At 44.4% G+C, this 61,731-nt stretch overlaps 1 protein-coding gene across 1 annotated transcript; it reads right to left on the bottom strand.

Annotated features, from left to right (window-relative positions):
* Positions 1–51,922: 51,922 nt before the first annotated feature.
* Positions 51,923–58,961, bottom strand: cactin. Its single transcript, XM_018728907.2, has 10 exons — positions 58,687–58,961; positions 57,990–58,530; positions 56,670–56,765; positions 56,354–56,499; positions 56,082–56,244; positions 55,496–55,610; positions 54,511–54,703; positions 54,304–54,426; positions 52,767–53,071; positions 51,923–52,667 (listed from the first exon to the last, which is right to left on the bottom strand). Exons 1-10 carry the CDS (start codon positions 58,905–58,907, stop codon positions 52,177–52,179), a joined length of 2,394 nt encoding a protein of 797 aa, XP_018584423.2. The 5' UTR covers positions 58,908–58,961; the 3' UTR covers positions 51,923–52,176.
* Between the last annotated feature and the right edge of the window lie 2,770 nt (positions 58,962–61,731).

Raw genomic sequence — 61,731 nt, forward strand, 5'->3', positions numbered from 1 at the left:
GGGAATTACGATTTATGAGTAACATTAGTAGAAAAAACATTACTAAGGATTCTGCATGTTCTGGTACAGGAGGATGTCCACGGGGGGTGACACCATGAGTTATTGCCCTGGGTGATGCCAACCCTAGTGACGTCACTGGAGTGAAAATTTGCAAAGCGATGAAATTCCGTTTTGAAAAAGTAGATACCGGTTCGAGTAATTAAATTAAACTAGAATTTCCTTTTTCCATGTATAGAGCGCAACACTGGGGTTTTTACCTGGACTATTTGTTTGACTCTTCCACATGTTTCAAACTACAACCTCGCTGTGCTGAATGTTACAAACACATCTAGTTTTCTCGTTGAATTAGTCATTCAGTCTGTTACTTTTTATTCTCTTGAGTGGATGTTGACACTTGCCGTAAACAGCTGAACATCAGTCTATAATGTCGTTTCTGCTGAGCCAAATAAAGCTGAAATTCCGCTTCCAGTGGAAGCAGCTGAGAGAGAAAAATCATTCTTGATTTGCTTTGCATCGGTTAAAGTCCTCACTCCTGTCGTGCGGAATCAGTTGCCTTGCCTTGTATGTAAAAACCCAATAAAGAATTCTTACCCATTAGAAGGCCAGATCTTTTCAGTAAGCACACCTCACCTTCGACAAATTTCTCAGATTAGTTTCATAACCACCACTCTGTGTGTTCCAGAAGCAGAGGGCAGTTAAGGTTCCTAACTCCAAATTCACAGCTGTTCGCAGGAGTGATTCATCTCTTCATTGTTGGGGGAAAATGCCCACCTGATGTCACTTGCCACCAACTTTACCCTCAGGGTTTATGGGAGATGCTACAGAAAGAAAGAGTATTTTAGACACGCTGTGTCTTTGCAGGGAACGAAATCCAGCCGTGATATCCAGCCAGGGCAGCATGACGGTGTGGCAAGTAGTGCTACTGCCTCGCAGCACCTGGGTGGAGCGTGATCGCATGGGTTCCATTCCCGCTCGGTCTGTGTGGAGTTTCCGTGTTCTCCTTTGGGTGCTCTGGTTTCCTCAAACCCAAGCCTGACCGACAGATCTTTGGTGCTGAACACATCCTGTACTACTGCAAGAAAAGCAGACAAGGCAACCTCCTTTTTAACTGGAGTACAAAACTTTACTCCCATCCAGATGTACAGCCTGATCCAGTGCCGTCCGGCTGGACCGTTTCCCCAGGAGCTTGCAGAGATGGACCACCTGGTCCTCTACATCAGTCGAAAGCTCTTTTTAAAAGATCCCATCCATCCATCCATTATCAATAACCTCTTGTTGAGTGTAGGCTTACTGTGGTCCAGATCCTGTATCAGAAGCATAATGACACGAGGCAGGGAACAGCATCAATGGGATGCCAATCTGTGGCAGGCTCAAAAAATTATACGTCAGGAAATTCAAGTGAATAAGGGCTTGATTCGAAACGTAAATCGTTACAATTCTTCTGAACAATGGCCTCCCTAACTTACTGTGTACTTGGACTTCTAAAAATGCAAATTCAGTAATTTCCTACACCGAGGTGAAATCATGGCGTGCTTAGGAAGGACGGGTGGAGAAAAACAGACAATGCGTGTCGTTCCCACTTCTATTCATCTACGTTTCAATGAAGCTGTTCAAAATGTTGGACCCAGTGGATGCCTGAGGGCCCAGAGGATCTGCACCTGTTGGGCTTCTGTCTAATTGGCTCCACAGTGGAAATCCAGCAGCTCCAGTCTATCACCTGCCTGGGCTCGATTCAATCCTTCAAGTTATTCAAGGATGCACATGTATGGTTCTTTCACTCAGAATGGCTAGAGGCAGCAGGAAGGCTGAAGACCGCTGAAACGGTACAAAAGAGAGAAACGTTCAGTAGGACTGCAGCGGATGAAAGCGACCTTCAAGCTCGGTAATACTTCTGCAGGCTGGCCTCCGACACAGTAATTTTCTTCATTAAAATAGAATCATTTCCAGTTTCTGAGCTGCCTGGCATACAGCAGTTTGAAAGAAATCCATCGAAGGTGTGCTGAGCTACCTGCAAGACCACCTCTCGGTCGGCGAAGAGATCTTTCCTCCCCTGAGGGAGACAGGCGTTCTCTCTTCAGTCGGTAAAAAACACACTTGTCGAACGGGCACAAACTTTATTTTAATGGAAGCGTGATGATGATAGTAATGAATGGGATTAGAGTTGCAACAAAGGAAAAGCAGGGAACAGGGGAGATGCTGACAGATGGGAAAGTTCCTGTGCCAGAACGCTGGCTGAATATTTCTCAGGAACCTTGTAATATCATAAAGCATATAATAGCCTTGTGTTTACTTTTGCCAAAAATAATCGCCAATTACAGTCGCACGATTTCTTGAGAAATCGAAATGCTTATGCACAGTGCATAATTCCCAGTGGAACCCAGGTACAGTTTATTCAGATATTGATCTCACTTTGCGTAAGTCAAATAGCCAGGTTATGAAATCATAAATACAGTCACGCGCCACTCAACAGCGTTTCAGGCAACAACTGAGCGCATATACGGCGTTGGTCCCGTGAGATTATAAGGGAGCTGAAAAATACTTCAGCTTGAGCAGCAATATCGTAGCTGTTTGCAACGTTGTTGCGTCGTTGCACAACGTGTTACTCACGTGTTCGTGGTGGTGCTGCTGTAAACAAACCTACTGCACTGCCAGGTGTATAAAAGTCTAGCATAGACAATTATGTACAGTACATAACACTTTATAAGGTTAATAAACACCTATGTTACTGCTTTATGTATTTACTATACTGTATTTTCTATTGTTATATTACAGTGTAATCTTTGTACTTCTAAAAAAACACACATCATCTGAAACTGCTTATCCCATATGGGGTCGTGGGGAGCCGGAGCCTAACCCGGCAATACAGGGCGAAAGGCCGGAGGGGGAGGGGACGCACCCAGGACGGGACGCCAGTCCATCGCAAGGCACCCCAAGTGGGACTCAAACCCCAGACCCACCAGAGAGCTGGACCTGGTCTAACCCACTGCGCCACCATGCCCCCCACTTCTAAAAAAAGTTTTCTGTAAAACAGTTTACTGTGTTACGCCGGCAGCAGCGTCATAAATCTCGTGTTTACCGCATCTCTTGACTGCATCGAGGCTATACCATCTAGGTGTGTATAAGTACATTCTATGATTGAGGCTATACCATCTAGGTTTGTATAAGTACACTCTCTGATGTTCGCACAACGACGAAATGGCCTGACGTTGCATTTCTCAAAACGTATCCCTGTCATGAAGCAATGCATGTCTGTACATTGGACATCAAAATGTTGTCCTGTTTTGGGACAGCTGGTAGAGTAGTGATAGAGCTGCTGCCTTTGGACCGAAAAGTTACAGATTTGAATCCCACCTCCAGCTCTAGTACCTTTAAACAAGGTACTTACCCTACATTGTTCCAGTAAAAAAATTACCCAGCTGTAAAAATGAGCAAATGAGTGTAAGCTGCTTTGGAGAAAAGCATCAGCTGAATATGTAAATGAGTATGACAGGCTAACATAAACAAGGATGTACTTGTGCTGGTCTCTGTTGGCAAACTTTATACACACGAGTTCATACATACTTTATTCAGCATTTGTTCTGCATCGCCAACCCTGGTAATTAATATTAACAGTGTTGTACTTATTGTAGGGGGATGCGGTGGCGCAGTGGGTTGGACCGCAGTCCTGCTCTTCGGTGGGTCTGGGGTTCGAGTCCCGCTTGGGGTGCCTTGCGACGGACTGGCGTCCCGTCCTGGGTGTGTCCCCTTCCCCCTCCGGCCTTACGCCCTGTGTTGCCGGGTAGGCTCCGGTTCCCCGTGACCCCGTAAGGGACAAGCGGTTCTGAAAATGTGTGTGTGTGTGTGTACTTATTGTATTTTACATGAGATAAAATGTATAATTCTGTCAACAGTCATGAAGAGGAAAAAGTAGCAAGCTCCATCAAAAAATGTTTTCAACCAAAATTTTATTCTGTATATATCATTTCAAGCATTCCGTCTGTATAATTTAAACAAGGTGATAGACAGAGGTGGGACAGCATGTTGCCTTGATGTGGCTACAGGCCATATGAAAGGAAACTCTGAAGGCTGTCTGTGCTTATGTTCCAAAATGTTATGCTGATCACTGGAGCCTTTCAAGACATGATAGACTTGTTGCTAGAGAGCTTAGTTATTGTCCACCTTTAGTCCTGCTAGGAGACTTCAGTGTGCAAGAAGGATGGGAAGAATGGCCTGCCTGATTGACTCAGTCCAAGCGGTGAGTTATCAGACTCTAGTGCTAGTCAAGGAGTGTCCTTCACAAACATTACGTTCAATGTAAAGGTACCACATGAGAATCACTTCTACAGTTCTAGAGTTCCTTAAGTAAAAAGTTGAACATGAGTTGCGTCATATCTTCTGGACCCTTGTGTGAAGAGCGGTGAGTGGTGATGTTCATCAGACAGTTAGGGAGGTCATTGGAAAGACTAACAAGGACCTAGCAAGTAGTGAGGAGGGTCTTATGGAGATCCTGGTTTGCAATGAGTTTAACTCTCATCTCTTCTTCTGGAGCTTCTCGTGCATTCAGTGGGAAGTCGGGAACATGGCACGTAAATGGTCTATGTTCAATTTTGTGATTACAGAGGCTGTTAGTCGAATCTCTGATTGGAAGGTGATCAGTTCCTGTCATGGCGGCAGGCCGAGGACCTGCCAGAGGACACCTGTGGAAACTGTGAAGTCGTGATATGGAGAACTGGAGATTTGGCAGAGCACTGGGCACAGCAGGCAAAACTCACATGTAGTAGGAGTTTGGACCAGAGGATGTGTTCTAACTACTGATTGATCGCGCCCACATGCGTTCTGAGAAGTGCAGCAACAGTATGGTGTGCCAGGGTTCTTTGTGTGTGTTATTCATTTCCTCTATCCGCATACCAGGATTTGTGCCTTCATTTTCAGCTTAAGTCGTGCTCCTGCAGGGTAGGCTTTGGACTCTGCCAAGGGTGTGCCTTGTCTCCTTGGTTCTGTTTCTGGTATTCAGGGACAAGATATCAAGTTTTGGGTTTTGGAGTGCATCGTTGCTGGGGATGCCAGGGTTTCACTGCTGCTCTTTGTTGATGATATTGTCTTCTTAGCCTTGATAGAATTCCATCTTCAGTGTGCACTGGAGGAGTTTACACTGAGCAGGTGAAGCAGGAACTGATTTCTCAACCAAAGGTTGCAATGTATCATTTGTTCTACAAGCCCAACCTCAGCCAGGTTCACTATCTTTGGGCAGGGGCCAAAAGAACAAGATCATGACAGAAACAGAAGAAATTAGGATTCTTGTGTGAAAATTAGGTGACATGGTGAGGAGTTCAGCAATAAGGGAAGTCCTTGGCGTAGTGTTGCTATTCCTCCAGTTTGAGAAGAGTCAGTTGAGGTGGTGAAATTATCGAGTGACTCCTTTGGTTGGTGTGTAGGGCAGTCCCCCCTAGGACGGGGCCCCTGGGGAAGAATCAGCAGAGATTATATCGCCGGTCTGCTTTGCGAACCTTGGCAATCCCCAGGAGTAGTTGGAGAGTTGTTATGAAAATGGAAATGTGGTCTGCTGCCCCCGCAACACTCTCCAGGAGAATGTGCTGCCCCCACACCCCAACACACAACCAGGGCACTGTGAGTCACCAGTGTTACCTGCTGTGCCACAGTGCCAACTACAACCCAAACTTTCCAATCCAAATCCAATCTTCTGACACCATGCTGCGTTCTTTTTTCCACGTTCAATACGAATACCCAAAAACCACTTGGAAAGGAATTATTATGTGCACTGCTGAAGACTTGAAAAAGTGTTGTACAGCCAATGTCCCTATCACACACCGCACATTTTTCAACCGATGATTGCATATTTAATGTGAATCTGCAAACCTAAACAAATAAGAAATGTGTTACGTGCCATTACAGCTGCATACTTACATCTGCACCAGCTGTACTAGTTCAGTTCATTCTATGAAATTAAATACGTTTTCACAAGTCAAAAAGTGCTTTGTCTAATATGCCAATGTTCCCTTGTGCTCTGTAATTTACCACAAGAGCTGAGCCCTCTGTGTTTGACTCAGTATGCCACCTTGAGTCATATTTCCACGAAACTAAAAGCACAAGCGCTGATCTGCATTCAGCTGCCATACGGGTCTAGAAGAAGCATAACCAGTGTAAAACTGATGTGAAATCAAGTAATCTGTACAGTATTCCATCATGTGTGAACACAAAATGACCACCTTAATTCTGCTATCCCTACACGTTACCCCTACACGCTACATGCGGAGCGCTACATAGCTAGCTGGGCTATCGGCGTTGAGAATCGTGACTCACGCAATAGGTTAGTTCTAAGGTTCAGTGTTGCACCTTCTTTCAGCACCTCCTCTTTATTGTATATATGCATGTAAAAGCACCTCTGCAGTCAGGAGTAAACAGGTGCAGCTGTAGCATCTTTATCCATTACTCATTTGTGAACAGTGTCATTACACCTTGGATGAGCCTTAGCGCAAGTGGAAAGCAGTGAATAAGAAGAGATGAGTCAGAGCCCTGACCACCACGCAACCCACAAGTTTGTCACAAGCTTTCATAATTCTCTTGGTTTGTCTTGGCATTTTGCAGGGCTGCCGCTCGCTCGCCTCTGCAGCTGCAACGACGAAGAACACTGCTCACGGCCCGCGAGTTAACAGAAAACCGCTTTAGCATCACAGGGCGAAATGTGCCGCTGGGAATTTGGGCCGCCGTGGAGATTTAGGTGCAAACAAGTTGCTTCATATGTCATTTTTATTAGTGTTGACACGATCACCCACGGACTCCGCTCTCCTCCCGCCTGCCAGATGAATGGAGGAGATGAATGGAGTGCGGATCCCTGCCTCGCTCTTCCCGCACATTCTGCATGAGGCAAAAATCAACAGAAAAAGCCCTGCACAAACACAAAGTTACTTGGCAGCATCAGAAGTGCCAGCTGGGGGCTTCAGTAACGGCAGGTGCAACTCAAAGATCAGCCATGAAAACCGTCCGTCACGTTTAATGAATGAAAAAGGGATCTTTGTCTCAACAACTGGGAAAAGTACAGCTAGTTTGTCAAGAAAGTATAATTCTGCAGACATCCATGCATTTCAGCTGTATTCCAAGCTTTTCACTTCGGTCATCATTTACTGTTTCTCCCCAATAAAGACTTGAAGCCACATATATGTATCTCACCCAGTTGGGATCAAGTAGTGCTGGACCCTTGTACAACTCAGTAGGTAGGGTGTAAAACAGGGGTGTCCAAAATGCGGCCCATTGTTTCATGTAATGCAGCTCACAAGAACCTTCGTTAATTAATATATACTATACCTACCATAAATACTATAAATGTCATTGATTAACATGATGATACAGTTAATCAGTGCGCTTAGACATATGTTTGAACGCAGGTTTCACCTAAACATAAAACGTAGATCATAACTTTTCAGTGACGACATTTAAGATTTAATATGTCAGTTACCATGTGTGTTACATGTCATCCTCAAGCCAGTTCACAATAATTATTGTCTAAAAAATGCTGGACAGCCCCAGCAAAAGTTCTTTCATTGTTGCTGCCCTATATGCTGCAATGGACCCAACCCCTGGCATACCCTACATGGAAGGCTGCACCATCTCCCGATGGTCCCACAGCCTTGGTCCTGAATAATACAGTGGATTCTTCTTGCTGGAGTTATTTTTCCTAATTCCACATCTCATAGATTCCTGCTCCATGAGTCCAGCAAACCTGGAAAACCGCAAAACTGGAGCACGGCCTGCCAAAATGCCCCTTATTAATTATAGAGCATTAGTATGGAAAAAGCTGGGTAAGATGTTTAATAATCAAAAGGATGGACAATCAGAAGGAGTGAAATGAGAAGTGACACCTTTGACCAATGTTTGATCAGTTATCCTGTCAATCCTATATTTAAAAGTTAATGAGGGGGTTACACATTCATCATCTTATACAGACTAGTCTTCCCAGAAAAAAAGATTTTTTTTTCCATTTCAAAGTGAAAAAGATATACAGTACGTCCAGTAGAATGTATGTGCCAAAAGCCACAAAACTCTTTAGTGTCAATAAAATTATAATTATGTCAGTGTTGTCGAAGAGATGGTTAGAGTCTCAAATGGATCGTAGAATTTACCAGCACTGTTGTAAAACATTTGCTTTTATTTCTTTAAAGTATAATATTTTGATGGCTGGATGGACTGACATTCTTTTTTTCCTCCCGTAAAAGAGTTTTTACTTAAATGTACAAAATGCTTCACCAGTATCCTGTAGCAATACGCCAAATGTTTCTACTGGTAATAAAGAGACCATTCAATCAAATGGGCAGAATGTATAAATGACAAAAATGGAAAAAATCACATTTTTTTTCAGTGTGTTTTAATTGAATGTGTGCTGTAGAAAACGTCAAGAAGTTTCTAAAAGACGTCCCTGAAGGTAGATTAGTTTTCCCTGAATTTCTTAGAAGACTGAAAGTATGAGGGCATGTGCTGAAGAAATTAACAGGAATTTTTTTAATGAGCAAAGGTAACATATGGCACAAATGAGGAACGGCATTGTTTCTATTTAGGATCCGCAGAGAAAAGAGCTGAGCAGAAACGCTGGATTAGCTGCTTCAGCCTTGAAAGCAGCAGAATGAATAGACGTCATGCTACTGTGTAACAATGACGTCCCGTTGATAAGCTATGGACCTGGCAATATTAAAGTGGCATCTTACAGAGAGAATTAGCAGTGGCACCAGCCTCTTTCAGTATGTAGCAGAATTCAGTAAACCTTAGCAAGGTTTTTTTTACATGTGATGTAATAGAGGAGCCATTAGTGCTGGTAATTGCCATCTTGCGTCCCATCCAGGTGTGGTGTCGTTCCATGAACCATCAATGGCAGTAGCTACTCCATGTATGTCAATAAACGTGAGTGCAGGTAGATATCCGTTTCTAAGTGTGGTGCATCACAAAGTGTGTGACTGTGGAATTTGCTTAGGATTATTGCTTTTGTCAGTTATGAAAGTAAGGATTTTGCTCTATGTATGAATGTTCACTGAACTCAAAGCAGCTGTGAGCACCAGATCTTTCAGCAAACTTGATCAAGAGCATCTGACCCTTTCTCATAACCTAACTGGCACTCCTTTCCAGCTCTTACCTGGAAACCACCTGGGTGTTACCTACACAGGCTCCTCCCACGCATTCCAGCTTACATCTGTTGTTAAGGGTGGTGAGCTCTTGTCTCTTGATATGCAGAGGGCAGGTGAGATGCTGGGAAATGAAACACCAGTGTGGTGCTCTCAAAAGATTCCAAGCTTTGTGGAAGAACCTCTGAAAAAAACTTAATCGGGGTATCTTACAGAGGGATGCTTGAGTTCCATCTCTTTCAACCAAGACAACCAGATGAAAATTCTTCTCCCACAAATTGGTGAAAACTATGATACAGTATACTGAACTAATCATAAATACAGAGTATCTCAACCAAGACTCAACACTCATAAAGAAATGTCTAAAGGTGAGGATTTTCTTGAGACATGAATATCTCAAGTAGAAGGTCTATAAAACCCTTTAGGCTATCTGTTCCTTACGTTGTGTTAGACTGCCCATTACACATGTTCTATACATATCATGATACATCCTATCAGGGAAGAAATCACTTTCCTGTAATCAATGTAGTGTTGCATCCCTGTCCCCAGACAGATCAGAGTGCAGATCAAGAGAGGCCCACCGTGGAATTCATCTTCCACACTAGAGGAGGCAAACTCAAGCAAAGCCGCCACACGTTCTCCCAGGAGGGAATGTTAAGGCCTCTCAACGTGCACATGGGCTCCATAGCCAAGTTCACCTTGATGCTTTGCTGGAGGGACAAGTCCATTTGTAGTGTCGATCAGAGGAATTACATTTCCTGCAATGGCAGTGTCCCTCCCCCCCACCACACGTTTTCAAAATAACCACAAGCAACTGTGGGAAACCAATTACCAGTTCAGCCCAGTTAATTGAAGAACGCTCCTGTTTTTCTGAGATAAGTGCAGGAGCAAAAAGACACTCTGAACAGGTTTATGCAAATTGACGCATCTCGAATCTCATTGTTGGTTAATAAAAACTAACTGGCAAGTGACGGTTGCAAGATGCCAGGGCTGCGATGTTGCCCACCGCTGCGCACCACACAAAGTTGGAGAGAGGTGTTGTAGTTTTCCGAGGACGATGCTCTGTGTGCATTCTTTATGCTGCTGAGTAATATGTGAAATTTCAAACTGTGAGGTTTTTATTTATGTAAAATAATTTTCACAGTAAATGCTCCTTAATCAAAGAGCTACATCCTTTTTTTGTGTGTTTTCCCCATGTAGAATATCAACGATAAAATAATAAAATGAAATAATAATAATAACACACCCAGAACGGGATGCCAGTCCATCGCAAGATACCCCAAGCAGGACTCGAACCCGAGACCCACCACAGAGCAGGACCCAACCAAACCTGCTGCGCCAACAAGCCCCCCATAATAAAAGATTATTTTAATTATACACACACACACAATTTCTGAACCGCTTGTCCCATATGGTGTCGCGGGGAACCAGAGCCTACCCGGCAACACAGGGCGTAAGGCCGGAGGGGGAGGGGACACACCCAGGACGGGATGCCAGGCCGTCGCAAGGCACCCCAAGCGGGACTCGAACTCCAGACCAACTGGAGAGCAGGACCTGGTCCAACCCACTGCACCACCGCGCCCCCCTATTTTAATTATATTAATTATTAAATATTATTATTAATCATTATTACTTCGCTTCTCGCAATCGCTTCTCGGTCTTGTGGCTAGGATCATGTGTAGTGCCGTAAATTTTAGCAGGGGCAGAGTGGAGCCGTGTTTAGGACTGAGTGTGGCATTTTCGCAGCTTTCCTGAGGCGAAGCTCTGCTCCCTTGTAGGAGTTTTTTTTTATTTTTGTGTAGCCTGCTAAGCCTAAGGTGCAGGGTTTCAGGTGGCTTGTCCGCCATCCCTGCAGGGTGACGCAGAGATTTTGCTTTTAGCCGTTCTTTACCAGATTGTCCAGAATAGGGTTTTCCTTGCAGACGTCGGCAGCCCCTGGGGAGAACGAGAGACCATCACTGGCAGCAAGGACGACGGCTGGAAGGATGCAGGCATTAAAGAATACCATCCGCTTCCACTGGAGGAACCGGGATGATGTCGTAGGATTTCACGAGCGCATTCCATTCGTTCGTGAAATTGTATTCGGACTCCTGGCACTTTCGGCGGAGGACATTGTCTGCATCCAGAGGAATGGGCCGTTGTCCTTCTTTGACGTCACGCTGGCAACTGACGAACGTTATTGGAGGGTGTTGGAGACATGTAGGGTGAGTGCAATGCATTCCAACCTGCTCCCCTACTCCATCGAGCCACTCTGGAGGACAGAAGAGTTGTGACTGTCCACATCTTCGACCCCTTCGTGTCGGCGGATGTTGAAATCCTGAGGGATTTTGTTGACGTCTTCCCCGGACATGAGGAAGACCGGGACCTTCTGGACATCTGGACTGGACGGAGACGCTTTTTAGTTCGCCTGCATCCCAACCCTGCGGGGATGGACGGTTATATGCACCCGCCTGCGTATTTCACTTTGGGTATGACAAGAGGCTACCTATTTTATTCTGGTCAGCCTCCCTCCTGCCATTTGTGTCTTGGCCAGGGACACACTGGGAAATTTTGCAAGGCAATGAAGTGCCAGCGATGTTTGGAGATCGGCCACCTGGCCAAGGACTGTGTAGGCCCCCGCCGCTGTACCCAATGAGGGGGGACAGATCATCTTTCCCGCAGCTGCCCTCAGCGCAAGCCGACCTATGCCGGGGTGGTGCGGGCAGGAGCGGCGCCGACGGGGGACGGTGTGGAAGCCCAGCCTTCGTCTGGCGGCGCTGCGGAGCAGCTGGGATCAGCGGCGGGTGCTGAGGTAAGAGAGCGGTTATCCGGGGCAATGTGGCACGGTCTCCTTCTTCGCTGGGCACTTCTGAGGGGTCCCGGGCCAAGGAGGAGAGGGACACACCCGGTCACTCGGGTATTTTACGGGACTTTGTGGGAGTGACCAGGAAAAAGAAAAGGTGCAGGAGGGAGGCTGGGTTGATCTCCGGTACTACACTGGGGTTGCCGGTCTTGATTGCAACCTCTCAAAAGGGCGGAGAAGATGCTCCCTCCTCCATAGCTGTACCCGATCATTTGGGCTTATTAGTTATTGACTTGTCTCGGGTGGTGTCTCCCCCTAGGTTCAGTTCGTCAGGGCCGGGGGAAGAGTCCCACCCGACAGCTGAGAAGGATAGAGACTTTTGTTTGGAAAAACTGTTTGAATAATTGATTTTAATTTGTCGATTGTATAGTATTTTAGTATTTATAATGTTTTATTTTTATGTATTTAGTATGAATGTTGAATGTTTATGGTTTTTAATGATGGAGCTAAATCAGAATGTGGCAGTTCTGGCATGGGCGCCTGGGTACTTTTCTTGTGGGTATGGTACACGTGTTTTAAACCTTGTATTTAAACCACTTTTTGGTGAAGGGTTTTCAAGTCTCAGGTTCTTTGTGTCATAATGGATATTTATATTTGCTTTTAATTCTGATGTTTATTACTTTTTGTATTAGTGATCCAAGATGTTTGGAGAAGTGAGTAAGCTCTGTCATGTTTATGTTGAGAGATGGTTTTAAAATGAAATGTGAGGATGTTTTATGTTTGTGATTTGTGATGTGGAATGTTGGAAGTTTTATTTTGTTCTTATGGTATTGAATACACACACACATTTTCAGAACCGCTTGTCCCATACGGGGTCACGGGGAACCGGAGCCAACCCGGTAACACAGGGCGTAAGGCCGGAGGGGGAGGGGACACACCCAGGACGGGACGCCAGTCCATCGCAAGGCACCCCAAGCGGGACTCGAACCCCAGACCCACCAGACAGCAGGACCGTGGTCCAACCCACTGCACCACCGCACCCCCTGGTATTGAATAAAGTATAGAAAATAAAAAAAAAAATTAATCATTATTACTGTAGGGGGTGTGGTGGTGCAGTGGTGCAATGGGTTGGCTTGGGTCCTGCTCTCTGCTGGGTCTGGGGTTTGAGTCCTGCTTGGGGTGCCTTGTGATGGACTGGTGTCCCGTCCTGGGTGTGTCCCCTCCTCCTCCAGTCTTGCACCCTGTGTTGCCGGGTTAGGCACCGGTTTGCCGCGACCCTGTCTGGGACAAGCGATTGTAGATATTGTGTGTGTGCATTGCTACTATTATTCCTATTATATACCCAAAGGTCACAGGTTGACTTCTGTTTCAGTAATACCCTTTATTGTGGCATATTTATTTTATATATCATTTTATATACACACACACACATTTTCAGAACCGCTTGTCCCTTACGGGGTCACGGGGAACCGGAGCCTACCCGGCAACACAGGGCGTAAGGCCGGAGGGGGAAGGGGACGCACCCAGGACGGGACGCCAGTCCGTCACAAGGCACCCCAAGCGGGACTCGAACCCCAGACCCACCGGAGAGTAGGACTGCGGTCCAACCCACTGCGCCACCGCACCCCCCATGATAATTTTTTTTTTTTTTTTTTTTATATATATATATATTATTTTTTTTCACAAATGCACTGTACATACTGTACACTCCCCCTCCGGCCTTCCGCCCTGTGTTGCCGGGTAGGCTCCGGTTCCCCGCGACCCCGTATGGGATAAGAGGTTTAGAAAATGTGTGTGTGTGTGTGCGTGTGTGCACTGTACATAAAGGCTCATGTTTTTAACTCAAATACAAATTTTATACAATGCACAAGGCCTTCACATTCTGAATATTCTCACACTTGGCTGAGTAGTAGTAAATTAGAATTTGCTCTATTTCAAATTGCATATTTTGTTTTAATCCAGTCCATTTAATCCAGCTAATATTTGAATGCATTTAAGAAATATTTTTAAGATTATGACATGTCATGCATCCCATCTGCAGTTTCCTTATTTTTCATGGTATTTTTGTGTTCCATTTATCTATTTTTTTGTCAGACACTTTTCCCCAAAGTGACTTCCAATGAACTCTATGTGGTGTTATCAGCTCACACTCCATATTCATCACTAGATACACTACTTACAATGGGCCCCTCATTCATACACCAGTGATACACACACTCTCTGTCACTCACACACCATGGGTGAACCTGAACAGCGTGTCTTTGGAGTGTGGGAAGAAACCAGAGCATCCGGAGGAAAGCTACAGAGACATGGGGAGAACATGCAAATTCCACACAGACTGAGCAGGGATTGAACCCATGCCCTCTCACACCACCTATGTGCTGCAAGACAGGAGCATTACTTGCTGTGTCACCCAGCATCTTGGATTGTTCCATCATGCAGTCGAGCCTATTGCATGCAATTAGGGTAAATCGTGGGATGATTGGGGGAAAAAAGTTAGTGGAGATTGAGCTACTGCGTGCAGTCTTTAGGGCTACATGGAAGAAGACAACCAGAAAGGACCGGAATTGGAGCATCACCAGTCCACAACAGCCATGTTGTGGTGAAGGACTGCGAGGAGGGGCTGTTTCAGCCCTTCACCACGTATCAATTTATCTACAAATGGGTTGTCTGGCAGCTGGTTAGGTGTGGGAGCAGCACTCTCCAGCAGGTTTATTTTAAATATCATTGGCACCCCCATCCCTTCCTGTTCTCATGTGTACACAGCTGTGGCCTTTAGTAACTCCCGTGTCGCCTGCTTATTGTGAGGAATCAGGGCTTTTTGTTCCATCATTCCCATACTTTTGGATGTGACATTTGCAGATAACTTCAGTATGTACCTTTTTCTTTTTTTAAAAGGAACCATGTCCTTCAGCAGGTCTGGACTTGGATCGTATGTTCAAATCCCATCTCCTGAGCATGGTACTTAACCTGAATTGATACAGTAAAAGTTGCCCAGCTCTCATACACGGTTAAATCAGTGTAACCCTAACTCTAACCCTAACCTGAACGATGGAAGCCGTTCTGGAGAAGAGTGTCCACTAAACGAATCTGAAAACCAGTGTTTGTATTTCTGCTTTGTAAACTGAAATAACCGTTCGAGAGCATTAAGAAGGCAGCATTAAATTCGCTATCTCCAACCTCCAGACACAAACAGTCAAAACGAATAGTACTAAAATAAAACAAACAACATAAACATGCGTCGTGAAAGCCCATGACTTCTATTCTCAAATTTTCCATGTATGATGAAGTACAGAATTCAGTAGAAATGTCCTGCTGGTACCCTAAGTCATCTGTGTATCTCTCCTTTCTCAAATATAACGTTACATGTAGGGGTTTCTGAACTCATATTGTAATTTAAGCCACCAGTTACGCATCACTTAGTTTGTTTCCAAGGTCACGCACGAAGCTGCGAGACCTTTCGTCTCGGAGTCAGACTGTTCAAGAGCACCATATAATTAAGCCTCTATTACAGGCTCTAGCTGGTTGCCTTTGTCTTTAACCAGATTATGTACAGTTGACTATATATAAATGTTGTCTGCATTCACTGTCATCTGCCCATCACAGATAGACTGCTCTGTCACCTTTCCTTTGAACGTTGCTCAACCGCTTGAGAAAGAATAACTAATATTCTTGACACAACTCCTACCTGCTTGCATACAAGTTCCCAAAAGAGGTCCTTCTCGTTGGGGTTCGAAGGGACTCCCGCACATTCTGCAACAACTGAGAGTCTAACTTCCACGTCTACAAAAGGGTCTCAGTCTTCTTTGCTCTTAGGGGTAGCTCCTAGTGTAGTGCTTTAAGCTTCTGCTTTTGGATCCAAAAGGTTGTGGGTTCAAGTCTCACCTCTAGCAATAGTATCCTTGAGTGAGGTACTTACCCTAAATTGCTCCAGTGAAATTACCCAGTTGTATAGATGAGTAAATAACTGTAAGTTGCTTTGGTGAAAAGCATCAGCTAAATGAATAAGTGTCTTAAAACCGATCTTATGTCTCTAGTAACCCTTCCATCAGGGCATTCCGGAAGTCTCTAACCCCAATCCAAGGGAGGTGTGGTGGTGCAGTGGTGCAATGGGTTGGCCTGGGTCCTGCTCTCTGCTGGGTCTGGGGTTTGAGTCCTGCTTGGGGTGCCTTGCGACGGACTGGTGTCCTGTCCTGGGTGTGTCCCCTCCCCCTCCAGCCCTACACCCTGTGTTGCTGGATTAGACTTCAGCTCTCTGTGGCCCTGTATGGGACAAGTGGTTCAGACAGTGTGTGTGTGTGTGTGGTCACACCTTTGGCAGGTTACATTTCACACACTGCGTCACAGTTTGTAAATAGACTCTTTTGACTCATGTGTCTCATATTTTATTCTCTGACCAACAGATGAGACCCGTCAACTCAGTGGAAGATTCCCGTAGCCCAGTCGTTCCCTTCGGAGTCACACATCCTTTTATAAGTTATTGTAGACTTTCTTTTAAACAACATGAATGGAATTATACTGTATAAACAAAATGTCAAAGCAGTGCCTGGGAGCTGATGTTAACTAAATATTCATACACTATTTTGCCTTGGTATGCATCTCACACGTCCCTAATTCTCCACAGGGGATGACGACCGGGCCCAGATTAGTTGAACTCAAAGGCCCGTGACTTCGCCCATCATCTCTTAAGTTCATGAAAGGTGTAAATGTTCATCCACCATAACTTTAAGATCGTGCCCCGATAAACCTGTACACAACGACTCCTGTAATGTAAATTTTTATATGTACAATTATTTATCAGACACTTTTCTCCAAAGCAACTTCCACCAAACTATGTAGTGTTATTAGCCCACACACCTCATTTACCATGGTGACTTACACTGCTAGATACACTACTTACAATGGGTCACTCATCCATACATCAGTGGAACACACACACACTCTTTCCATGTCACTCACACACACTATGGGGAACCTGAAAAGCACATCTTTGGACTGTGGGAGGAAACCAGAGCACCCAGACATGGGGAGACCATGCAAACTCCACACAGACTGAGTGGGGATCAAACCCAAGGTCTCTTACACCCTCTAGGTGCTGTGAGACAACAGCAATACTTGCTGTACCACCATACTACTCAGCATACGTATGGATTGCCAAAAAAAAAAAATTACCAGGAAAGTGATGAGGAATTGTTGCTATTCAGATGAAGTTTTATGCAGCTACTCGTCTGATAAACATCAGTTCATACGGCGGAAAGAAACAAACTAATTGCACTAAGAATGACACGTCTGTATCTAAGTGTCTCTTCCTGCTAATGTAATGAACACGTTGTATTTTCTATGAGATGTTCGTCACTTTGGAGAAAAGTGCCTGATAAATGAATACATGTACATGTAATATAAATGTAAATGTAAAGGCGGGGTTTATTTGTGCAAACACACGACTGGAACATGGTTTGGGAAAAAGATCAAATAAAAGGCAAAGAGGTAGTATAGACCTGAACATCACATCTGCGGTCTCTAGTTGCTCTCTTTATCTCTACCCGTCAGTCAGTCACTTTTCACCATGAACACATTGTTTAAATAGGGAACTGGGGAGTCATGGTAACTAGACGCTGAGAGGCAGGTGCGCAGCAAATAGACGCACATGTGTGTGTACTGTAGCTATACTTAGAGGTGTGTCCAGGTGTCCTTGACAACTAGGCACAGATGTTTGGCCCGCACTCTTCTCACAGTGCCACCAGTTCCATAATGACACAGCACTGGACCAGTTCCCAAGTCAATAAAGTGAGCGGCAGCTTGCATGTCCTTAAAGAAGCTGAATCTTTGTGGTTACAACAAACACAAATAAATGAAAGTTTTCTTAATGATTTTCTATTTCAGGGAAATATTTTCAAGTGTGATCACAAATACATTTCAAAGCGGTGACATAGCCTGGCACGGGCAATAATGTCGATAATATCGTGTATAAACGCTCAGATAATGTGTTTTGGGGCAAGGCCGGAGGGAAACGCTCTCAGAGTCCTTCTGTGAATGTTGCAAGGGGCGCTACATCTCCGTTCTCTATTATCACTCCCCCACAAACATTGTTGCCATGGTAACAAGGGGTCTCATTCAAAGGTCACCCGCAGTTAAGCAGAACTCACAATACCACGGTATTCTAGGACGAGTTACAGGTGAGCAGAGTGCAGGGGACCAGAAGCACAGGCACACACACGCCCCATTTAGACCCGGCACATCAATACATATGTAATATTTAACAAGTGATAACAAATCTATCTCTTTCAGCATCATGGAAATAAATCCTGCCTGTGAAGAAGTACTTATGAAGCCATTTACCGTTTGCATTTGTTAAATGTTAACAATTTCTTCCCCGTCTCGAAACACTTGGAATATCGTATTTGGTTTTCGGGAGAACCCCTTTCGCAGCCGACTCCGTGGTGCAGAATGCGGCACTCGGTTCGAGAAGCCGCACGTTCTCCGGGATGAGCTTTCTTCCCACTGGCTTTATGCAGTTTGTTGTCTGAAAAAGAAGATGCGTTTTGCTATCTGCTGTATCACATGCAGAAAAATATATACTTCACTAGTCAGTGTCAGCCTTTCCCTCAAATATCTTAATCGTTGAAGGGCCTGCAGTTTCTATCACAGCTGCGCACTTTAATCATTTCTGAGGTCTCATACTGACAGCCCGAATGCTGGAGGGGAAAGATTAAATATTAAATTTGCTGCCAATGCAGTATATATAGATGCATCATTATAAAATAAACCCACAATGTAATACAGCAAACCAAAGAAACATCTGCAACTAAAAAAATCAATGTCATTGCTGATTTATGGTGAGATTTCCATATAAAAAATTGGAACAAAACATTTAAGAAGAAGCAGAACATTTCTGGGCGTGTAGCTTGAAACATTACGTTTTATACAGTATGATGAGAAAAATTTTCATCGTATAAAACTGAGCAACTTTTGCTAACGGGAAAGTAGAGCTGCATGCATGCAAAGATCTGGCACTGATTTATCCTCAAGATGCAATATTTAGCGAAAGAGGCCAAGCAAAAACAAATATGTTTGTGTGTCCTTCTAAAAAAAGTGTTTCTTTAAACGTGAAGGAAAAAACTGTGATGTCACATTTGAAAAAGACTCTATTACCTTAACTGTAAAAAGTTTCCAAGTATAACCCTAAAAAGGTAACTTGACCAAAAACAATACTTTGAGACTGTGGCACCAATAAAGTGTTAATTCTAAAATATGTCACTCTTCCCCCGGCTCCTCATCACTCTGAGATGTGCTTTCATGCGAAGAATATCACAGCCCAGGATTTCAAGCAATGGCACACAGAAGGACTCCTAGATTTTTATCCCGTGACCAGAGGGTATGAGCAAAAGACATCACACGGGAACTTCTGTGCCCCCGTGTCTCTCTGCTCCGCATCTACCCAGCAAGATGGTTCCCTGGTCAAAGACGACGTCGCTAAAATTAAACCCATTATACTGCAAATGGAGGAGCTGGATGTTTCTGACAAATACTCTTGTCTTCTCTCGCAATGGGTTTGAAGTTCTGAGCCAATTAATTGGAGATTACCTAAATGGCTGCGAAATTCAATAGGCCATTAATCTAAAGGGTCTTGAACAAACCCCATTAGTGGCCTGCGTGATTGCTCTGCTCCTTCATTTCACTTTATACATCTGGAGCATAAGTGCTCTTTCAATGGCGATGTTAAAGAGCCGCCGCGAAACCAGCTGTTTATGGTGAAGAAGTGATTCAAGTCCATTGTACTGTGATATACTGTGATATACCGCTTATTGTAAAACAATGAGCAGGAACAAACCGTAAGACCCATCGCTAATGAATGTGCTGCTCATAGCAGTGGTTCTCAGTACCGGTCCTGATGACCAATTGTATTTTATGCCTATTTTTGATGACACTGAAAGGGTTATTGATGATTCTTCAATGAGCTGCAGAAGTCAGATGTTAAACGAAAAACATTTGTTGGTACACACTGTAATGGCTTACCCCTGAAAAACCCTTCGTGATGAAAACAATAAGTGTGTGTATTATTTGTCTCATAAAACACAAAAGGTCTCATGCAATTTGGAAAGAAACTCTGGGGAATATTGGAATAATCTGGATTTTTGCACAAATAACTTTGATTTTTTTTTTAAATTTTCAATCCCTATTATTTATTCCACCCATCCTTATTTATTCCATCCATCCATGTTGTGTGATCTTTTTTTTTTGTCTACTCTACACTGTGAGCCATTAGGAACCGCAGCCAAATTCCCTGTATATGTGTGTACACTTGGCCAAATAAATCAGATTCTGATTCTAAAATGTAATCTAAGTCATAATAATAGATGGTCTGACAAAACAAATTACACACGCAAAATTTTACATTGTCAGAGCTTTCTTGAATACATTTTCGAAATATTCAATGTCAAGAATAGGAAACATCTGTGAACCTCCAGGAAGGGGTGTAATCGGGCAGAAGGTGACTGGAGTCTGAGTTTCAAATCCATGGCATCACCCTGAGATTGCATTTAAGGTGTACTACCATCTGAAAGAATCCTGCAATTTTGCTTTGCTGTTCCTCAATGCAGATCTTTTCAAACACAACATGACCCGATCAAAACAGATTTAAGAGAACCTCAGAAGAATTTTTTTAAAGCTCATAAAGTGGAAAGGGCTTCAAAAAAATTTTAAAGGCACGGGCCTCCGTCAATTCGCAGTCAGGCAGACGGCGCACAAACATCTTCCGCTCCATTCCACTGAACGACATCTGTTCCTCTTTGACCAAATGACTCCCTTCCAACACATATAAAGGGTCTCAAGATGCATCTTTTTGAGACCCATTTCTCTCCTTATTCCCTGACTGCTCTAAAACTCTGACCCTCATATCATCAGCCACAATCACCTTTGTATCTCCTACCAGTTCAATAGGCAGGTACTCATGCCATGTAGACAACCAGGGATCCACTGTTGGAGTTCTACATTTGTTCATGTAGTTGATGCTTTTTTCCAAAGCAACTTACAATTATTACAAACATACAAATGTTTACCCATTTATACAGCAGGGTAATTTTACTGGAGCAATTCGGGGTAAGCACCCTGCTCAAGGGTACGACAGCCAGAGGCGGGGATCGAACCTACGACCTTCAGATCCTAAGGCAGCAGCTCTATACACTTCATACACCATTGCTTCTACAACCCTCAGTAATACATGTGACTTGAAGACAGATGGATGGATGGATGAGTTCAAGATCAGTACTAATTAAGTCTCATTTATGTTTAACACATGATTAACTCCAGCAATCAGCTCGCAAAAACATACTTGCAACAGCCTTCTAACATCATCAATATAAAGTGTATTCCTTAATGTCAGTTCTGTACAATGTGATTGAAAAACCCTCAGCAATTTGATGTAATATGTTATTAAATCATGCTCCATCAAGAAAATGTAATTATGAGCTCAGCTGGAGCAAAAACCAGAGTACAGGGGAAGACATTAGAACCAGAACCGAGATCTGATGGAATATATAAATCGCATGTTTTTTCGCACGTTGCTGCAAGTGAGCAGGACATTTTTATGTAGGTAAAATTTGTGGTCTACTGCTCTTCTTCGTTCACTAAATTTCCTACTATATTACGTCGCTATAATATTGCTGTGTGGCCCCACAAGAAGTGAGGCAAAGCCAACGCTTATCATTAATGCAAGGATGAGCTGTGGTGTAATCCCAGAGGATCTGGCCTCCTTTTGTGCAGTAAAGAACTTTCCGACACAAAACCAATGTTTCCATCAAACATCTCATTAAGGGGATGAAAACAAATCTTCCGTACTTTTAATTTTAACAAAACCCTTTTTTAAATATTTGATATGAGCGAAGTACTTTCTCTGTGAAGTTCCGTTTCCCCCAAATTAAGTACAACACGTTTCCAATTAACGTGAATGTCCTTTGCGTTAATGCATGCGGATCGTGTTTCTGCAAAGTCTCCGAGGAAAAATGAAAAAGGTGAAGAAAAGACCATTACAGCCCCTTAGGCTTTTATTGTCTTCGCTTTGCATTCAGAAAGTGCCTCACACAGGGACTGAGAGATTTCAAACGCTGGAGCAAATCTGTCTTTTATGCATCTTTCTTCCCCCCATCTGCCAATCTTGTAGGGAAATAAGAAGCGCCGGCTTATAGATTAACCCCAGATTGTCGTCGTTTTTGGTTTTCGTTCGGTTACAAACATTTTTTACATTTACATTTATTAATTTAGCAGACGCTTTTGTCCAAAACGACATACATCTCAGCAAAAGTACAATTTATGCATTACATTAAGAGAAGGAGACATAGTTGCAGACATCTGACTCAAGTAAACCTACCACTTGCTAAAAAAGCGGTAGCAAAACAACTACGCTTACCCGAAACGCCACGAACAGCAACGACGGACCTCCAACGCAAAATATAATGCACGCTGGAAGTCTGTGCTGCTGATATGCTTTAGCAGTAGAGCAGTACATGCTGAAAGTGAAGATACGAATTATGCTTTGGCGCTTGACTTTCTTCAGTGCTGCATCATGGATTCATTTTCGTAATTTTTTCTACTAACCCTTCATATCTGTGTAATTAAAAGGTAAAACACAAAGATTCTCGGTTCTGGTCCATTGTGGTGGAACGACCTCCCCCTCTCTCTCAGAACTGCTGAATCTCTGTCCACATTTAAAAAGGGTCTTAAAACTCATCTCTTCCGGACTCGCTTCGCCCGTCATCTCTTAAGTTCATGTAAGGTGTAAATGTTCATGCGCTATAACTTCAAGATGATGCCGGATAAACCTTTACAGAGCTACTCCTGTAATGTAACCTAAATGTTTCTGTGTATCTCAAAAAAAAAAATACTAGAAAGGTGATCAGGAATCGTCAATATTAAGAATCGCTTAAGCTTAAGAATCACACGTCTGCATCTAAGTGTCTCTTTCTGCTCATGTAATGAACACATTGTATTTCTCTGAGATGTACATTGCTTTGGAGAAAAGCATCTGATAAATGAATACATGTACATGTAAACGTAATTGATAATAACAGGAGCAAATGAATGGGTCTCGCTTGTTTAAATATTTTATGAATATGTAAAGAATGCACTTTTTCTTGATGGCTGATAGATCTGTGCCTTGTGATCTGAAGTCACTTTGGTCTTCAGGTCAGGGCGAGAACAACAAAGTATTTAAGAGTAGAAAATAGCTTGAATGAAAAAATTAATACCCCCTGACCGGCTGTACTCTTCAGGTCATCTGTAACAGAACTCAGCCATTCATCAGGGATGATCCAGGCTTTATGATCTCTGTCTAAAACACGGGAACTCATGGGAACCTCAAAAAGGAGCATCAAAAACATCCATAACCATACTGATGTCGGGCATCAAACACACCCTCACTAAGGCATCTGCGGCCCTTCCTGTGGCTCTCCCTGTGGCCCTCATTTTGGCCCTGCTGCGGCAGGTGGGGACGGGGGGGGGCAGCCAGCATCTGGTCCACTGCAAAAGATGCTGCCTTAAAAAAGACTGTGAAATTGATTTTTTTGCTTCTCTTTAAATTTGTATTAACTGCATTATGCATATTAAAAAACACATCCTACATACTATTGATAAATATTGCAGCTATGAGGCTCTGAAATTAAATATTTGCCTTAAACTTACTGTGAACCGTTGCAGGTTTCATCAGCATCTTCACATGGAAAGGGCTTCTTCTGCAGTAAATATGTGTAAAGGAAACTTCTACTGCCAGACATCCTGTAAGGACACACCACCTCCTTCCACATGGCAAAGTTTAGCATTTTACATTTATTCACTCAGCTAACATTTTCCTCTAAAGCAGCTTGCACTGTTGAGGGAACAATTATTTACCCATTTATACAGCATGGTAACTTTTTACTGAAGCAATTTAGGGTAAGTACCTTGCTCAAGGGTACTACTACCACAGGTGGGGATCAAACCCACAACCTTTGATCCAAAGGAAGTAACTCTAACCATGACACTACCAACTACCTGCTAAATTATGCCTTTTGATGGAAATTGTGCATTTCGATGAGAAACTAATATAGCTTTACAAATCTTAATAACTGGAGAAGTAACATTGTTTAAAGAATGAAAACCTGTTCCATTGTGTATTTTACACGGTGTAACTGTTTTTATGTTCCTAAACACCTCCTGAGCACAATGTACTTTGAAAATGTATAATTGTATATTCTTTCCATTATCGTTGCAGGCCATGTACAATGCTCTCAGTGATGTTAATCCTATCGAATAACTGAACACGTGTTTTAGGATGATGGTTATGTTTCCAGTTCTCAGATAACTTCCCTTGTTATAAATGTGACTGGTCTCTTTTGTCGGTCTTTGGTCAGTCGCATGACACAATTACGACTGAATTTAATCTCTGACTATGAACCAAATTGGGTTTTTTATAATCTTTATACACTATTGCTTTTATATTCTGCTGTTGTAGTATTACTTACAAGTCTATGAACCAAGTGACTCTTTTAATCGATGCACTAACTGTTCTCACCAGCAGTGGATTATCTTAATTGCCCCTTTTTGTCTGTGTGTGTGTGTTTGTGTGTGCGTGTGTATGTGTGAGAGACACTTATCTAACGGTTGCCTAGCAGATGATGCTTGAATGGGTAAAAACAGAAGCTCAGAAATCCACGCTTTTGTTGCCGTCATTCTGTGTGATACTATATTTGGATGATCAGCTTGTAGATGGTAGTGAGCGAACTCACATTTCTAGACTTTCATGGAAAAAATATGTAATATATGAAAGTCCGTATTTTGAACATGACTCCTTTGAAAAAGACGAAGACATTTTTTCAGGCTGAATACTTATGATGTTAGCTCATCAAAGAGATAGATAGATAGATAGATAGATAGAAGGCATTTCAACCTAAAAAAAAGTGCTTTCACACTTTATATCCAGTTATTACAAAATGACAGTCAGAGATATAATTTTGAAAAGGTAGAAAGCATGTATTTTCATTGCGCACTTGAGCTGCTTCTACTTGATTTCCAAATGGCACTTTGAGAGCTCTCAGGGCTATAATTTCAAGGAGGGTGCACAACTTGCCCATATGTACCAGGAAATGTATGCTTTTCCAAAGTGCTTCTGGGCCCCTTTTTATACCCAGAGTGGAATTTACAGTTTTAACTTCACTGACAGATTGAATAAGTGTCCGATTCACTTAGCCGTCTGAAAAATTCAGAGTTATTACGATCCATGTACAAAGTCCACATGCAAAGCAAATACAGTTGAGATGTTCACAATTTCTACCAAAACTGATGATGTTTGTATTAAGATAGCGGCTCTGTTTCAAATACACTTTAAATATCTGTTTGTTCGAAGGGGGCTAAATTGCAAAACATGACCAAAGTTACAAAAGAAAAATGGTAATGAATCAAGTGCTGTGGGTTCAGTGTGTTGTGACGTTTGCATGATGTGTCCTGTGGTTTGCATCTCATAAAATTCCTCGCTGAGCTCCAAGAGTCTGTCTTTCCAATATTTATGCATAACTCAAATAGTTTTGCAAATTTTTTTGACCCCCCCCCCCCCCAAAAAAAAAATAATACACCACTGAAACAGACTTTTATCCCCCAGAAAGTTCTCACAGTTCCAGCTTTCCAGTAGAGTTTACATTATGGGCACAAATCTGCTAAAACATACAAAGTTAGAAAAATGCAGACTCTTTCAAATAATCTTCATCTTCAAACAGCAAGAAAATACGAAGAATGTATGTATTCAGGTGTTCTGCAAGGACAACATTGAATCATTTACAGTTCAAGAAACATTTGAAAAATTACACAGCTGATGTAATGTTTGTTTGCGCGGAACAAAAAAAGGCTTCGCTTGATTCCGGAGTAAATGACCCTGTCGCTGTCAGTCCACGGTGGATTTAAATCCGGACTTTGCAGCGAAAAACTGAACGTGAACGTCTCCGATCTCAAGGAAAAGGGGCTCGAAGAAGAAGATCGGAGGTTTAGTTAATAGAAATTGTCAAACTTCAGATGAGCTTGTTTTACTGGGATCTATCATTAAGGAGTGGATTGAATACAATCGATCCGTTCCCTAGATCAGGGTGGCCTTCACATATTTACAAGTATGTGTCAGCTATAAAAACAGGTATATAAATCAGTATTTGAAGTGAAAAGCCTTTATATGACCTCACCAGTCACAGGATATTGTTATTAACCTTTACTTATGTGACACCATTTTTCAAGGTAGGTCACAGTGTTAGATAAGCAACTTTACACCGATTTCACCATTTTATACTGCAGGATATTACTGATGGAGCAGCTCAGGCTAAGTGCCTTGCTCAAGGTTACTACAGAAGATGCAGGGAATCAAACTGGAACCTACGGCCCTTAACTGCAGTGTTACCTGCTGCATAAACATAACTTAACCTTCATGTGAAGTTCTTGAGTACAAAGTATAGACAGTGTTTCACGAAAAGAGCACGTCATGCTTCCTTTTGCTTGGCAACAGACTCCAACTCCTCCTCGGGGATCCAGACTGGAGACATAACCTCTTTATCATGTCCTGCATCAAGGCCTCCACCTTCCAGTGGGAGGGCCCAGGACACCTACCATGGGAGGCACACAGAACCGATGTGAAATACAGAAGGTAATATTTTTTGACACATTCACTTCTATAAAGCGGTTAAGAGATCAGGAAAGAAGTGGGTCAGGAAGAGATGTTTTGAGATCCTTGTTGAATGTTGGGAGGGATTCAGCAGGTCTGAGGGACACAGGAAGCTCATTCCACCATGTTGGAGCCAAAACCAAGAATGTTTGTGGTTTTGATTTAGGACCTCTTGTGTAGGAATATGAAACAAGTTAAATTTCTATTTTGGTACCTACTATTTTTTAATTGCTTTATTTGGAGAGCCTTTTTTCCTTTTTTTTTTGGCAAGAATTCCTTTATGTGTTTTCATGAGACTGTCCTACAAGGGTAAAAGTAATTCTTCAAATATCTCTACACTTCAGCCAGATCAGGCTGGACACCTCAGAGATGAGAGTTGCTGTTGGAAGTTGCCCAGCACAGAACCAAGACCTCTGCAACCAGTGAGGAGGAGATGGTTGTCAAAAGCAGTTGCTGCAAGCATCAGAAATGATGATTTGACAGAACCCCATAACTGGAATCCAAAAAAGGAGAAACCAAGATGTGCTTCAGATTTCCTGTCATTCCCGCCTGTTGGTAACAGCTGGTTATTGATCATTTTTGACAGAGGGAGGGTGTAAGCGGTTCTGCCAGCCTTTTTTCGCCGAAAAATGTGCTTCACTCAGTCACATAAGTCAATCTGACATTTAGCTCGAAAGGTACAGTAACCCAAACCGCAAAGTCACTCTGGAGAGGCTCAGTAAGAAAGCAATGAAAGTCTTTTAGAGGCTCTGTCAAAGTTCTTAAGCGAATACCATAGGAAATCAATGGCCAGACATGAAAATCTCCATTTATCATAGAGCCAATGAATATTTCTACAGCCACTGGAGCCATTCTGTGGGCGAGAACAAACAAAATATATGTTAGCTAAAGGTTGGAATGATCTAAAGGTATCCAGAAAGGCCCACAGCAATTTTGGGTGGTCCAAAAAACTTAAGATGTCCCCACGTCCCACGTCCTGAGGGTGCACAGGATTACATTACATTTACATTTATTCATTTAGCTGATGCTTTTTTCCAAAGCAACTTGCAATGTTAAGGTTACAATTATACAGCCGAAGCTCCCTCTGGAACTCTCCGTCATTGTTGCTGCAAACACCACAAAGATACACACCACACACAAAAGTTAGCACTAACCGGCAGAGTTTCAGCCTCCCGGAACATAGCAAGAGGGAAGGCAACTCTTCAGAGATCTCCGAGGAGATCCTGAAATCCACCATGCAGGTCAGATGCCAGCTGTTCTGCAAATCTCCAGCTCTTTTCATTCTTTGTATTCCTCCGTGCTCTTTTCCTTGCTGAGGAAAATAATTCTCCATTGCTGGTGACGTTGTTGATGATCATTACAAGTGTGCAAAAATTCTTGGTAGAGGTATAAACTTTTGAAAACCACCGCCCTTCCCGCATAGTTTAAACACAAGATTCCATCATATAACAAATCCTCCTTTTCGGGGAAGTTATACTTAAGAGAAAACAACGTTTTCCTCAAGAAAGGAACAACAGTATCTTAAATGGACAGGGTACACTCAGGATGAGATGCCAATGAATGCCAATGACCCAGGGCACTCAGACATGCGTTCATTCACTAAGGACAATTTAAATTTATCAGCTCACCTGAAACCCATCTCTTTGCTCTGTGGAAACCCACACAGACATGGGGAGATCATGTAAATTCAACACGGACTGAGCCATATTTGAACCCATGTTGAAATCCACAGCACAAGAGCTGTGAGGCACCTGTTGCACCACCATGCCATCTAAGAACAAAAGAGTTAAGCTACAAAATAAGTGCAAGAATAAGATAAATTATATGCAGGAAGGGGATGGGAAAAGGAGCTCACAAATGTGAATGAACAATTTTGAGCATGTGGGTCTTAAGCCTGGTTTTAAAGGTGTCCAGACAAGTTCTGATATTCTGGACATTGTTTTAAATTATAACTTTTTTGGTTTTACAAAATAAGGAGAGAATTTTGCATGTTTGGTGAAAAATGGGAGTACCATTGCATCTTACGAACGCCTTCTTTCCGTTTAAATTAATGGTAATTAAGAGTTGGTAATTAAGAGTTTGTTTGAGAACTCACTTTAATACCAGATCTTCACGAACCAATTTCACTTTTTATGCAAAGGAAGCCTGTATTTACAGATGTGAAAACCTATTCATCCTTTTTTAAATGGTTTCTAGAAGCACCATTTTGGTGATGCACCAGGAACACAGTTTTATTGCTTCTTGAATAGTGTTTTTACACCTTTAAAGCACAGCATTGTACCCTTCCAATTTACTGTTGACATTTTCTTAGCAGTAAAAATTACAGTTATTTGGCATTACAGACATCTCCTTTCTCTCTTAAGCTCAGATTTGGCCTTTTCGAAAAAGCACTTTCAGCAGTCTTAGTGATCTGATGCAGCGGTCTAATAAAGACTTCAGGCAATAAAATGACCCCGACTCCGGCAACAAAGTCCTGAGTCCGAGTTATACTTTGGGTTTTAAGCTCTGTTTTTACATCATGTCAAAAGAGCATCTCCCTTATTTAACTTTAGCATAAATCTCAGTCCTACACTCATCAACAGTAGATATTAATATTAACAAATTGTATTATGGATTACTTAAACCTGAGAGCACAATAATATTTATGAAGTGTCGTTACTCATGTTAAAAATCAATAATATATTGTAAATGACTTATAATGGATGTTCATAAAATATCAGCAATGGTGTAGTTTTTAGAGTTGCTGCCTTTGAACTCTGGTCTTCAAGGTTCGAACCCCCCCTCCTACTGTAGTACCCTTGATCAAGGTATCCTGAATAGATACAGTCCAGATTAGCTAGTTGTGTAAATGGGTACATAATTGTACACAGCTTCATGTGATAAATATACTGACTGCTTAAAGAAAGGAATTAATTCAGTTGCGGGTAGGCTCCGGTTCCCCCGTGACCCCGTATGGGACAAGCGGTTCTGAAAATGTGTGTGTGTGTGTGTGTGTGTGTGCCGCACAACTGCTACTGATGCAGTTAAATCCAACAGATTCAGACACATATGTTCCTTCAACATGGGGCACGTGCGGCACGCAGGTGACTATTCAGCGGTTTTTCCGTCTCTCCGAAGAGCTCTCATAGCCTAAAGTGGACTCTAGGCAGTTGGCTGGAGGAAATCAACCAGAACCTTGATTTCATGAACATGCATTTTCATTTCTTCTGGCATTTCCATTTCTCGTGTGTTTCTCATTACTCCAGTGTTTCCAGGCAAGCGAGCACCTGTTCCAAGGTATTCTTTAACACCTTGTTTCACACTAAACATCTGTTCAGCGGCGCTCTTTGAAATTTGGTAGGTTGTGTTGATCACTCTACGAAAAGACTTTATAACTAACTGACCTCCACCCATGAGCCTCACAGTGAGCTCCATAATGGCAAGAGGGTGAAAAAAGTTCCATAACTTGATTTCACCATGCAAATATTTGCTGGCAATTTGCTGGAAACTTCAAACACACAGACAGACAGCAGGTGCTGTAATGGTTCGAGCTGCAGCCTCTGGACTCTGTCATCTCAGGTTTTACCCTCTGCTGCAGTACCTTCAGCAAGACACTTACCCTGACCTGATACAGCAAAAATTACTCCGCTGTGTAACTGGGTAAATCACTGAAGGTCCATTTGGAGAAAAATGTCAGTTAAACGAATGAATGTAAACACATGTATTCAATTCAATTGTGTGTTTCTGTGTTTTTTTAACCTAGAAAAGGACATTATATTTATGGGCCTGCAGATACAGTAGCTGAATTAGCAATGTGTTATTTAATTATCAGTGTACGGTTCCTTTGGTCGACAGCATTTGTCATTAGTGGCAAAAATATTTCCCAATGTGCATAAAAACACGAAAGACTTTACGGTGCTCGGCGCATCACATGCTGACGGTTAGTGGGAATGAATCAGACTTCAATTTAATTTCTTTGTTGGTTTCTTGTTTAAACACTTAATCATGTACAATTGATATGAAAAGGAGCCAGATACACAAATATTGTTACAACAAGTAACAGGTAGAAAATTGGAGTAAATTGAAGTAAATGAGATACTACTGGGAACGTCTAAGAGTAAACTCTCATGTTTCAGTTTACCAGATGCAATTCACCTGTTTTTTTCTTTTCTTATTAATTTATTACTCACTCAACACATTTCACATGTACCGAAACAATAACATCGTACATGATCCCCAACTCGGCCGCTGATGGGTTTCTTCTCTTCTTCTTCTTCTTCTTCTTCAATTTCTTCTTCTTCTTCGCTTAATCACTGCTAGTTTCTTGCTCTCTTTTGTGCTTCTGCTTGGAAATGTGACACCTTAGCTTCGCTTCCAGAGATGTCGTTAAAAATCTCATCTCAGCTACAGATTTGTTCCCACGTTCCGAAAATGTGCTCGTCAAGGATACTTGCGTGAATATATACTATATTGTGTGAATGTGTGAAATCCCTGCGGTGGACTGGCATCCCATCTGGTCGCCTGTATTACACCATCTAAAAAATAAATGGACATATTTCTCTTGCCTGAACAAGAAACCTCTTTAGTTAACTAGTCTTCACAATCCATAGCTGTAACACTCACGTTTACCGCTTTGAGACCTCATTTCCAAACCTTAATGTGCACAGTCAGTGCTTTTAAGATATAAAGGTGGTTTTTACAATAACTTTAAAAATAACGTTGGTCTTTAGTTACTTTTGTCTCAGCTCATAACTGTATCTATGCTATTTATTTATCGTTCTATCCATCCCTTCACAGTCCATCCATGTAAAAGAAAAATATAAATTTGTGTCTGAAAAAGAGTAATATTTTCAGAATCAGAATCAGAACGAGCTTTGTTGCCAGGTATGTTCACACATACAAGGAATTTGTCTTGGTGTCAGCTACAGATTTGTTCCCACATTCCGAAAATGTGCTCGTCAAGGATACTTGCGTGAATATATACTATTCTGACATTTTAATCAGATATATCTATGTAGCACATACTAGGATGGAAGAATTTTGAATAAGAAAGCAGGGTCAACTTGTGTACTTTTCACCAAAGCAACTTACAATTATTTACTCATTTACACACATCACCTGAAACTGCTTATCCTGAGCAGGGTCACAGCAAGACAGAGCTGGAGGGGGAGGGGATACCAGTCCCTTGCAAGGCACCCCAAGAGAGACTCAAACCCCAGACCCACCACATAGTAGGACCCAGCCAAACCTGCTGCACCACCACACCCCCACTACTCATTTATACAGCAGGGTAATTTTACTGGAGTAATTCAGAGGAAGTACCTTCTCCAGGGGTCCTAGAGCTGTAGGTGGGATACAAACTTGTGAGCTGGAGGTCCAAAGGCAGCAGCTCCAACCACTACGCTACCAGCTGTCCCTTTGTATGCTTGGATGTTTGTGTGTTCATGTTAAATTCACAAGGAAATATTTCGTAACAAGTCAGTGGAAAAATACATTTGCAGCTGGATCTTTGAGTCGCTGGCCTGTGTGGTCCTGGGTTGTACAGCCCGCACATTTTAGGGCTGTTCCTCTCGTTGCTGGTCAGCGCACATCAGCGTCCTCTGCGGCGGTGAAAGCCGGGAGAGTGTGGAGCCGGAGCCGGAGCTCGGAGCTCGGAGCGGAACCCGGCACCGGCCTGGTGGGCCACAGCTGTTGGGGAGGAGAGCTGACAGGTCTACTGAAAGTACCGTGTTAAAGCACAGCCCGCAGCACATCGCTGATTTCATGTGCTTCGCTCGGGTTGCTTTGAAGCACAGATCTATTCTGAAGAATTAAAGAGCTTTCGTAAATTAACAATGATCCATCTGTGGACTCCTTGAGCTGCTCCAGAGGTGTGAGCACTGAGAACATGCTGTCCATTGAGGCCTACAGAGAAAGCTGAGCTCCTTATGGCTGCCAATATCCAGTGTCAATATCCAAGTTCTGATGGGCGGATATTGAAAACCCACCCGAAGCGCAACTTCCGCAAAGCGAAATCCAAACCGTCGCTCAAACTGCGTTGGTATATTAATGCTGTCCGTAAACACTGATGAGTGAATGAAATAAAATAAAAATGAAATATTACAAGGTGTTCAATTTTTTTTCAAGCCATAGAAATCCATTCTAATTTATCGGCCATATTAACGTTTAAAAATTTCATCTTGCCGTTCTCTGTTGTTTCATTGAAACACCTTTCTAAATATCATCTTGCCCTTTCAGTACTTTATTTTTATATATATTGTCATCAGCTCCCCTGTGTATTATTCTCACACTGCCTGTGTCAGGGGTCATTGTTTATGGAATTACAGGCAATAAAACCTTATCAAATTCTATATTTGTCCAATTCTCATTCATCAGAAGGACACAGCTTGAGCTTGCAGCTGTTAGGACCAGTTAAAACTATTTGGTACTGGAAACCTGATTTTTATTGAAGAATTCATCAGATTTTGCGGGCTCCGTAGGACCCGGGCTAACTGGAAAGTTTAACTGAACATTACTGTAAATACATTTACATTTATTTATTTAGCAGATGCTTTTCTCCAAAGCAACTTCCAGTGAACTCTATGTAGTGTTATGAGCCCACACACCTTATTCACCGCGGTGACTTACACTGCTAGATACACTACTTACACTGGGTCACTCATCCATACATCAGTGGAACACACACACACTCTCTCTGTCACTCACACGCTATGGGGAAACCTGAACAGCATGTCTTTGGAGTGTGGGAGGAAACCAGAGCACCCAGCGGAAACCCACGCAGACACGGGGAGAACATGCAAACTCCATACAGACTGAGCGGGGATCAAACCCATGTCCTCTCGCACCACCCAGGCACTGTGAAACATACATATTAGAAAAGTTACAACTAAATCAATAATGAATAACTGTCACATGTCAGAAATGTACAAGTATTCCCATGCGATTTGCATTGTGTTGTCCATTGCTGGGAAGTATGGGCGGACCACAGAACTGATTGCCTTCTGACTTCACCCTGCAAATATCCACCCATCCAGTTCTTTCTGGAGCCCAGCCAATGAGTGTGAATAGGCTGCTGTTGTGGGGACACGGGGAAAACTGTAAACCAGTCAAGGCGAAAATTGGTTGCTAATGAGTGGTGAGCGGCTTTGGTGAAAATGGAAAGTGTATTTCTGTCAGAATAAGCAACCTCTTGAAATGGTTCTTGTTGAAAAGTAGTGAAAAATGTCATTTTCACCAAAATTTAATGTAAAAGTTCCCATTTTTGTCTTGCAGAACATTAAGTACGTAAATGACAACAGTTCTCCTCACTGATATTACTCAGAGAGCAATAGAGGGAAGCTGGCTCATTTCCATACTGAGGGCCCTCCGCCTTTCGCCATGAATGCTGTCAAATGATGGAGGGGTGTAGCAACTGAAGTGCAGGTAGTGCCCATAAAACTGCTAATTTCACCAGTAAAATAAAATTTCACATGTACTCTGTGAAATATAAGTCCATTGATTGTTTTCTGTCCTCTGTTATGGCAGAAATGCAGGTGGTCCCTGACCTACGATGGCTCGACTTACTGACAACCAAATCTGGGCGGTTTTTTCTTTATAGCAAGGCACCTGATTCACTCATTACTCGAGGTCACTGGTTTAATGTGAGTTCAGACATTTTTTTGGAACTGACCATTCAGAATTAAATTTAATTTCATAACTGGGAGTTCCGTTTTTTTCCTACCTTCGCAAAATACTTACATGAATCAAGTTTATTAGAACTGATGTTTTAACATTAGACCACACTGTATTTCATAGAGGTTTGTGCATTTCCTATGCTCTGCATCAATTGTACTCACACTAAGCAGCCAATATAAAGATTTTCAGAGTCGCTGATAGCCGGAGACCGATCACTCACCTTCCTAATCATTTTCCCAACGGCACATTTCTGTATGGCAGATGTGGGCAGGGTATCGCCGACAAACCGTGCTCTCCTGCCCTCCAGGATCAGGTGCGAGCCAATTCCTCAACAGCCATGAGACCCCCTACAGAGTGGGTGTCGTCGGTTCTTGTGACTGCTGCTTCCACTCGAACGAATTCTGTTTATTGGACTGGCAACGCATGCTTTCGTGAGCTTAAAGTGTATCAGCTTGGGCTGAGTAAAAATAATACGCTGACTTGTGAAGCCAGACGCCTCCCGTTACTGAGAAACAAATGTGTTCGCGCGTGCGGCTGATGCACTCCGGCTGAGTGCAAAAGCACGAACTTACCAGTAGAAATCGGGAGCTGAGGGTGGTTATTAAGGCTCTAATCGAGGACCAATGGGCCTCCTGGTGCTACACAGAAGTAAGGCCTGCTGGGACACATCCCCAGGGAGGCTCTTTCCATCTGTTTGGAATGCACTGATGAGGCGTAAAAGGTGCAGGACAACAAAGTTCCACCTGACTCATTTCCTGGGTCACACTTACTAATTTCCTCCACAAATGAGCTTCTGGGGATTGAAGTGGCTGGGAGCTTTATGAAATCCTCGGAAAGCACGCAACGACATTTCTGATCGCGTAGAGACAGGCGTGACCAGATTCTGGAAAGGAGCCCAGCAGAAGGTCTGTGCATCTAAATATACGTTGTGACTGGCCATGAAAATGGGCAATTATCCCGAGTCCTTTGAAACTGGAATTATGTTGGATTTTTTTACTTAAAAAACAGATTGATTTTTCCTAAATGCCTTTCACAATGTTCCCTCTTTCATGCTTTACTCTTTCTCCACGCTGAGCAGAACAATAGAAAATAGTCTGAAAGACCTTTTATTTGATTTTATATGTTATCTACCTAATGGTAGCATTATGATAATTATATGATGGGAAAGGCACAGGCCACCTGAGAAGGACACAATGGTCTATGGAATTACTGCTTCATCAAAAACATCCTTTCCCTCATTACACCAGAGAAACAACTAACTAGTGAAGGAGATAAAAGCTGTTTGACTTTCTATGAAGCATCGTGGTCATGGATGGTGAGACCTGCCTAAGAAGCGTGCGTGAGGAATCACCCCACGTGGGGCATTCATGTCTGAACTTCCAGGTACTTTTATCCTGAAAATCTGTGTTCAGCAAAACCCAAAACACAAAATTGTCCAAATCAAAGAAAGAGCAGGGAAATGGCTAGAAGAAAATCGAAAGTGCCAAGTATTGACTGGTACACTACAAACAGTAGCAGAAACTCTTACACTTGTTTCCCCACTATAACACAGCATGCAAGGTGTCTGAGTGCAGAGATAAATACGATAACACCCTAACAGCTCTCTGGGACTCTCTATTTCTATGGATTTTCATTAATCCCTTTGGCCGCACCTGGTGCTCATTTTCTAAGAAGCCACACCGACTTGTGGGCGTCAGTAGGAGCGGGGAATGTGTGTAGCTAGGCTCCAGCTTACCACATATAGTTTATCTATACACCTGTCTTACAGCCCAGGTTGTGAAGAACCAAGCTGGACCAGCGCTCCCACATCTTCAGTTGTGTAATACAGGACAGGTGCGTTAGCTGCTGTACTCTGTGCAGTTTTCCACAGACTAGAGAGAAATTTTGGACCGAGAAGAACCGAATGTTTATTATTCTAAAGGATTCATTGTTTTTGTGAAGCTGACTCGGGTCGAAGGAGCGTGGCGGACTGCACCCAAGTGCGAGCGGTAGAATTTGAAAAGAAAAGGAGGGAAAAGTGTGGCATGCTTTGCACCCCTTAAACCTACAATAAGAGCAGCTTGTAGTTCTGCCTTCTGAAAAGTGCTTGAATAAATTACTTGAAAAGTACATTTCAGAGAGCGAAATTATATATTACTAATTGCTGCAACAATTATCTGATTAAATTAATAACTTTCAAGGATCTCTGGTGTGGAGTCAACAATCAGTGATTGTTAGAGGAAATCTGCTAACTTTGGGCAAAGTAGTTCAAATGAGCTGTGTTAGACGGGTGAGTGTTGAAAATTATAATTTTGTTTTTTTTTTTTAAATAAAGTGTTAAAGTTAACAAATAATAAAACGATGAGAAAAGGAACAAAACTAGACTAATATCAAATACAGGAGTGAGGCTGCCGCTTAAAGGCTTGCTGTGTTAATGTTGGCGCTTTAAACCCAAACTGATGGTCTTTTTGGGATTTGGTCATTAAATGGATCATGAAAGCAGCAGGTAATGATGGAAGCTGGGATAAAAATCTCCAATCCATGCACACCTTAAATAGAGAGATTCAGGATGCCTCCCGAACGGTGTGAATCTCAGTGCCGATAGACACGGGAGTCTCTTCGCACACACAGATTAATAAGGCTGCTTTCTGTAAACAATATTAACTATAACTACCTTCCCTCAATCTTTGTCAATTATCTAGACCTTATCGAGACAAGCGTCATTATATCCGTGGTCTCCTCTTCATGCTCCCTGTTTACAGTTTGCTCCAGAAAAGCGGGACTAACTGCAAAATGATGTATTGGAGACTTTTGTGTCCTGCAAGAATATAATAAGTAGCGTAATCTTTCATTTCTGACACCTTTGCATGCAGTAAACTGGTACGGCATTCTGCAGAGGCAATGTGGTGAAATCACGGCACTCGCAGCCGCGCTCGTTTTTCACATTTGCTATTAATTCCAAATTTGTTCACGACAGACAGAAAGGGACGGTATGGATTTTTGCGCATAGCATTAATAATATTTTCCGCAGCGTAGGTGTAGTCACTGCTTTGAGTACTGCCTGTAACACATTACCCACAAAGTAGCATAAGAACTATAATATTCATATTATGCTTCCCTTTAACAAATAAACAGTATAAGAAGAAAATGTAAATCTTTTAATAGTCCCCAGTGCTGAGGGCAACTATTAGTGTATTGGATGTAGTCTGGCGTATAACTAATGTATAAAGAATATGCTCATTAAAAAAATTGGGATATGACATAAGGCTAGGACTGCCCGTATTCATCTTCTGTCATGACTTTATAGATTTTTTTTTTTTAATGAAATACTTATTAAAGGCAAAATATTATTTTTAGTCAGTTTCATAAAGGGAAAAGAAAGAGAGAAATTAAAAGAAATTATCTGTACATTTTTTCTTGCTGAAAAATTGATGTAAAGCTTCCAGAAATTCATAAATTTCAAGGAAAATGGGGGGAGGGGGAACTACAGCTGTATAGTTTAGTCTAGGGGGTTATCTTTTTGTGCTGGTTCTCTGTAGTACAATGGATCGCTGCTCTTTTTATTCTGTCTTTACTCAAAGCAAAGAAAAATATGTCCCGTTTCCCACAAAGAGCCATCCCTTACAGAGCAGCTCAGCCGTTAGTATTTGTTTGATCGTGTGTTGACACTTCCACTGTGGTATGAAATTGCAGCTGTAATCTCCCTCGAACGGCTGTAGCCACAGAACATGTTCTTATTAAGGCACAGACTTAATGTTTTTCAATGCAAAAGGTGTATATTTGCAGTGAGTCATACGGCTCAAATTTTCCCTTTGCCGTGAGTAAAAGAAATTCATGTTTTTTTTTTTCCCTTCAGTGCCTTTCAGCACCTTCTTTTGAATAGCTCCGACATCGGCTGCACATTCACCGTGTGCCTACTTCAAATGGAGGTGATGGTTTTTGGAAGATTTTATTATTTTTTTTCCCCAAGTTTAATGACTATGTAGTCCTGCTGGAGAACTGTTATTGAAGTGGGGAATACTGTACTCTTCTTTATATTACATTCACGAAGGCAAAAAAACAAGGCACTCTCGAGAACAATCTTTGAGTGCCGGATGTTTTCAAAGAGCTCATTGCGTGTTCCGTGTCCAGCTGCTGGCATCTCTGCAGAACAGTTCTCAAATAGCCAGTAAGTCAGTTTCTGTTGATCCCAGAAAAGGTTGTGTTGATATCAGGTTGAGCAGCAGACCCAACCCCTTGTTTCCGCAGCCACAGTCTCAAGCTCGTCCTGGAGGGTCCAAAGGTGTTCCCAGGTCAGCCGAGAGACACAAACTCTCCAGCGTGTCCTGGGTCTGGTCCAGGGTCTCCTCCCAGTGGGACATGTAAAGTAAAACTCTAACCAGAGTCCATTCTTACATGCCTCAAGCACCTCAACTGACTCTTCTCAACGCAGAGGAGCAGCGACTCTATTTTGCACATCTCTTGGATCATGAAGCTTCACACCCTACCATGGAGCATGAGCCCAAAAATCCGAGGCTTGGCAAAAGGAGAAACCTCATTTCAGTCACTTGAACCCACAATCTCGTTCTTTCAGTCATTACCCAAAGCTCACAACCACAGGCGATGATGAAGATGTGGACTAAACTATAAACCAAAGACTCAACTCCAGCTTCACCACCACTGATGCTGATGCTGCACTGATCCACCTTTCAATCTCCTGTTCCCATCACTCGTGAGCAAGAACCCGAGATATTTGAACTCCTTCACTGAGGCTCTGAGTTTTCCCTTCACCTGGAGAGAGTGACCCCTACTTTTCCAGCAGAAAATCATGACCTCAGACTTGGAGGTTCTGATTCTCATATCTGGCGCTTCACACTCAGCAGAGAACCACTCAAGTGCATGAAGGTCACTGTCAAATGAGTCCAAGAGGACAACACTATCTGCAGACAGCGAAGTGCTACCATCAGTGCCTACAGATAACCTTCAATCCTCTTCGATGCTGTGATGTTCTGTCCATGTAGATCCCAAGGAGGACTGAAATGAGAACAAAACCTTAGTAGAATCCAACTCCAGACCTCAGTGGGTTCAGCTTAATGCCAATAATATGGGCACCCTGCAAGTGATCAGACAGATTTCGGGACTGATACTCCATGGTGCTGCAGTACCTCCCACAGCACACGACAGGGGATATAATCCAACACCTTCTCCAAGTCCATAAAACACAAGTTGACTGATTTAGCAGATTCCAACTGCCCTCAGGCAACTGTACCAAGGAGAGGAGCTCCTCCACTGTTCCCCAAACAGGACGAAAGTCAAAATTTTCATTACGAATCCTTGAGAAGTTCAGATATTGAGCAGAATTTAGTTTCCAGGTTCCAGGAATAAGGTTTGTTGGGGAGGCCAAGGAACGCGATGGTTTCAGATCTGCTTGATATTTAAGTCTCAAAATTACTCAATGTTTAATTTATACAAAAAAATATTTCATAACTCATGAGACTGGTTACGATGACTGTCCCTGCAAGGATTTATAAAGTATCATTCCATCCTACCAATGTCACACCCCCCTCGGCGCAACGAGGAGCACCTGTGGCAGATCAAGAGATGGACGCATAAAACAGAGGCGCAGAACGTGCACAGACGCAGAACTTTGTTCAGTGTTTTTACTCATCTGCCTACCTTGCTTTTGCGTTCCTGACTTTCCCGACTTCCCTGATTCCTCATCCTCGTCCTCGCCCACGTCCTCGTTCTCGTTACCGTCCTCAGCCTCCTCCTCGTTTCCCTGAACCCTCTCCTGTATCTGCACGACTTCCTGGCTTACTACGGCTCCTTGCCTGTTACGAGATTATGTCTCTCGGATTCTCCCTTTGGACTTCATTCGCACATCGGTGATCCTTTGCCTGTTTCTTGACCGTGTTTTCTGGATTGCCCCTTGAAAGCTTTTCATGTGAACAACACCCACCCCTGCAGCCGCTGTGTCGTCACCACCACCCAAACACGACCCTCGACTGGCAACATTTACATTTACGTTTACAGTTACATTTATTCATTTAGGTGACGCTTTTCTCCAAAGTGACTTACAATGTTAAGGTTACAGTTATTACATGCTTACAAGCATTTACTCAATCATTTACCCATCGGCAACGCCAATAAGGTACGATGGCATGCTGTCCAAGTGTGTGGGTTTTTTGATGCAGTGCGAGCTCATCTTTTCAAGTTTGCCCCATGTATATTGTTCCGATCAGAACAGGATTTCTTAACTGATTTCTCTTTTGACCGGGCGAGCGTTGGATTGGGCCACTCCCAGTGTACTTCTCCAGACTTCAAAGCCCGCTTCATGGTAATGTTTGGGGTCCCCTCCGCTGACCAGGGCACCAAGGAGCGTCTCTTGGACCTGAAGCAAGGTGACCGTTCTACAACAGAGTATGCGCTGGACTTCCGGATCCTGGCCCAGCACAGGGGTTGGGATCAGAAAGCCCTACTGGCCTGTTTCCGGCGCAGGCTGAATCCCCTGCTAAAAAAAGGAGCTGGTGTTCCAGGGCGAAAGGTGGACGCTAGATCGGTTTATTGAGACCGCCGTCATTCTAGACAACCTCACCCAGGACCGCGAACCCCACACGAAACCCGTTCCGGCAACCTGTTCCCCTCCTCAGGAGGCGTCTGAACCCCTGCAGCTGGGGCATGGCCGCCTAACCCTGGAAGAACGACAGAGGAGACTCCGTGGCCGTTTGTGTCTCTACTGCGGAAACCCAGGACATCTCTGTATCGACTGCCCGGTCCGGCCAGAGCAACAGGTGAGTGGAAACCTTAGATGCAACCGTCTCATGGTCCCCATTGTTCTGTCCTGTGGTACCACTACGGTGGAAGCCCCAGCACTGGTGGACTCTGGCGCTGCAGGCTGCTTCATGGACACCTCGTTCGCTAAGAGGCACCAGGTCCCTAGAAGCATATGTAAGGTCCGGATGAGAATGAGTGCCCTAGACAGACAACCATTGGGAAAGGGGTTTGTTGACACCCAGACCGAACCTGTACATCTGACCGTGGGGGCTTGCCACAAGAAGGAAGTGCAATTCTACCTGCTCCTGTCTCCTGAGACAGCGGTCATTCTCGGTTTCCCGTGGCTCTCCCTGCACGATCCAGTCTTTCAATGGAGCACAGGTAAACTGGTGTCATGGGAGCCACAATGCCAAGGGACTTACTTGTGGCTCCCCTGTCAAGCCACGACAGTGGGTGCGATATTTACCTTGGGCAGAATATGCACATAACTCCTTGACTCATGTTTCAACTGGCTGTTCTCCGTTCCAGTGTATGTTGGGCTACCGACCCCCATTGTTTCCCTGGCAACCCGGCTCCAGCGACGTTCCGTGGACGAATAGTACCGGGCTAGCACAAAGGTGTGGCAAATTGTACAACAGCACCTCCTCAGAGTCAGGCCCAAATGAAACAGCAGGCGGATCGCCGAAAGCGTCCGTCCTCCTTCTTGCTCGGTCAGAGGGTCTGGCTGTCCACCAGGGGTCTCCGGGGGCATACATGTCTAAGAAGCTCAGCTCCCGATACATCGGTCCCATCGAGGTCATCCGCCACATCGCACCGGTCTCCTACCACCTCCAGCTTCGCCGACACCAACCACAGCTGGATTCACCACCTCCATTTCCCCCACAGGATGGAGGGGCACCCGCCTATGCAGTCAGAGCGCTGTTGGATTCCTGTCACCAGGGTGGACTCCTCCAATACCTGGTGGACTGGGAGGGCTATGGACCAGAGGAATGCTGTTGATTGGCTGCCCGGGATGTGTTGGACCCAGACCTGATCAACGCGTTCCCTGCCGTCCGCCTGGTCGTCGCAGAGCGGTGGGAGCCGCTCGTGGGGAGGATACCGTCACGCCCCCCTCGGAGCAATGAGGAGCACCTGCGACGGATCAAAAGACGGACACATAAAAAGGAGGCACAGAACACGTGCAGACGCAGAACCTTGTTCAGCGTTATTACTTATCTGCCTACCTTGCCTTTGCTTTCCTGACTTTCCTGATTCCTCATCCTCGTCCTTGCCCACGTCCTCATTCTCGTTCCCATCCTCATCCTCCTCTTCATTTCCCTGAACCCTCTCCTGTACCTCCACGACTTCCTTGCTTACCACGACTCCTTGCCTGTTCCCCGGATTACATCTCTCGGATTCTCCCTTTGGACCGTTTCTTGACCGTGTTTTCTGGATTGCCCCTTGAAAGCTCTTCCTGTGCTCCGTACTTATGTCCGGCGGTCCCGCCCCGGGGAAACTCCGTGACAACCAAATCCTGTCCATAGAACAAAAGAATTGAGGAAAAATTTGCTGTGATCCAAGAAGGCTGTGATGTTTTGTTTCCTTACTTATCTCCGAGGTTCATAACCTTTATCTTAACAGTGTGCACCATGTCATCTCCCCTGTTATGTATATTTCAAGAATAGTAATAGTGAATAATAATCTAAAAGATGATTATTTTTACAGATAACCTAAAAAATGCAATTAACTGACACCGTAAAATACTGGGGTCAAAATTATGTATACGTGTACATATGGTAAAATTTAAATATGCATTGGTTAAGTTTATGCTGACATTGGAAATATTAGTATCATCACTAGATGTAGCTGTACTAGGAGTGATGTGTTTCAAAACTGGAAAAAAAAAACTTTCTACACTGTGTATAAATTTACTTTGTTTGGATTATGCTCTTAACCATTTCATAATAATTTTGCGAATCTACCGGAGTGGAAATACACTTAAATTTATGAATCAGAGAATCCTGTGACGATGGCCTGGTATTGAATGAATACTGAATATGCTGAGACACCAGAGGGCCAGTGAGGGAAAGGAGCGGGTCTGAACACGGCCGGTTTATTAATTTTTATTTTTTTCCTGAAAGAGCTGGATCAGTGTGCTCTGAAATTGGCCAGAAGGGATTCAAACTAGTCCAGGAAGAAGACAACAGGTCCTAGACTGCAAGAGCCTCGAGCCTCGACAGAAGTTCTACTAAAAAGGGTCTCTAAGAAAGAACAAGGCCGCCTAATTGTAACACCGCCTCTCGCTCTTGTTTTTACAGGAGAAACAAATAATTCTGTAATGTGGCTCTGAAAATCATTCATTTCTGTTATGGTTTTCTTTATCCTCATTCTGGTACTTGTCCTGCTAACTGAGCGCCTAAGCACTCGATTGAACTAATTATTCCCTTAATTTAACCGGTTTATCCTTTTCTCTCTTTCATAACTTTAATGTTTCATTTATGTTTCCAGTTTAAAGAGAGCAGGAAAAGCACCGCAGGAAAGGGATGGATTTATGCACGCTGCAGTGGGAGCAGGGTACCGGAGCATTGGTTTACTGCTAGGTAATAGCTACTGTACTTTGCTCCTGGCCTTCACTTTAATGTCATTTTAATGTAGCCCTTCACAACCCCTATAAATATAGATATCTTAGTAATATCTTCTTGCTTTATGACTATCAGTGGAGTAACAAAAATAATAGCACCTCTTGAAAGAGGAAGAGCATTAGATTTTTACTTTGCTACCACGCAGAAAGCAATGATTTGACACCAGCAACAAGGAGAAACCAAAGAAGGTGCTTGAAGACAGTTCTGCATTGTCGTATATACACTGGGATAACATGTTACGAGCATCTGAGTGACACATTTTCAACGATAGAAACATTTTCTCATTTAATTTTTTTCAGTAATATTTTATACGCTTGACTGTTTTCAAAGATTTTTTGCAGAAAGCGCAGCCAACATCACTTGCATTTCCTTGTCCAAACATTAGCTGGCGGTAAAGAGCACTCAAAAAAAGTAGGAGGACGGGTATGAGACCACAGAAATTCAGCTCACTTCCATGGTCATTGAAAATCAGTTTCAGTTTAAATGCAGCCCAAAATTCTTTAAAATTCTAAATGAAATTCTGACGGTGTATTCTTGCTTTTTTTCCTCTATCTGAGACTTTTACAGAACCGATCCAGTGAATAAATCATAGTACAGATGCTCCTCGACCGACGATGGGGTTACGTTCCGCTAAACCCATCGTGAGCGAAAAAATCGTAAATTGAAAAAGTATACAGTGTCTTGAGTTTTGTCTCCAGAGTAATTGCTTTCCTCTTTTTCTTCTCGCCAGAGGCGGGAGACACACATGGGCATTTAGTAGACATGATGGGATGCGAAAACACAAATTTAAAAAACGCTTTCAACACAGTGTCACTTGTTTACACTTGCGGTTCTTTACGCTTGTTAACATGATCGCTATGGAGACTGCGAGTGTGGGTGAGCGGATGCCACAGCTCGCTGCCGTCGCCCAGCATTGGGAGAGAGTATCGTCGTGCATATCGCAAGCACGGGAACAGATCGAAATTCAAAATTCGAAGTATGGATTCTACCGAATGCGTATCGCTATCGTAACTTCGAAAAATCTTAAATCGAACCATCGTAAGTAGAGGAGCATCTGTTCTTCTTTGTTACGACACTTGTAACAATTGTACAGATAATAAAGCAAAGTGAAAGTGGCCAGATGCTGATAAATGTTGCACATGTTGTTTCAAGATAATAAAAGATAATAAATTAGAAGTCCTCCAACAGACTGGTGTTCTGTCCATAGTGTACCCTACTTCAGGGCTGAAGTCTCCAGGACAGGCTCTGGCACAAAATGTTCCACCACAGAAGGAGAAGTTGGTGAAAATGAAATAAATAAAACTTCTACAGCAAATTTTTAATTCATGATAGGGTTATTTGAGGATATTTGCGGAACTGAACCCACGAAGAGGAAATGAAGGGATTTCTATCTTAATATACTTTTATTGATTGGGATGCAGCAGTTGGATTTACAGGCAACTTACAATGGGTCACTCATCCATACATCAGTGGAACACACACACACACACACACACACTCTCTCTGTCACTCACACACTATGGGGGAGCCTGAACAGCATGTCTTTGGAGTGTGGGAGGAAACCAGAGCACCCAGGGGAAACCCAGAGAGACACGGGCAGAACATGCAAACTCCACAGATACTGAGCGGGGATCAAACTCTGAAAGCAGAGTTCTGGTCTCAGTTATTTTCGTAGGTGATGGATACACTGAATGCGTTGGGAATGATACAGTTAATAATTCAGTCTCTAATCGCCATGTTTCTGTTGACAGGATGTAGCACCGCTGCAAAGAAAACACACTGTACACAAACAAACGGAGAGGGAGCTTACTCCTTGTCACATTGTTGTTCTTCAACCATTTTAATAATAGTGCCTTTAGAAAATACCGCAAGCTGCTTGGAGGTATAACTTGACAGCTAATCTGTAAACAAATGCAAATGTGTTGTTGTTACACATGTAATATTTAAATACACTTAAATGTGAACGTATTTAATTGTGGTTCAAATGTATTATTGAGTCTTTTTGAATGTATTATTTAGGCGTTATATGTGAAAGCAGCTATGTTGGACGGCCCTGTGCACGCATCTGGAGTCCTGCACGAAATTGAATTCTCCCATCCCGGGAACCCCCAGGGTGTCTCGATGCCTTCGTGAGGCACCAGCCAATGGAGATTGAAACGGTGCGGCGCAGGTTCGGGAGCTTTCAGCACTGCTCTCCCAGGCCGATAACAGCTCAATCATCCCCGTGTCGTGTGCGATTGGTGTGTTCACATCAGGATGGTGCTGCAGGCTGGCAGGGCAGCTTGATAGAGTCAGAGTCGTGGTGCTTCGCACGTAACTTGGTCTTTTAGGTATCCGCAGGTTCTCAAGGTGCTGATTGCTTTTATAATCTGACAATATGTCATAGACCAGATTGTTATTGAGCCTGCAGCAGCTGATGAAATCTCTATTAGGCTGTTACCATTAACATGTAGAACATTAAGAGGTGGCAGAGTAGCTAAAATCACTGCTTTCATACCCAACGGTTGCAGGTTCAAAGCCCCTCTTTTACTGTAACGCCTTTAGTCAGAGTATTTCACTTGCTACACTGAACATTACCCAGCTTTTTAAATGGGTACAGTATTATAAGTAGCTCAGCACTGTAAGTTGCTTTGGAGAAAAGAGTTGGGTAAATAACTAAATGCAAATTACATTCTCCTGATTGGTCACAAAAAAATATTGACTATATTGTCCTCTACTTCACAACAAAGTGATTTGAAAGGACCTGGGAGACCAGTGAGTGAAGGCATTCTTCCTCAGCAGGTGGTGTAGTTGCTAGAGCAGCTACTTCTGGACCTGAAGGAGAGATGATTGAATCCCATTTCCTGGTCTAGCACCCTTGATCAAGGTGCTTACTGTGAACTGATGTGGTAAAATTAGCCATGATTGTTAGTTGCTCACCATGCCAGAAACGTAAGTGAAAAGTGTCTAATGAATCAATAAATATGATAGTTTTTGCTCACATTTGTAAACTTCATCACAAAGTGGGCTGGCTGGCTGGGTTGTCTCACAGCACCTGGGTAGCGTGAGAGGATGTGGGTTTGATCCCCGCTCAGTCTCTGTGGAGTTTGCATGTTCTGTCCGTGTCTCTGTGGGTTTCCCCTGGGTGCTCTGGTTTCCTCCCACACTCCAAAGACATGCTGTTCAGGTCCCCCATAGTGTGTGAGTGACAGAGAGAGAGAGTGTGTTCCACTGATGTATGGATGAGTGACCCATTGTAAGTTGTGTATCTAGCAGTGTAAGTCACCACGGTGAATAAAGTGTGTGGGCTGATAACACTACATAGAGTTCATTGGAAGTTGCTTTGGATAAAACATATACACACACATGCACACACATGCACACACACACACACATCGTCTGAACCGCTCATCCCATTCGGGGTCGCGGGGAGCGGGAGCCTAACCCAGCAACACAGGGCGTAAGGCTGGACGCACCCAGGACAGGACGCCAGTCTGTCGCAAGGCACCCCAAGCGGGACTCGAACCTCAGACCCACCGGAGAGTAGGACCCGGTCCAACCCCTTTGGAGAAAAGCGTCTGCTAAATAAATAAATGTAAAGTACATATTTTCTGTTTGTATTTTTGGAATTTAAAAAAATAGAAAAACACCAATAGGTAGGTACACAGAGCACAAATCGAGCGGTCAGTAAGGAAAACTCTACAGTGATTTATTATGCCCTGGCTGGGCTGTGTGCATTTTACATGGCTTCCCGACCCAGGCAGATGAAACATGATTCTTTCAGTGACTTCAAACACAGCGCCCCACTTTCTGTGCTTACGGACAGGAGAACGGCGTCAAAGGAAATAGAAATTGACGTCACGCGCCTTTCAAAGAGAGCCTTTGGTGTATAATTAAAAGCCGATGTCCAAATACAGGCTCTTCCTTTCGAGGCCCCGTCACTAGACGCACAACAAGGGCCCATTTAGAGCGGTGACGCGAGCCAGAGGTTTGCATTTGCGCTGCCTAATTGAATACCCTTTTGCTGACATTTCAGGCATGATTAATCGACACGCTCCATTAGGGCACAATCACGTCGGATGATTTCGGCGAAGGTGAATTCTTATGTCGGATGGAGGTGGAGGAGACCTCCAGCAGGTGAGTTGCTCTTGAGGATCCGTCAGTGCTGTGATGTCTCTGTACGAACTGCTGTTCAGCATCCTTCCCCCCAGGGGGGCTCAGCACACCAGGAACCACGAGGACCTCACAGCCAGACTGTTAAACAAGCTTCTTCTCTCCACCCTTCAACCAAGGGGAAGCGCTTTCTTGATGTCATGCAAACAGCATTTCTTCTTCTCAAAGTAGTGCTGGATGGTGTGGTGGTTAGAGGCATCGCCTCGCACTAAAAAGAGCCCCATTCAAATGCCTGCCTTTGCTGTAATACCCTTTATGTGTTGAAACAATCCTCCTCTATCCCTCAGAGCTGCTGAATCCTTTCCAGCACTCAAGACGGGTCTCTCCAATCCTCCTGAAACTTTCATGAGCAGGGCAGCAGGACGGGGCTTAGAGCTGCTGTCTTGCACTCGAAGGACCCAGGTTTGACTCCCACCCCTGCTGTGGTAACCTTCATCAACGTACTGTACTTATCCTGAACTGATGCCAGTGGATTAAATCACTGCAAGTTGCTTTGGATAAAAGTGTCAGATACATGAGTAAATAGTAGTAATAACAGCATTTAAAACTGAAATTTGGAAGCCAAAACCAGAACCCAGAGAGCGCTGAGGTTCTTCCAGCTCACTGAGAATAGCCTGACCTGTTGCGAACATCATCTTCAGCGTACAGCTTTTCTTCCGAAGCTTTTGATGGTTAGTTCAGCAGGCCACACCGGGTATGTGATCCTCCAGCCAGCCCAGTCTCTTTTCCTCATTAGTCACCCACCGAGCCCTCTGACGGGCTAAAGGCAGGAGCACAGAGGTCCAAACCTTCACACTGACACCAGAACTATGTTGAAGGGGCAAAAGAGAAACCTTATGAGAACTAGAGCTGGATTTAAAATTCCCATTAAAAATGATTTGTGGTAAAGGGGTTATTATAACCCAGCCTTCCTCTTATTCTCATCATCAAAACTCATGCGCCGCCATAAAGAGAAAGCTTGATTAAACACTGTCCTCTAGTGGACATGTGCTTTATGGTTCATATTTTGAATTGCTGTATTGTCACAAAAAATGCACAGGAAGGAGAAAAAAAAAACGCTGAATAATTACGGGAGTAAACAGTCATGTTTCTACTTGAGCCATAGCCCGTTTCATTGTATTGAGTAATTGTCCTTATTGAATTTGGGACAGCTGGTAGCGGACTGGTTAGAGCTGCTGCCTTTGGAGCCCATGGTTTAGGTTTGATTCCCATGTCCAGGTATATTACCCCTGAGCAAAAGCACGTGCCCGCTGGCCAAAAATGCTTGTTCCAAGCAGAGGTCACGGCAAGCCGGGCCCTAACCTGGCAACACAGGCCGCAAGGAGACACACCCAGGATGAGTCACCGGTCTGTCGGAAGGCACCCCACATGGGACTCGAACCCCAGACCCACCAGAAAGCAGGCCCAGGCCAAGCCCGTTGCACCACCATGTCCCCCTGAGCAAAACTACTTACCATAAAATTGCTCCAGTAACCTTCCAGAGCTGTATAAATGGGGAAATAATGGTAGGTAAGTTAACACTGTAAAAGTTCCTTTGGAGGAAAGCATCAGCTAAATTAATAAATGTAATATAAATTCCTCCTTAATATGAATATAATGGACATGAATGAAAAACATGCCTTGTATTTTGTCCAGTGGGTTAAAAAATCAATGTGGCTTTTGGTGCTTTATGTCTATTTACATTTACTCATTTTCCAGACACTTATCAGCCGGAAGACCACGGGATGGAACTGCAGTAGTCCAGGTGGGACATCACCACGCTCTTGACCCGAAGCTGTATAAAGTTTATTGTGAGATACAGTGAATGTTCCAGAGGCCCTTGATCAATGAGGCGAATGAGATTAGCTTGATGGGCTGTCCAGTTTGACCAAGGATCCCCAGCAGGTGGATGAACCTCCTTGGAGGTGAAGGATCTGTCTTGGAAAGACAGTTTTAGATGGTGATCACTCGTCTAAGCAGAGGTGTCCTAGAGGAAAGCTGCATTGAGAGAGGTTACATCTGCCGTGAGACAGAAGAGAAGAGTTTAGTATCATCACCTTAGCGGTGGTAGGAGTCTCCATGAGGGGCAAAGACAGAGCCAAGAGAAGAGGTGTAGACGTAAAAGAGTACGGGGCCCAGAATTGAGCCCTGTGGAACACCAGTTCAGAGAAATTGATGAAGACAGGGAGTGACACTAGACCACCTGGCAAAATCTACATGATGAGGTAATATCCAAACCATTTCAATGCCGAGTCTTTGATCCCAAGTTCTTCTAGAGGGGAAATAGAAAGTGGTGCTTGACAATGTCAAACAAAGAAGTCGAGGAAAAGGAAGATTGAGGAAAGAGAGGTAGCTCTATCTGAATGAGGACTTCTGACTCAGCAAGGAGGACAGTCTTGGTGGAAAGGTGAGTTTTGAATGAAAATGAGTACCCATCAAGAAGATCTTTCTCGGCAAGGAGTAGAAATAACTGGTTGACAAACTGGCCTGCAATTATGCACTGAGTTTGAATCCAGAGGTTTCTTTAACACTGATGAGATGTGGGCAGATGGGATGCAGCCAGAGAGAGAAATGAAAGATGTAAGAAATAACAGGAATGAGTTGCATTGAAAGGAGGAGGGGATGGGATCAAGGGAGCAGATGGTGGCTCCATGTGAAAGCTGGAAGTCAGAGGTTTCACAGTCCCAGCATGGATGGGAGAGAGGGATGTCGACAGCTTATTGGTGATGGATATGGGTTTGTGAAGAACAAGGCAAAATCAGCAGTGAGGGTACAGGAAGGAGAAGGAATGAGGATGGATGAAAAAGTGGTGATAAGCTGGTGTGTCTTGTTGGATAGAGGCTACTTCATTATGGAAGAAGCTAATTCTCACTGATCCAACAGCAGAGCAAGACAGCGCAACGCTGTCAAGTCTGGAAGACTTTTACCCTGAAGATGTTTCCTATGGACTCCAGATTCCTTGGACCTTTACTTACAGTCCTACATCTGCTCCTTTATGCTCAGGTCATTGTAGCCCCTGGGGAACAGGGGTGTTACTGATAATAAAAAAAGCAAATTACAAATTTTATCCATTTATGCAGCTGGATGTTTTATGGAAGCAATTCATATTAAGTGCCTAAGTATTTCAGGTCCACTCCATTAGATACCATGGTAACTGTTGCCCAATGTGAGACAGTGATTTTCATTGGCAGTCCACTGCTAATAAGCAATTTTCTTGCTCTGTAACCCCCCCCCCCCCATTCCCATTGCACCTTTTCTTATGGATTTTAATCTCTCATCCCTTTCATTGTTTAAACATCTTACTCACTAATGATCTCAGACTCTACCCGCTCTGTCTTTTTTGCCACACAGTATAACTTCCCTCCCCTCTTCAGTCTTTCTTCCTCTATGTATGATATGTGGATCTTGATGGTTATTTCACTTTATTCAATCTTTGATGAATTGTTATTCCCACTAGACAAACGCAGCTGTCGACAACTATGTGCGAAACATCACAGCGGAAGAATGTTATATCATTTTAATAGGAATCTCTCAAGTGAAAAAGTGAACGTGATGAAGAGGTATAACCGTAGGGGCATTTCCTGTTTTTACTGCCCCCGGGATCAAAAGGTAGGGAAAATGTCACTCCTGGAAGAGCTTCAATGAGAAAACATTTACCATGCTCTTTTCCCCAGAATGACTCACAATTGTGTAAAGGAAATTGTTCAGGAGATGCAATGTAATTAAGTGTAGGGGCAGTAGATGGTGTAGTGGTTAGAGCTGTTCAGGGTTTGCAGGTGTGAACCACACCTTCTGCTTTGAGGACCCTTGATCAAAGTACTTGAGTAAAATTACCCTGCTGTATAAATGGGTAAATCAGTGTAACTAGCTTAACACGGAGTTGAAGAAAAGCATCCCCATAAATACAGACTCATAAATAAAAGCAGGTACAGGCTGGCTCGTCTAATAGGCCTGCTGGGATTTCTGCCCATCTTCGTTCAGTCGGTCCCTCCTTATATAAAGGACTTTAATTCGTCGAATTGGCCACATGCCAGGTGGGGATGCGACGCCTGAAGAAATCTTCTAATGGTCTGTGTGCTTCAGGTACTCACATCTGGCATATCCCACAGGTGTAAATATGAGAACGTGTAAGATGAATATTTAGTGTATAAATATCGTGGACATCTTACACAAAAGGTGATGTGTAGCACGTCTGCGGAAGTGGCACACTGGGGTATAACATCTCCAGTATAAAGAGCAGACATTTATGTCAAGAAAGATGTTTAATTTGTCACAGAGAAAGGGGAAGGTGGTTTTTAAAAAAAAAAAAATAAAAGCATGTTTTCAATGTCTGAAGGGCTGATTGCGTGGGACATAAACACACAAAACAAGCTTTGGATTAAAAAAAGCACATAGAAAACAAACCAGTTTAGTTTCTCCACCAGCTGGAACTTCACAGGTCCTGGTGCACAGTCACTTGGCCCCAGAAGAAGCTGCAGGCCCTTAGCGCCGGTAGCGGTAGCGCTTGAAGTGGAACCACAGTTGGAAGATGCCATTGGCAAACTGGCAGCGAAAGCCGTGACGGTGCGAGTACTCCCACTCGCGGTTGACGATCTTGAAGGCGATGTCCTCGTACGGCGGCCCCGCGTGGAAACGCAGCACTCCGAAGTCCTTGTTGTCTGTGCACGGCTCCAGGAAGTACTGCGGCGTCGAGCGCTTGTCGATCAGGTCCGGGTAGAAGATGTTGAACTTATAGCCCTGCACGATCTTGGGCGGCGGGTTGTCGAAGTCGTAGTGCGTCTGGTTGTACTTGTTCCACTCGAACCCTGTGTGCACGCGGTTGAAGAAGCGCGGCTTGCGGGGCCGGTACTTGTCCGCCCACAGGTACGCCTTACCCGTGAGGGGGAGCTCCACGCTGAACTGAGCCTCGTCGGCACCCATGCCTTCCCGCGCACGCCTCACGAAGGCGTCCTCCGCGCTCTCGCTTGCATCACCTGTGGCGGGTGGAGACGCAGGAGTGAAGCCCACCACACGTGGACAGGCACTCCCGAGGCCGGTATGCGAGCAGGCGAGCACAGGGCTCCGCCCCTTACCTGTGACCTGCAGCTGCCGGCGTGCCAGATGCAGGCGTTGCAGGTCCTCCTCGGGTTCCGTTACGTGGGTGTCCAGCGGCAGGTCGGAAGTCAGCAGGAGGCAAGGGCTGTAGCGGCCCGAGTCATACTCCGCCTGGCTCTGCAGGATCAGGTCCTCCTCGGTCAGCACGGCCTCCGTCTTCTCCTCCCCCTCCGCCTGCTCTCCGGCGCCCTCCTCCTGCGTTTCTCCGCCCTCCTTGCCCTGCGAAGTTCCTGACGGAGAGGAGAGCCCAGGCTGCTCATCACTTTCCTCCTCCCTGTGGGTCCTGTGGATGGAGTGAAGCTGTCAGTTGTGCATGGGCAAAGAGAACCATGTTTTTACAATTTACACCTTATTTCTTCAGCCAGTGAAAGAGCAGAAGATCAGTTCTGCAACTGTCCCTGAAGAGCAGAGTCAAGAAGAGAACAGAGGCGTCTAGGGGATGTCCATGCTCACCTGAGCAGTAACTGTGAGTTTGGTGTTGGGGTAAGTAGCAGCAAGAGGAACACTGGTCATCTCATAGAACACATTTGCAGCCATCCCTCACCAAATGGGGTAAACTGTTCCATGGAATCACCACATTAGAGGACTGAACTATAATTAATTCTTTTGGGGAAAAACTATGTTTCCACACATGAAATGAAAATTAACCTCAATAAGTATTTTTTACACATTATAAATTAATACATTTTAATTTATTTATGATCCAAATTATTAAAATAGGTACCATGAATTGTGCAGGACAGCAACTCATTTTCACACTGTTGATGGTGCTTACAGACCCCGATTAACACACACTTTATACTGTAAGGGTATTTATGTTGCAAAGGCTGTTTATGCAATTTCAATAACTGAATCTGCAATTTATTTCTAAAAGTTTGTATTGACTGCTCTTCTAGGTCAGTTAAGTTTACCATAATCAACACTGTGATTGGTTGACATGGCCCATGTGACAGGGAATAGCTAGCAAGAAAGAGGGAAAAAAAAAAAAAAAAAAAAAAAACACACACACACACACAATGTCCACAACCGCTTGCCCCAAGAGGGCTCACAGCAAACTGGAGCCTAAACCGGCAACGCAGAATGCAGGGCTGGAGAGGACACACCCAGGACGGGACGCCAGTCCACCGCAAGGCGCCCCAAGTGGGACTCGAACCCCAGACCCACCAGAGAGCAGGACCCAGCCACTGGAACACCAGCAGTCCAGGACCCCCCACCCCCCCCCCCGGAAGTATATATAGTCATGAATTTTGTTAGGGACAAAGCACAGTGTCCGTGTGTTTGGAGAATGAAATACGCAGTAGGCAGTGTTTTCGTGGGACAGAACCCTGCTGTATCAGGGAAAAGTGAACTGTATGGACTGACTGGGCATCAAGGAACAGTTCTGGAAAATCTAGTCCTACACAAACAACTGATACAGCGAAACAGTAATAACACTCGGTGCTTAACCAGCTGATGGAAAGCAACGCAATGTAACATTAACAATTGAGCAATATAACAGAGGATGTGTTAACTCACTCTGACTCTTGGGAGGGCGGCTCCTCCTTCACAATGGGGAAGAGGGGCTCACTCTCCACTCCCTGCTCCTGTTTCAGTTTGTAGAGCTTCTGCCTCAGAACATCCTGGTGCCTCTCCCTCAGCCTGGTCATCGAAGGGAAGAGCAGTAGATTAGCATCCTTGGTAACACACACTCACACACATTGTGGTGGCCAGTGCGGGACATACCGAGCACGGGCCATGTACACCCGGACCTGCTGCAGGAGGCTCTCCCAGTACCCGATGTCGAGGTTGGAGCCACCAGCCCGGATCTTGGCCTCGATGTTGAGGTGCAGAGCCTGCAGCTGACTGTAGGTCTTCCCTTTGAAGATGGACTGCACGTCCGAGCTCACAGAGGTGTTGATGCCCTCACGGCGGTCCCCTGCACAAGGAGACGGGTTGAGGCCACACTAGAACATGCCACTGTTCACCGCTAAGTTCCGCTACACTCCTTGTCACAAATTGCCCATAAAAACAGAGAGAATCCACTCAATCTGTTATTCGGTCTCTCGACATCCAGTCTGCGATTATCAACACCGCTTATCGTTCATCAGCCCGGGTTTTTATTTTTGTCGTCCGCCACAATAAACTGAGACCACAGTTGGAAACTGCATTAAGCACCTGTGTCCAATATTGCGAGATGCAATGCACTGTGGGAACTGTGTACCCACGCTCTCACATGCATTCAGTCACTATGATCTACCCAGCAAACGCGTCTTTATCCTCTTGGACCACTGTGCTTTAATTTTGTAATTACTGAGTTGTTTAAAATGATATGTATACTATTCTTCCTCAACTTAATCCACACAGTACCAGAGTAAATTTACTTAAGGCATTGCATAAAATAAGTTTCAAACAACATACATTTTACTTTTATATGTAATGCTATTACTGATTGCTATTCATTCTTATAACGTTGCTCAACTTCTTCAATTATGAAATCAGGTGTCATTTAGGGTGATTTTGGGGTGAATTTGGAATGGGCTTGGAAAAAGCTGGAAGTTCTCCCAAGAAATAATGAAATAAGTGCATCTTCCATTTTTTAATATTCAGTACATCTTCAGAAACACACTAGGACCCAATAACAGCTGATACGCGTAACAGTCATTACAGTCAAGAGAATGAAGAATAAAAACCTGTCAAATAATATAACAGCATAACCAGGCCGCTGTACCTGGTCCTTTTCCTGATGCCTCTAACTTGCGTAGCTTGCTGATCTCGTCTTCTGTGATGGTTGTCATGTCCCTCCAGAAGTCAACGTTTTTCCCCTGCTCCAACTCCATGTACACCTGGACCACAGGGGTGTACATTTACATTTACATTTATTCACTTGGCAGACGCTTTTCTCCAAAGTGACTTACAATGGATACTATGTAGTGTTATCAGCCCACACAACTTATTCACCAAGGTGATTTACACTGCTAAATACACTACTTACAATGGGTCACTCATCCATACATCAGTGGAACACACACACTCTCTCTGTGGGGAACCTGAACAGCATGTCTTTGGACTGTGGGAGGAAACCAGAGCACCCGGAGGAAACCCACACAGACACGGGGAGAACATGCAAACTCCACACAGACTGAGCCGGGATCGAGCCCACGTCCTCTCGCACCACCCAGGCGCTGTGAGACAGCAGCGCTACTCGCTGTGCCACCGTGCCGCCCAGGTGTAAAAAGCACGCTTAAAGAGCCTGATTCAAGACAGACACATTCTGCTGTTCTCTCTCTGTTTTGGGCACACACAGATACACTCACCTTGATGTCCTCCAGCAAATCTTCCATGTCCGTAACCGTAAGGCCATTTAGGAAGGTGTAGGGCTCATGCATCTCCACAGCCAGGTCATCATCCTCGGCACTAATGTACTTGGCCAGCAGGTCTATGGGTTTAGCCCGTCCATCCCTGATCCGAATTTTTGACCTGCACACAAATCCAGGAGTGAGTTACAGAGCAAAGATCTCACCTGTGGACAGTGTGTCATAAAGAAAAGCAGCAGCTTTTTCTACTAAATGACAGAGAGGAGGTTTACCGAAGCTTTGCTTGATGGAGGTGGAAGTTGTCCTCTTGCTCCGCCCACGTCTTGAAATGCTCTGCTTCCTTTTCCCGCTGCAACATCTCCAGCTCCTGCTCCCGCATGGCCTTCTCCCGCTCCCTCTCCAGACGCAGCTGCTTCACCTGGGACACAGGGATGCACACACCCCATACGCTGACACACAGCATAGACATGTACATGGGCCCCCAACTAACTCCTGCGCGCACACACACCACACACACACACACACACACACACAAAAAACACTTGGACTTATCCTACCCATCTGATCCTTCTACCTATGACTCCTCACCTTCTGCAGCTCACGTCGGTTCTCCTCCTGGATGCGCTTGTTCCTCTCTTTCAGGTCCTTCTCACCCAGGTGGCCAATACCCTTCATCTCCAGAGCCTGTGTTACAATCACCGGCGGTAAAAGTGAAAAATAAATCAGAGCTGCAACATACCTGCACTAAAACGTATTCAGCATTCAATAAATAATCACTGCAGTGTTTCATGCAGAATAAGCAAATAAGCAAAGGGACATTAGCACAACCATAGTTTGTTGACATAAGTACAGATCAAACTTACCGCACCATTTCTTACACAATTCATGAGCAAACCATTATTTAACTTTGTAATCACAAACTCTTTGTAGCATTACTTGCGTCAAATTACCCCCAGCAGAGAGTGAACATCAATTTCTGCTGGAGTTTGGCACACCAGAGGGACAGAGAAAACGGCAGGGTCCAAAGACAGTAGCTCTAACCGCTAGACTAGCTGTCACCACAAAAGGGTTCCTGTTACAAGAAATGGGCAGCAGATGGTGCAGTAGTTAAAGCTAAGGAGAATTTAGAGTAGCAAGTGAGAGCTAACAATGATTTACCCATTTATACAGCTGGGTAAATTTTACTGAAGCTAAGGTACTGTGGTGCGCAGCGCCATGGGTTTGGATGGGTCGAAGGAGGACGCAGAGCTAGCGTTCATCTCAGATGTTTTATTTGAACACTGGCACCAGCAAAACAATGCCCTCGGTCTGAGGACCCAGTTTCCTCCAGGACCTGCGCCTTAAGCCAGCCTTCTCAACCTGCTTAGCACCCCCAGCCCCCCCACACTGGCAGACACAGTCACCCCATCATTTCCCCCAGAAGTGCTCCCACTGGTCACACACATTATTTACAAGTTACCCACAATGCAACTATTTACACGAAGCACATCTTCCCGCCTAAACACAGTAACGCGGGTAGTTACAGTACTATGGCAAGAAGTGGCACTCAACCCTGGGTCCTCCGAGTCTAAAGGCAGGAGCTGTAACCACTACGCCACCTGCTGTCCACTATACCCCTCATCAAGGTACTCATCCTGAACTGATACAGTAAAATTTGCCCTGCTGTAAAAATCAATAAGACTGTAGGTCACTTTCAAGAAAAGCATCAGCTAAACGCTTAGGAAAAAAACATCATCTCACACTTCTGTTACACCTGTCACTGGCAAAACAAAAAGCTGTGGGTGTCGAGGTCCTGCTCCTGATTGGATGAGTCCCAATCAAATGGAAATATCCCGCTGCCCAGCAGCCAATCACACTGCAGCGCTCACGCAGCGCTCACGCAGCGCTCCTCCCACTTGCCGCCCTCACCTTCTGCCACTTGAAGGTGCCCAGCAGGTTGTTGTCCCCGAACGGGTTGTCTGCGTTCGTGTAGCCCATGTACTCCTCACTCCAGCCCATCTTCTCCCGCTTCTTCCTCTCCTTGGCCTCCTTCTTAGCGAGCCGCCGGGCCCTCTTCTCCTCGGGCATCTCCAGCGCTTTCATCAGCTCCTTCTGCTTCTTTCGCTCCTCCCGGGCCGACACCCGCTCCTCGGGGCCCGGCGGTGAGTGACGCCCGTCTCCGGACGGTGATCGCGAGGACTGCGAGGACACGGACGAGTTGGACTGGGAGCGTCTCGCCGTGCGCCTCTCGCGTCTGCTGCTCCCCTCTCTGCTCCTACTCCGCCGCCGCCGCCCTCGGTCGCCCCGGTCCGGGCTCCTCCGCCGCCGGCTGCTCTCCCCGCCGGAGCCCGAATCCCTCTTAGAGGAGGGGCTCCTCCTGGGGCTCTTGGGGCTCCTGGACCCCTTCTTCTTCCGCTTTCTCTCCCTCGTGCTCCTCTTCTCTTCCCTTCGTCCATCTTCTGAGGCAGAGCTGCGTAAACAAAAAAGCCAGGAGTCAGAAGGAGGGTCACTTATTTAAACTTTTATTTTACCTTCACAGTTTCCACACGTCTTTCTGTGCACGACTAACTCGCGTGTACGCGCTGCAACGAGAAAATGGCTTCGGTTCCGCCACCGTGTTTTTCACCTGGTCGCCCGCTTCCCGGAGGCCCTGTCGCTGCTGTCGGAGCCGAAGCCCCGATCTACGGATCGCCGCCCTCTCTCTCTGGACCTGCTGCTCCGCTTCCGATGGCTCCTACTCCCAGAGTGCGACCGTCTCCTCGACGTGGACCCACTTTTCTTCTTCAGATGCGCTCGAGATCGAGACCCCGAGCGGGACCTGGATCTGCTGTCTCTCTTTGAGCCCATGACGAGTTGACCATTTCTGGGGACCTTCTTCCGTCGCGGCGCGTAAATAGAACACCCAAGCACTCGTTCCAATGTAAAACGCACGTCAACGTAACCGAACAGGAGAAGGACGGCTGTGCAAAATAGGACCTGCTATTTTAACAAAAATTTCTTGGCATTTAATAAAGGCGTTTCTGATACTTATTTTTTTAATTAAAAAAAAAAAAAAAAATCAGGCAAAAAGCGAGGCTTCCCTAAGAGGGGCCTCCGAGCGTTTCACAGGACACTGCGCATGCGTTGGTTCCACCATATTGCAGATACATTCCGTTTCCGTGACAACCAACATTCTAGCGAATTAAGAAAGCCGAGGATGAATGAAGCTGACGTTTTTCTCCAAAGCTATTTCAAATGATACGGTACATACCAATATTTGCCTCTTTAAAAAGCTGAGTATTTTTTACCGGCCTAATTCAGCGTAAATGCTTTGTTGAAGGGTTCTACAGCAGAGAGCGGGATTCGAACCTATGTCCTTTAAGTGCAAAGGCAGACTTCTGCTCCTTTAGCACCTTGTAGTGAAACTAACCTTGACCTCTGACACAAAGTGCTTGTGTGACTTTGCTTTGGATGAATCTGTGACATACACTAAGGTGCAGTTCCACATCCAGAAGGGATTTGACCAAACAAGGCAAACACATAGGAAGGGGAGCACTGTTCCACCCAGGTGTTCCTGTATTACTCCACCGATTACTATTTTTGGTGTATTTGTGGTCTCCCAATACCTGACAAGCTGTTAGTCAAACCCTGGGAGGGACAACTGACTCCAGTCCCTGTTTCTCTCAAGACATTGAACCCATAACCTGCCCATGTCTCTCAACACACTGCACACAGCTCCCAGTCCAGGCCATGGTCATGTCCCAGCTGCCTGGTTTTCCAGCCTTCACCATCAAAACCTGTCCAGCTGGTACAGAATACCACAGTACAAGTTGTTTGACCTGCCAGTGTCTCCATGTACATCTCATCATCATCTTTCTGCCCCGGGTTCCTGGAGCTGTCCGCACCAAAGTCAACACTTTGGCTGAGTGGATCTGCACACTCACACCTACGGGACCTCTGTAGAAACATTAACTTTTACACACACACACACACACACACACACACACTTTCAAAACCACTTGTCCCATACAGGGTCACAGGGAACCAGAGCCTACCCAGTAACACAGGGCGTAAGGGGAGGGGACACACCCAGGAGGGGACACCAGTCCATCACAAAGCACCCCAAGCGGGACTCAAACCCCAGACCCACCGGAGAGCAGGACTGTGGTCCAACCCACTGCGCCACCACACCCCTAACTTTTACTCATTTTAATAAATTAAATTAATAGTGTGCAGGGATCATCCTATCAGCACATGGTCTTATGTGGGACGCCACCCAGAGGATGATCCCTGCAGACTAACCCACTTTGTTGCATTTGCAATAGTCTTCTTGGTGTGTATGAAGGTCAAAAGAAAGCATACATTTTTCTGAAAAAACTGCCTTTCATATTCATATTCTGCTGGAGTTGTGGGGTGTGGGGCGGGGGAGTCCCGATGGAGATGTAGGATTTTATGTCTCCAGCTAATAACCAAATTTTATTTCTATGAAAGAACAGCCTGTAATTCATGAAAGTTTTATTATGTCTAATGAGCAGCTCATGTTCAATAAGAGCAGAGCAGCGGAGTTATGAATTTATGGCTGTCTCTTCCACGCTCCTGCTGTTATTAATGGTTCAAATCCCACCTCCCGCTGGGGTACCCTTGAGCAAGGTGCTTACCCTGAATTAATATGGTGAAAAAATATTACCCAGCTGTTTAAGGGGATAGATAATCGTAGGGACCTTTACGCTGTAAGTCACTTTGGAGAAAAGCATCAGCTAAAAGAAATGATGTGTCTCTTATACTGTATGTACCTAATAATATGCCTAATGATAGGGACAACTGGTAGTGTAGAGGTTGGAGCTGCTGCCTGTAGAGCCCAAGGTTGGAGGTTGGAATCTTACCTCCCCCTGTAGTATCCCTGAGCAGGGTACTTACCCTAAAATTTCTCCAGTGCAATTACCCAGCTGTATAAATAAGTAAATCAGTGTATCTGGCTTTGGAAGAAAGCATCAGCTAAATGAATTACTAGAAATGATCTTGAGTTTTGTAAATGTGGACCGAATCAATACTGAACATGTCCCCCATCCTCCTGTTTTACTGCACCGCACCCTTTCTGATTATTATAATACCTTCTCTTTACCAGGAACGTTTCGTGTGTTTTTTCCGTTTCCCCTCCTGTCTTGGCGTGTCCTTCTCGCCCCGTGCGGTTTGTGACAAACAAGGCCTTCGCTGTGCGACGCTTCCTTCCACAGCCGACACCCGACCACAGTCCCCTCGTTTCTGCAGAACCCCCTCCCTGCTGTCACTTAACACCTTTTTTTTTTTTTTACCACGAGAATCCTGGCCAGGTTCTTGTACACTGTTTTATTGACTCCATACGTTCACATTTGGAAAAGGGCGACGCCAGTTACTGGAACAAGGCAGCAGGTGGCGTAGCGGTTAGAGTTGCTGCCCTTGGATGCAGATGTGATAGGTTCAGATCCCACCTCCTGCTATTGTACCCTTGATCAAGCTACTTACCCTGAACTGATGCAGTAAGAATTACCCTACATGTTATCAGTGTTACTCACTGTTAAAGTGCATACACTGATTTACCCAGCTGGGCCATGTTATAGTGTCACTTCAGGATAAATGCCTTGATCAAGGTAGTGGGATTTAAACCTACAACCTTTGATTCCAAAGGTGGTGGTACAAACCACCACACCACCTG

Source organism: Scleropages formosus, chromosome 1, assembly GCF_900964775.1.
Source record: "Scleropages formosus chromosome 1, fSclFor1.1, whole genome shotgun sequence".
NCBI lineage: Eukaryota > Metazoa > Chordata > Actinopteri > Osteoglossiformes > Osteoglossidae > Scleropages > Scleropages formosus.

Coding starts and splice junctions, on each gene's coding strand:
- cactin (XM_018728907.2), bottom strand. CDS start 58,907: ATGGGCTCAAAGAGAGACAGCAGATCCAGGTCCCGCTCGGGGTCTCGA. Junction 58,531..58,686: donor TCCGGGAAGCGGGCGACCAG/GTGAAAAACACG, acceptor TTGTTTACGCAG/CTCTGCCTCAGAAGATGGAC. Junction 53,072..54,303: donor CCGCCCTCCCAAGAGTCAGA/GTGAGTTAACAC, acceptor CTCCATCCACAG/GACCCACAGGGAGGAGGAAA.